The sequence below is a fragment of the Hordeum vulgare genome, chromosome 3H (assembly GCF_904849725.1).
Source record: "Hordeum vulgare subsp. vulgare chromosome 3H, MorexV3_pseudomolecules_assembly, whole genome shotgun sequence".
In the NCBI taxonomy this organism is placed as follows: Eukaryota; Viridiplantae; Streptophyta; class Magnoliopsida; order Poales; family Poaceae; genus Hordeum; species Hordeum vulgare.
The window spans coordinates 391245105-391317193 of record NC_058520.1 but is presented as its reverse complement, the minus strand read 5'-3'; the positions used below and the strand labels follow the sequence as shown (position 1 = coordinate 391317193).

At 44.4% G+C, this 72089-nt stretch overlaps 2 protein-coding genes across 3 annotated transcripts; one reads left to right on the top strand and one right to left on the bottom strand.

Moving 5' to 3' along the window:
- Nucleotides 1-37549: 37549 nt before the first annotated feature.
- Nucleotides 37550-44958, top strand: LOC123443956. 2 transcript variants are annotated; one of them, XM_045120532.1, is made up of 9 exons: nucleotides 37550-37651; nucleotides 38752-38863; nucleotides 38968-39050; nucleotides 39802-39927; nucleotides 40027-40147; nucleotides 40247-40331; nucleotides 40734-40847; nucleotides 40935-40974; nucleotides 44522-44958. In XM_045120532.1, the coding sequence occupies exons 2-9, from the start codon at nucleotides 38776-38778 to the stop codon at nucleotides 44672-44674; spliced, it is 810 nt and encodes a 269-aa protein (XP_044976467.1). In that variant the 5' UTR covers nucleotides 37550-37651; nucleotides 38752-38775; the 3' UTR covers nucleotides 44675-44958. The 2 variants fall into 2 exon arrangements, with proteins under 2 accessions (XP_044976467.1, XP_044976466.1); XM_045120531.1 differs by lacking the exon at nucleotides 37550-37651 and adding an exon at nucleotides 37729-38053.
- A 796-nt stretch (nucleotides 44959-45754) lies between these two features.
- Nucleotides 45755-50920, bottom strand: LOC123443958 (5'-deoxynucleotidase HDDC2-like). Its single transcript, XM_045120533.1, has 8 exons — nucleotides 50502-50920; nucleotides 48068-48192; nucleotides 47909-47946; nucleotides 47670-47780; nucleotides 47501-47580; nucleotides 46766-46802; nucleotides 46290-46331; nucleotides 45755-46203 (listed from the first exon to the last, which is right to left on the bottom strand). Exons 1-8 carry the CDS (start codon nucleotides 50760-50762, stop codon nucleotides 46124-46126), a joined length of 774 nt encoding a protein of 257 aa, XP_044976468.1. The 5' UTR covers nucleotides 50763-50920; the 3' UTR covers nucleotides 45755-46123.
- Nucleotides 50921-72089: the final 21169 nt, after the last annotated feature.

Genomic DNA, 72089 nt, shown 5'->3' with positions numbered 1-72089 from the left:
CTCAAACCATTTGCATCCTTGCATCATACTTCTTGGTTCTTGTTTGGTGTTTCTCTTTGTGAGTTTTAGAGCTTATGGTCATCTTTGTGACAAGCTCGAGTTCATCGAAAACGGAGTCCATATGCATCTACTATGATGTTTTCGATGTTGGAGTTTTTGCCAGTTCTTCATTCATAGAGGACTCACATCTCTATATCATTGGCATTTTCATAGTTGTTTGGATAGCTCTTGTCGTCTTGAATCCAACAAGCTTGGGTTTTCTCGATTCGGAGCTCGTATGCGAAAGTTATGGCTGTTTCAGTGGCGAGCGGTAGTACCGCTGGACCTAGCGGTAGTACCGCTAGAGTTGGCGGTAGTACCGCTGGCCCTAGCGGTAGTACCGCTAGAGCTGGCGGTAGTATCGTTGTCCCAGGGGTAGTACCGCCCCTGGCCAGCGGTAGTACCGCTCCAAGTTTTTAGTACCGTCATCTTTGCGGTTGTACTGCGTCAGACATTTTTGCGAAGACTTTCTTGGCGGTGGTTGGCCCGGTAGTATCATTGCGCTACCATGGGCCCAGCGGTAGTACCGCTAGGCTCGGGCTGTAAGTGGGGGTAACGGTCTGATTCCTTCCCCCACTATGTAAAGGGGGTCTTCTTCCCCCTTGGTCTCATCCATTCGTTGAGCTCTTGTTCTACCTCCATTGTTGACATTCTTAGAGCTTGCTAACTCTCAATCCCTCCAATGATTCTTGCTTGTTCTTGAGGGAAAAGAGAGAGGAGATCTAGATCCACATCTCCACCAATTACTTTCTCCTCTATGTGAGGGGAACCCCTTGGATCTAGATCTTGGAGTTCTTTGTGAGCTCCTTGTTCTTCCTCTCATATTTCTCCATAGCTTTCATTGTTGTGGAGGGATTTGAGTGTGAGGGACTTGACCACTTCGTGTGTTCTTGCCATTGCATTAGTTGCATCGGTTTGAGTTCTCCACGGTGATACGTGGAAGTGAGAAGTTGAGAAGCTTACTACATTTGGTACTTAGTACCCTAGATATTGTTCTTCGTGGATGCTTTGGCATCCTAGAAGCTTGGTGGTGTCTCGGAGCTCAATCATTGTGGTGTGAAGCTCCGGGAAAGCGTCGGGGTCTCCAATTAGGTTGTGGAGATTGCCCCGAGCAATTTGTACGGGTACCGGTAACCACCCCCAAGGGTTGCCACGTGTACGGGTTCGGTGACCGCCCCCAAGGTTTGCCATTTGTACGGGTTCGGTGACCGCCCTCAAGGGTCCCTTAGTGGAATCACGGCATCTTGCATTGTGCGAGGGCGTGAGGAGATTACGATGGCCTTAGTGGCATCTTGGGGAGCATTGTGCCTCCACACCGCTCCAACGGAGATTAGCATTCGCAAGGGTGTGAACTTCGGGATACATCATCGTCTTCGCGTACCTCGGTTATCTCTTACCCGAATCCTTTACTTATGCACTTTACTTTGTGATAGCCATATTGTCTCTTGCCATATATCTTGCTATAACTTAGTTGTTTATATCGCTTAGCATAAGTTGTTGGTGCACATAGGTGAGCCTAGTTGTTTGAGGTTTTGTGCTTGACATATTAAATGTTAGTTTTATTCCGCATTTGTTCAAGCCTAAACCTTAATTATTTTGAAGCGCCTATTCACCCCCCCCTCTAGGCGACATCCACGTCCTTTCAACTGTCCCTAGTGAGCCTCTGAAGGACTAGCTCGTTGATGGAAGATGGTCAAGGTTTCCTGGCCATAGACATGAGATGTCGTTTGAGAACGGGATCACATCATTAGGAGAATGATGTGATGGACAATACCCAAACTATGAACGTAGCATATGATCGTGTTTGTTTATTGCTACTATTTTCTGCATGTCAAAGTATCTATTCCTATGACCGTGAGATCATGCAACTCCCGGACACTAGAAGAATACCTTGTGTGTATCAAACATCACAACATAACTGGGTGACTATAAAGGTGCTCTACAGGTATCTCGGAAGGTGTCTGTTGGGTTGGCATGGATCAAGACTGGGATTTGTCACTCGGCGTGATGGAGAGGTATCTCGGGGCCCACTCGGTAATACAACATCGCAACAAGCCTTGCAAGCAATGTGACTGAAGAGTTAGTCATGGGATTTTGTATTACGGAACCAGTAAAGAGACTTGCCAGTAACGAGATTGAACTAGGTATAGAGATACCGACGACCGAATCTAGGGCAAGTAACATACCGATGGACAAATGGAATAGTATACAGGATTAACTGAATCCTTGACATAGAGGTTCGACCAATAAAGATCTTCGTAGAATATGTAAGAGCCAATATGGGCATCCAGGTCCCACTATTGGTTATTGACTCGGGAGTGTCTCGGCCATGTCTACATAGTTCTTGAACCCGCGGGGTTTGCACACTTAAGATTCAGTGACGTTTCGGTATAGTTGAGTTATGTATGTTAGTGACCGAAGGTTCTTAGGAGTCCCGGATGATATCCCGGACGTCACGAGGAGTTCTGTAATGGTCCAGAGACGAAGATTGATATATAGGAAGAGGGTATTTGGGCTCCGGACTGGTTCTGGGCATTTCTGGTAGTGTACCGGGAATGGCGAATGGGTTCCGGGGGTCCATCCAGAGAAGTACACCCACCCCAGGGACACATGGGCCTAAGAGGTGGCGCACCAGCCCTTAGTGGGCTAGGCAGACAGCCCCTAAAGGCCCTTGTGCCAAGGAGGTGGGAGGAGGCCTAGTTGGGAGGGAATCCTACTAGGAGTAGGACTCCACCTCCCTTAGTGGAGTAGGATTCCTCCTCTCTTGGTGCACCACCCTTGCCCCTTCCTCCTATATATAATAGAGGGGAGAGAGGGCAGCCAACACCTTATTCCAAGGCGTAGCCTCTCTCCCTCCCTCTAAATCGTTCTTCCTCTAGAATAGGTCCCGCAGTGCACGGCGAAGCCCTGCCGGATCAGCTCCACCACCATTGCCACCACGCCGTTAGGCTGTCGGAGAACTCAGCTACCTCTCCGCTCCCTCTTGCTGGATCAAGAAGACGGAGATCTTCATCAAGTTGTACGTGTGCTGAACACGGAGGTCCCGCCCGTTCGGCACTAGATCGGGATGGATCATGGTGAGATCGTGGGACGGATCGTGATGAGATCGCAGGACGGATCATGATGAGTTCATGGGACGAATCGTGATGGGATCGCAGGACGGATTGTGATTTGGATCACGAAGATGTACGACTACATCAACCATGTTATATATGCTTCCACTTAGCGATCTACAAGGGTATGTAGATGCACTCTCTCCTATCGTAGATGGTCATCACCATGGATAGATCTTATGTGCGTGTAGGAAAAAATTTGTTTCCCATGCGACGTTCCCCATCAGTGGCATCATGAGCTAGATATATGCATAGATGACATCTCGAGTAGAACACAAAGGAGTTTGTGGGTGTTGATATTCATATTGCTTCCCTCCTTAGAGTTTTCTTTATTCAGCGGTATTGTTGGATGAAGCGGACCGGACCAACATTACTCGTACGCTTACGAGAGACCGGTTTCATCGACTAACATGCAACTTGTTGCATAAAGATGACTGGCGGGTGTCTGTTTCTCCTACTTCAGCTGAATCGGATTTGACACAGGCGGTCCTTGGAGAAGGTTAAATAGCAACTTGTATATCACCATTGTGGTTTTGCGTAAGTAAGATGCGATCATGCTAGATACCCATAGCACCCACGTTAAACAAGCAACAACAAATTAGAGGAGATGTATGAGATGATCATCTTGTAATAGTTAAATATGGACTTGTATGTCGATGTTACGGCAACCGGCGGGGCCATAGGTTTGTATTTAATTATTTTTGCACCTGGTGATGATTTGCTTTATCGCTAGTTCAGTAGCTTTAGTAGTAACAACATAGTTGGTGTGACAACCTCGATGCAACACAATGAAGGAGATCATGATGATGGAGATCATGGTTGGTGCCGGTGACGATGTAGATCATGTCGGTGCTTTGGTGATGGAGATCAAAAGCACAAGATGATGGCCATATCATGTCACTTATGATTTGCATGTGATGTTAATCCTTTTATGCACCTTGTTTTTCTTAATACGACGGTAGCATTATAAGGCGATCCCTCACTAAAATTTCAAGATAAAATTGTGTTCTCCCCGAGTGTGCACTCTTGCGACAGCTCGTCGTTTTGAGACACCACGTGATGATCGGGTGTGATAGACTCTACATTCGCATACAACGAGTGCAAGACAGTTTTGCACACACGGAACACTCGGGTTAAACTTGACACGGCTAGCATGTACAGAGATGGCCTCGAAACACAAGAGACCGAAAGGTCGAACATGAGTCATATAGTAGATATGATCAACATAGAGATGTTCACCATTGAAGCCAACTCAACTCACGTGATGATCGAACTTGAGTTGGTGAATTTGGATCATGTGTCACTCGACTGACTAGAGGGATGTCAATTTGAGTGGGAGTTCTTAAGTAATATGATTAATTGAATTCATTATCATGAACATAGTCAAAATGTCTTTGCAAGTTATGTTGTAAATGATTAGCTTGCATTGTAGCTCCCCTGTTTTTGATATGTTCCTAGAGAAAACTTAGTTGAAAGATGATAGTACCAATTATGCGGATTGGGTCCATAAACTGAGGATTGTCCTCATCGCTGCACAGAAGGCTTATGTCCTTAATGCACCGCTCGGTGTGCTACCCCCCCCCCCCCCCCCCCGAGCGTTGTCTGTGGATGTTGTGAACATCTAACATACACGTTTTTTATGACTACGTGATAGTTCAGTGTGTCATGCTTTGCGGCTTAGAATTGAGGTGCCCATGACGTTTTGAATGTCACGGAGAATATGAGATGTTCCAAGAGCTTAAATTAGGATTTCAGGCTCGTGCCCGTGTTGGGGGTATGAGACCTTCGACAAGATTCTTGGCCTACAAAGTAGGGGAGAAATGCTCAAACATTGAGCATGTGCTTAGATTGTCTGGGTGCTACAATTTCTTGAATCGAGTGGGAGTTGATCTTCCACATAAGATAGTGATTGACATAGTTCTCCAAAGTCACTGCCACCAAGCTACTGAGCTTCATGATGAACTATAACATATCAGGGACAGAGTTGATGATCCATGAGCTGTTCGCAATGTTTGACACCGCAAAAGTAGAAATCAAGTAGGAGCATCAATTATTGATGGTTAGTAAAACTACTAGTTTCAAGAAGAGCAAGGGCAAGAAGGGATGCTTCATGAATGTCAAACCAGTTGCCGCTCTAGTAAAGAAACCCAAGGTTGAACCCAAACCCGAGACTAAGTGCTTCTAATATGAGGGGAATGGTCTCTAGTAAAAAAACCAAGGTTGAACCCAAACCCGAGACTAAGTGCTTCTAATATGAGGGCAACGGTCACTGAAGCAGCACTACCCTAGATACTTCATAGATAACAGGGTTGGCAAAGATGACAAAAGTATATTGGATATACGTGATATTGATGTGTACCTTACTAGTACTCCTAGTAGCATCGGGGTATTAGATACCGGTTCAGTTGCTAAGTGTTAGTAACTCAAAATTATAGCTATGGAACAAACAGATACTAGCAAGGATGAGGTGACGATGTGTGTTGGAAGTAATTCCAAGGTTGATATGATCAACATTGCACGCTCCCTCTACCTTTGGGATTAGTGTTAAACCTATATATTGATTGGTGTTTGCGTTGAGCATGAACATGATTTGATAATGTTTATTGCAATACTGTTATTCATTTAAAAAGAATAATGGTTACTCTGTTTATCGAATCTTGACCGTAGTGATACACATGTTCATAATATCAATGCCAAAAGATACAAAGTAGTAATGATAGTACCACTTACTTGTGGCACTGCCGCTTAAGTAGTATTGGTATAAAATGCATCAAGAAGCTCCATGTTGATGAATCTTTGGACTCGCTCATTTTTGAATCATTTGAGACATGCGAACCATGCCTATTGGTGTAAACGCATGAAGAAACTCCATGCAGATGGATCGTTTGGACTCACTTGATTTTGAATCACTTGAGACATGCAAATCATGCCACATGGGCAAGATGACTAAAGAACTCGTTTTCTAGTGATGGAACAAGCAAGTAACTTATTGGGAATAATACATTTTGATGTATGCAGTCCAATGAGTGTTGAGGTACGTAGTGGATATTGTTATGTTCTTACTTCACTGATGATTTGAGTAGATACAGGTGTATTTTCTTGATGAATCACAAATCTGAAATATTAAAAAGTTCAAGCAATTTCAGAGTGAAGTTGAAGACCGTTGTGACAAGAGGATAATATGTCTACGCTGCGATCATGGAGGTAAATCTGAGTTGCGAGTTTGGTAAACATTTAAGACAATGTGAATTATTTTTCATAACTCATGCCACCTAGAACACCATAGTGTGATTGTGTGTCCGAACGTCATAGCCGCGCTCTATTGAATATGGTGCATACTATGATGTCTCTTATCGAATTACCACTATCGTTATGGGGTTATGTATTAGAGACAACTACATTCACTTTAAACAGGGCAAATGTAATTCCGTTAAGATGACATCGTATGAACTATGGTTTGGAGAAACCTAAGCCGTCGTTTCTTAAAAGTTTGGGGCTACGATGCTTATGTTAAAAGGCTTCAACTTGATAAGATCGAACCCAAAGCGGATAAATGCATCTTCATAGGACACCCAAAACAGTTGGGTATACCTCCTATCTCAGATCCGAAATCAAAAGTGTTTGTTTCTAGAAACAGGTCCTTTCTCAAGAAGGAGTTTCTCTCAAAAGAATTGAGTGGGAGGATCGTGGAACTTGATGAGGTTAGTGAACCATCACTTCAACCAGAGAGTAGAAGGGCGCAGGAAGTTGTTCCTGTAGCATCTACACTAGTTGAAGTGGAAAGCTAATGATAGTTATCATGAAGCTTCAGATCAAGTTACTACCAAACATCGTAGGTCGACAAGGACAAGTACTGCTCCCAAAGTGGTACGGTAATCTTGTCTTGGAGGTCATGTTGCTAGACAACTATGAACCTATGAGCCATGGAGAAGCGATGGTGGGCCTGGATTCTGACAAATGGCTGAAGGACATGAAATCCGAGATAGCATCCATGTAAAAACAAAGTGTAGACTTTGGAGGAACTACTTGATGGCCGTAAGGCCGTTAAGTAGAAGTGGATCTTTAAAAGGAGGACAGACGATGATGGTGAATGCCATCATTTAGTAAGCTCGACTTGTCACAAAGTGGTTTCCGACAAGTTCAAAGAGTTGACTATGATGAGACTTTATCACTAGTAGTGATGCTAAAAGTCTGTTGGAATTATATTAGTAGTTGCTGCATTTTTTCAATTATGAAATCTTGCAGATGGATGTCAAAACATTGTTTCCGCGACGGTTTCCTTGAGGAAATGTTGTATGTGATAGAACCAGAAGGTTTTGTCGATCCTAAGGATGCTAACAAGTATGCAAGCTCCAACGATCCTTCTATGGCCTGGAGCAAGCATCTCAGAGTTGGGATATACACTTTGATGAGATGATCAAAGCTTTGGGCTTATACAAAGTTTATGAGAAACTTGTATTTCCAAGAAAGTGAGTGGGAGCACTATAGAATTACTCATGAGTATATGTGGTTGACATATTGTTGATCGGAAATAATGTAGGATTTCTGGAAAGCATAAAGGGTTGTTTGAAAGGAGTTTTTTCAAAGGAAAACCTGAATTAAGCCTACTTGAACATTGAGCATCAAGATCTATGGAGATAGATCAAGACGCTTGATAAAAATTTTGATGAATGCATACCTTGACAAGTTTTGAAGGAGTTAAAAATAGATCGGTCAAAGAAGGAGTTCTTGGTTGTGTTGTAAAGGTGTGAAATTTGAGTACGACTCAAAGCTCGACCACGACAGAAGAAAGAGGAAGGACGAAGGTCGTCCCCTATGGCTTAGCCATAGGCTCTGTAGTATGCTATGATGTGTACCGCACCTGATGTGTGCCTTGCCATGAATCTCTCAAGGGGTATCAAAGTGATCCAGGAATGGATTACTGGACAACGGTCAAAAGTTATCCTTAGTAACTAGTGTACTAAGGATTTTTTTTTTCTCGATTATGGAGGTGATAAAAGAGTTCGTCGTAAAGGGTTACGTCGATGCAAGCTTTAACACTAATCCGGATAACTCTGAGTAGTAAACTGGATTCATATAGTGGAGCAGTCGTTTGGAATTGTTCCAAGTGAAGCGTGATAGAAGCATCTACAGTATGACATAGAGATTTGTAAAGTACACACGAATTTAAATGTTTCAGACCCGTTGACTAAAAACCTTTATCGCAAGCAATACATGATCAAACCCCACAACTGTATGGGTATTAGATTCATTACAATCACATAGTGATGTGAACTAGATTATTGACTCTAGTGCACATGGGAGACTGTTGTAAATATGCCCTAGAGGCAATAATAAATTGGTTATTATTATATTTCCTTGTTCATGATAATCGTTTATTATCCATGCTAGAATTGTATTGATTGGAAACTCAAATACATGTGTGGATACATAGACAACACACTGTCCCTAGTGAGACTCTGAAGGACTAGCTCGTTGATCAAAGATGGTCAAGGTTTCCTGGCCATAGATATGAATGTATTTTGGTAACGGCATCACATCATTAGGAGAATATTGTGATGGACAAGACCCAAACTATGAACATAGCATATGATCATGTAAGTTTATTGCTACTGTTTTCTGCATGTCAAAGTATCTGTTCCTATGACCAAGAGATCATGCAACTCCCACACACCGGAGGAATACCTTGTGTGTATCAAATGTGACAACGTAACTGGGTGACTATAAAGGTGCTCTAGAGGTATCTCCGAAGGTCTCTGTTGGGTTGACATGGATCAAGACTGGGATTTGTCATTCCGTGTGACGGAGAGGTATCTCGGGGCCCACTCGGTAATAAAACATCACAACAAGCCTTGCAAGCAATGTGACTAAAGAGTTAGTCATGGGATTTTGTATTATGGAACGAGTAAAGAGACTTGCCAGTAACGAGATTGAACTAGGTATAGATATACCGACGATCGAATCTTGTGCAAGTAGCATACCAATGGACGAAGGGAATAGTATACAGGATTAACTGAATCCTTGACATAGAGGTTCGACCGATAAAGATCTTCATAGAATATGTAGGAGCTAATATGGGCATCCAGGTCCCATTATTGGTTATTGATCATAGAGTGTCTCGGTCATGTCTACATAGTTCTCGAACCCATAGGGTGTGCACTCTTACAGTTCGGTGACATTTCGGTATAGTTGAGTTATGTATGTTGGTGATCGAAGGTTGTTCAGAGTCCCAGATGAGATCCTAGATGTCACGAGGAGTTTGGAATGGTCTGCAGATGAAGATTGATATATAGTAAGAGGGTATTTGGGCTCCGGAATTGTTTCAGGCATTTCTGGTAGTGTATCGGGAATGGCGAATGGTTTCCGGGGATCCATCGGGAGAAGTCCATCCACCCCAGGGGCCACATGGTCCTAAGAGGTTGCGCACCAGCCCTTAGTGGGCTGGGCAGCCAGCCCCTAAAGGCCCTTGCGCCAAGGAGGAGGGAGGAGGCCAAGTTGGGAGGGAATTGTAGCGACCCGACTCAAAACGAGTCAAGCCTCTGTGTTTCTGTGCCATCCCTGGATCAGTATGCTGGCACACACAATACATCAATGTATATATCAAAGTGCAATCACATGTAAATAGCGTAAAACTGATATATACCTTAAATATTTCAGCGGAAGCAATCAAGGGAGTGGAGTCCCAATAACACCAACGGCAAGTTGAGTGTAGACCGTAACCCTGAATCGTACTCTTACTCGTCGAAGAAACATATCTGCAACATAAGACGTTGCAGCCGTGTAGGTCAGCATATTGAATATGCCGGCAAGTCACATAAGAGAGGGGTGAAAAGTAATCATCTATACTATATGCATATATGGCAGGTGGGGCTATAAGTTTTTAGCGAAAAGCAAGTTTTCTCCTACATCAAGAGAGGGCTAAAAGCAAAATGTTACTACATTGTTGGTTGTTAACGAGATGGTTCCGCCAACCAGTTCTCGTACCCATGTTGTCGATAATACCCACATCAATATTATATATATAATGGTGTTGAGAAATCCAGATAACTCCAGTTCCTTTGGCTCAAGTCGTCCATGACCGTGGACACGGCTAATCGATTAGGTTTTGAGTACTCTGCAGAGTTTTGCACACGTTCCCCACAAGATTTGATCGCCTCCAAGTATGTCCTCGCACTTCAGGGTGTTTGAAGACCGGATGATCAAAACATGGTCTTTCAACGGGTCCCTCTGAATCCCTATCGGTGCCCATCCATTCCTACCGTTCTTCTACATCTGCTAGCACCGCCTGTCCAGAGTCGCCGCATTGTCCAACCAAGCCAGAGCCCATAATGACTTGTGGCTGTGCAGGTAAGCCTTGGGTCTTGAAAATATCCGTCCGTCTCTTTGAGCCTGGGTGAAGCTTTCCGCAGGATGACATGGCCTCTCCAGCATCCCGGGCATCCACTGGGTTTTCCAGGGAGCCGATCAACCGTCCTTCACCCAGTGTTGCATTGCGTCCGAGGTCTTGAAAATCTTGTCTTAACCGGTCTTGATTATTATATCAACCTCGCATCACTCGCGGTATACACTCAACCAATGACCCGTCTACTCAAGCATAGAATTAAGAAATTGTCGTCCCGGGGCCAAGTATCGGGGTTGTTGTGTTCCTACCACATGATACTACAACTTATACTAAAGTTTCCAAGTACCTAGGCAGCATGCAATTGGGCATAGGATGGTAGAACTACAATGCATAAAACATGGGTGATAGTATGATCAAAGTGACTTGCCTGTGATGTTGACGAAGAAGAATTCCTCGAGAAAATAACTTGATAGACTACTCGTCACTCTCCGATGAAATCTATATAGCAAACATATCATTCACATAAGCACTCATACTAGCAAGCATTCTAACAATCAAAACAAAAGAGAGAGCGAATAGGAATCGGAAAGAAACTTCAAATAAGACTAGGGAGTCTTCTACTACGTCAAACACTAAATAGTTTTTGTCTAACATAAAATAATAACAAGGAACTAAGATATAAGTTTAACTAAGATAAAATAAATACTCAAAAAAATCTGAAATTTTTACCACTGATAAATAAGATCACTAGTGATCAGTACCAAAAAGAATCAAATTAAAAGCTATTTTTAAACTCCTGGAATAGGCAAAACAAGGTTTAAACTAAATCTGATCTAACTTGTATTTGAAAATTTCAAACATAGACAAACTATATGTTTTTAAAAATTACAGGAAATTTGTGAGCTACTGGAAAAAGAATCACTATCATTGGACCTCGGGATCAAAAGTTGTGGCCAAAACAAAATTGAAACTTTCTGTTTTTTGTAATTTAGACAGAAAACTGCAGCTAACTAGTACTAACAGAGGGGTACACGTGGCAGGTTGCTATTGGCTGCGGAGGGCGTTTGTTTCATGGTTTGGAGCAAACGGCCTAAGCTAAGCAAACTCGCTGGTTAAATCATAAGTGGAAATAAAACCGTTGGTTTTCTAAGATAAACCGAACAGTTATTCTAAGGATCTAATCTAACCATCTAAATAGGATCTAAGGGCTACCAAACAAAAGAAAAAAAACAGAGAAGAGGAGGGAGTTACCTTCGGCTGGGAGAGCTCCCGTGGCTGGCTGCTGGCCGAGGTGGAGGGGTGGCGGCGGTGGGGTGGGGAGGGGCCGGCGGGGGGGTGGGGTGGTGGAGGGGGGGCCGAAGGGGGTGGGGAGGCGAGGTGGAGGGGGGCTGCAGGGGGGCGAGGTGGAGGAGGAAGCTCCTGTTGCTCGTGCCTGGTAATGGGGAAGCAGGGGGCGATGGGGAGGAGTCCTGGCGAGGGGAGGAGCAGGGGGCGAGGTGGAGGGGTGGCGGCGGTGGAGGAGGGGTAGGGGTGGGGTGGTGCAGCGAGGTGGAGCCAAAGTGGGGGAGGTGCAGAGAGCTCCTGTGATGTTTCTCCGGTGAGTTTCCGGTGACGACTCCGGCGAGGTGGGGCACGAGTTAGAGGCGAGGAGAGGTGAATTTTTCGACGGGAATGGAACGAGGAGAGGTAGGGGCTTCTTATAGAGGCGACGGGAGGCGCCGGGAAGGTATGTGCGTCGCGAATCCCGGAGGAGGGGATCTCCTCTCCATGGAAGGAAACTTCGTGCTGTGACGTGAGGGAGAGAGAGGTAGGAGATGATCTGGTTGGGCCAAGTTTGGAAAGTGCTTAATGGGCCACCTAGAGTTTCCTAATAAAAACGATTCTATTCCTATTTTCAAAACTAGGAAACTAAAACGTTAAAAAGGAAATCAAATCAATTCGGAATAAAGAGTTTTTATATAATAAAATTATCATAAAAAAAATATAGATGATGGGCATTTTTCCACGGCAAAAATAAAAACTTCAGAAAAAATGTTTTCCCAAAAATCTCTAAAAGCATTATTTCTTTTTGCAAATTATTTTCAAATGATCCTCTAAGTTTGAGGGTTCAAATAACTTTCAAAATGCCCGTGGGTTCGAGGGTCATGTTCCTCCGCTCTAGAATGTATTTCCCGGCATTTTGTTGCACGAAGAAAACGAATGGAAAAACAAAAGAATTCAATGCAAATATCTCCGTTCAAATTCTTTGTGGTTGAAGAAGTCATGTCATCTTCTCTCGTTGCTTTTAAAAGATTGAATTTGAATTCACCGGAGAAGGGGAAAGTCATTTTATTCCCTCTCATTCAAAAGTTTTGAAAAGTTTCAGATTTCACACAAGTTTCAATCACTCAGCAAACAACAAACAATCAATCTAATAATTATATTAACATTCCAAAATTTATAATTTTGGGATGTTACAAGAATCCTAGGACCCAACCTCCCTAAGTGGAGGAGGATTCCTCCTCTCTTGGTGCGCCACCCTTCCCCTTCCTCCTATATATACTAGAGGGGAGAGTGGGAAGCCAACACATTATTCCAAGGCGCAGCCCCTCTCCCTCCCTCTAGTTCATTCTTCCTCTAGAATAGGTTCGGTAGTGCACGACGAAGCCCTACCGGATGAGCTCCACCACCATCACCGCGACGCCGTTAGGCTGTCAGAGAACTCAGCTACCTCTCTGTTTCCTCTTGCTAGATCAAGAAGACGGAGATCCTCATCAAGTTGTACGTGTGCTGAATGTGGAGGTGCCGTCCGTTCGGCACTAGATCGGGATGGATCGTGATGAGATCGCGGGACGGATCGTGATGAGATCGCGGGATGGATCGTGATGAGTTTGCAGGACTGATCGTGATGGGGTTGCGGAACGGATTGTGATTTCGATCACGAAGATGTTCAACTACAACAACCGCGTTATATACGCTTCCTCTTAGCGGTCTACAAGGGTATGTAGATGCACTCTCTCCTCTCGTGGATGGTCATCACCATGGATAGATATTATGTGCGCGTAGGAATTTTTTGTTTCCCATGGGACGTTCCCCATCAACCACTTGATGATAAAGTGTTTTCTCATTTGAGGAGCGAGTTGAACATCATTGATGCTTGAAACTTGAGCTAGACTCACTCGGATGCATGCAAGGGCATGAGCTTGATTGCCTATTCCATGATGCTTTTGATTTGACACTATCTTCTATCTTGGAAAATTATGCTTCTTTGTATTGCATCTAACCTTTTGTAGGTACTTGTAAGAACTACACTCCACAAGATTGCAAACAACTCTCATCAAAACCAATCTTGACATGGACAAGTATCAACAACCCTTTCTTCAGAGATGAAGTAAGAAAACAACTAAATCATATCCTTGACAACTATTTGTTCAATCCATTCACTCTTGTCATTTGGATATATTATGGTTTTCCTTACATGACTAACCTATGTAGGTGAAAAGTGAGCCAAAACGACAAGGATCGCTCCAAACTCAAGATGATCTTCATCAACATAGAGCATCCACAACAAGTTCACCTACATGTTACGTCATCAACATCATTCAAAGGTATGTACTCATATTCTTGATAAAGATTTACACCAATTCATGAGGTAAAGCAACTCAAGTGATATGAAGACATTAAAATGCTTAATAAAAAAAAAGATAACCCCATTTCACGCTTAACAATGAGTATGACCTATGATCAAGCATTTTTGCTTGACTCCTCAAGTCAAATACTCTAAAATGGGTGACCTAGTCACCGCCCAACATCTAGATCACTATTCCTCTATGGTTCATTTTTTTACGCTTGACTTCTTGGAACCATACAACATTAATCTATATGTGTTTTATATTTTCAATAATAATAATAATAATAATAATTCTTTACTTTGTTATCCTGAATTTCGTATTTGCCATTTTTCATTTTGTATTTATCCTACAATTGGTATATTTTATTGTTTTGTCTAAATTGGAATTTCTCAATTGGTATCTGTTACAATTGGTAACCCTTAAATTGGTACTTTACATTTGGTGTCTATTTAAGGAGTTGATTTTTTATGCAACTCGGATTCACCGAATTGGAAGAAACGGTTCCACTAATTTCTTCAAGAGGCCTATTTCACATACTCGGTTCTACCGAATCACAATGCATCGGTGACTTCGAAAATTATCTATGCCTATATTATTTCTGGAAATTTTCTGGATATTTGCCAAAGGGAGAGAAATATTTTCTGTGATCCCAAGTTTATAATCTTCTGAATTTTATTGAACCTATCACATTTCCAAAGGAGGATATAATATTTTCCCATACTTTTCAAAGGAGGAGAAATCTTAAAAAAAGAAGTCTTAGTGATCCCACAAAGTAAGAGGGAGAAACATCTAGGATCCATAACAAACAGGAGGAGATCTTTCTAGGTACTCTTATCCATATTAAAGGGGGAGAACATTCAAATGAACTCTTACCTATACCTAAGGGGGAGATGAATCAATGAAATCATATCCATATCTAAGGGAGAGAAATATTTCAAAGAACCCTTATCAGAAGGAGATGAATCAAGGTCCCTCACTCTCAATGAGCCCTACCACCTGACCTTTTTGGCAATTAATGACAAAGGGGCAATAATATTAAAGCTTCCAACAAGCTTACAGAAAGGGGGAGAAATATTTACATGAAGGGAGAAATATCAAGAGGGGAGATATAGGTTCCTAAAGGAAGGTCTATCTAAGGGAAGATTTTCCAAGAGGAAACATATATCAAACCTTACATACTCATGGGGAGCAACACCATTAAGGAGGAGAGAGAGTTACAAATTTGTACAATTGGTATTGCTACTTACTATTGATATTTTCTGGATAAAACTTGTCTCACCCCACCTACTCCCAATATCTATATGCTATGATTTAGGGGGAGAGGTAATCACATATTCATTCTTAAGGGAGAAAGTTCTAAATTTTCTTGGAGACATATCTATCATCAAATCATATTTTCTAGTATGTTCTTCATATCTTGGTGCTTTTGAGGCTCTTTGCAACTTTACAATAGTATACTCTTGTGTTATCTAACAACTGTTTTCTCAAGTGTACTCATACTGCTAAGATGCTCAAGATCCTCAAGGTAAGTATATGCATCATATCCTTGTTCATGACGATCACTTGTTTCTTGCACATATTGTTTGCAAGAGGGAGTCTTGAACATGCAAATTATTCATTCTTATTTGTTTGATGCGTATAGCCAAGAAATATATGACTTGTCCTGTATTTTCTACCTTGTGTGTGCCCATGCAGTCCAAAGCAACTATCCTTTAAAAAAGGATTGCACACATTTAGGGGGGGCTTGTACTAGTCATATATCTTTCAAAGTTGTCATGTTCTAATGCCTATCTTTATTTGAAGCTTTGATTATATGTTGTCATCAATTACCAAAAGGGGCGAGATTGAAAGCACATATGCTCCCTTGGTGGTTTTAATAATTCATGGCAACATACATTATCTCTTGGACTGACACGTTTACCTAGTATATTTCACGTTTAGTCCATAGAGAGCATTGGCTAAAGGTTTTTGAGGAGAAGCCCCTTGATGAAGGAAAGGGAATAGGATTGGCTCAAGCTTCAAGGAAGAAGACTCTTCATTTTATATTTGTGAGAAATCACTTTTGAGTCCATAGGAAATCTAATACTATTAAAAGGGGATGAGGTATTATGATGAATTGGTTGCTCAAGTGCTCAGACATAGCCACCAAAAATACTCAGCCATTCTCCCACATAACATTTCTGTCCCAAGCCAAATATCCAAAATCGGTGCCACCAAGTTTCCAAATTCGGTCCTACCGATTTTCAACCCACACAAAACCCTAGCCAAACCTACCATTTCGGTACAAACGATTCTGCATCGGTGATACTGTCACATCCCTGAAATCCCTAGTAGAGCTTAGCAAGTTTGAGCTCATGTTTTCTTTCTTTGCATTCTAAGAAAATGAATTGAACCCAAGAAAGAAGTGAAATCAAAGCAAAACTCCAACATAGTCTATATTCAAAATCAATCCAAAGTTGTGACAAATCAATAAAGTCCATAAAAGTCCATCATTTTTGATAAATCTTGGAAAACACAATTCAGGATTGGTTTTCTTTTTAAAAATACTTTTGGCATTTTATTTTAAACTCAAAAGACACTGAAATCAATTAATTAATTGATTTCAAATACTTCCTAGTTTTATAAAATGTTGAAAACTTCACATGGGGTTCAAAATATTCCAAATAACACCCGAGAGTTGTTTAGCTATTTTCTCTGAATTAGTTGGAGCCAAAACAAACAAAACAAATGTTAGAAATAACAAAACAGAAAAGAATAGAAAAAAAAGGAAACGCTTACCTGTCGCCCCCTGCAGGCCCAGCCCACCAGGGGCTCCCCTGTCATCTTCCTCCTCCTGCGAGTAGGTAGAGGAGAAGATGAGCACGGAGCTGGCCGCGCCACCTCCTGCTCGCCGTGGAGCCTTCTCCTGCCTCCACCGCGCCAGCACGAGGCTCCTCTCTCCCTTATCTCCTCCCCGTGAACCATTCCCCTCCTCTCTTCTCTGTCTCTTGCTCATCCCGCCGCCATTGTCGATCTGCTCAAGCTCGCCTCCAGCTCGTCTCCGGCCACCCCTCGCCTCCCCGGCCGGCTCATTAGCTCCGCGTCGACAAGAAGATCCTCACCGTCAACCACCCCGAGCACCCGAGCCACCGTAGCGTTGCCATCATCGTCTTCTTCCTCCTCTGGTCTCTAGAGCTCCCCACCTCGATTCGCCGGCCAGCGACTCTCTCCACCCCCCCCCCCCCCGTTGCCGCAAATGGGTTCACCGTGAGCTCCTCCTCCCTTCCCCGTGTTTTCCCCCTTTGTCCCTGCCCCTAGCGCCAACCCCCACCATGGCCGACTCCGGCCACCGCCCGAGGTCATCGTCGGCCTCGCTCCGGCCACCTCCTGGCCCGTGGCTTGGTCGGAACGGATGCACGCAGTTCCAGCTTCCTGTAGAACCCAACGCATGCCAAATAGTGCCTCGTAGCGCAATTCCGACCAACTCCGGCGAGCCCTCCGCCGCGGGCTTGGTCGCCGGCGACCACCCTCCGGTGGGCGTCGACGTGGCCGACCATTAGCGCGTAATTAACCTCTCCTCAGTCACTGTCAGAGGGCCCCACGCCTGGTCAAACCCCAATTAGGGACTGGTCAGCGCGGGTTTAGCCTCTCGGTCACTGACCAGTGGGCCCCACTGGTCAGGTTTGACCTGGACCGGCTGGTTGACCTACTGACGCAGGGATGACATCAGCCTGACGCAGTAATAGCTTTTCTGATTTAATTTAAATCCAGGAAATTGCTAAAACTTGTAAAAATCATAGAAATTAAAATATAACTCGGATGAAAATAATTTATATATGAAAAATGATCAGAAAAATCCAAAGAATCTGATTATGTCATTTTCATGCATGTTTGAAAAATCTAACATCACCCAATAGGCAAAATGATGAATAGGGTAAATTTAATAAATAGTTTGGAGTTGGACTTTGATTCCTATTTGAATTCCACTTCAATTACTATGACCAAACAATGATCCATGAAACTCAGCACCCCAATATGCCATCTTCGTGCATGTTAAAACAAGTTTACCTGAGCCTCAGGTCGAATTAATTCAAAGGGTATCCGGAAAATACCTTGTTGAAGTGATATTTGAATTCAAATTCAAATCCAACTTCAACTTAAGAAATGATAGCCACATTAGCCCTGCAACCTTTCATTTCATGTCTTGAGCATGCATCATAGCGTTGCATTTCCGTGAAGTAATTCTTGTTCTTTCTTGTTTGCTGGTGTTGTTTCCTCTCGGTAGACGATGGTTCCGACGATGTGATCGTTGACATTGATGAAGACTCATTGCTATCTTCAGACGTGTCAGGCAAGCAAACCCCCTTGAGCATATTGATATAAACCCACTCTCTCGCTCCTGCTCTCTTTTACTGCATCAGGACAAACACGATTCAACTGTACATGTTATCGGTAGTTGAACCCATTCCTCTGCATGACCTGATTTTGTCACGGTAAATAGTTGAAACCACTTAGCATGAGTAGCAACTGCTTGAGCCTTGTTGTGCTTACTCATCCATGCTTGTTTACAATGCCTGCTATGCTTAGAGTCGTGTCGGGTCTGATCCATCTGGATGATGAATCAAAATGGTTGTGATCATGTTCTACAGTGTGAGAGTAAAAGTTTGAATCCGATTTGGTAAAGGTAGCGATGAGAGGCCATGTAGGAGTACATGGTGGGTTGTCTCATTGGGACCATCCTTAAGAACTGAGTTCTGTGTATGTTATCCAAGACAAGATACTACCACACGTTGGGATACTTAATTGACCCTCTTGGCTTATTAATCGCCTAGATCTCTGTCCAGGAGTTGCAACTAGTTTCTCGTGTTTGTAGGAAAAGTGTTGGCGGCCGTGTTTAGCTCTGCCCGACGGGGTAGGCTTCTCTGCGGTAGATACACGGTGGCACGGTGTACCAAGTGGCACCCGGATGGTGGGCTTGGGAACCCTGCGCACATCGTTTGGGGCCGTAGAGGAAACCTCGGTCGGACTTCCTTGCGGGTTCAATCTCAAATAGGCGATAAACCTTGACTAGGGTCTTGTGTGGTTAACGGTCATGGCCGACACCCACGCCAGTGCTTCCGCTTGAAGGTTGCCGAGATGCATGAGGTGCATATGGTGCTAAGTGGTGAGAGCATGTGTGAAGAAGTATACCCCTGCAGGGTGATTTAATCTGTTCGAATAGCCGCGTCCTCGGATATGGACTACTTGGAAACATTACGTGGTACATAGACAATTTAAATGGATACTCTAAAACATGCAAGATAACTGTGAGTGCTATGGAAGGCCTTCTCGTAGGGAGACGAGAGTGGATCCATAGTGGTGTATTTAATTGGTGAATATGTGGACTCGTGTGCGCTATCCCACCTCAAAGAAAGAACTTGTAGTCGTAGTACAGGTTAGCCAAGAGTCAAAGTTGGCTTGCTGCAATCAAACCCCACAACCCTTCCATTGAAACATGATGCATATGTAGATAGTTCTGATGTAAGTCTTACTGAGTACCTTTGTACTCACGGTTGCTTTATTTATGTTTTGCAGAGAAGATTTAGTGTCTTTAAAAGGTTCTACGCGACGTGTTCGATGTTGACCGGAATAGCTTGGGAATCCCAGACAGAGGTCTGGCTCCTTTGGTAGGGTCGTAGTAGCTTTTCAGGCTCTTCCAGCCACTTTTAGTAGATGCCTGTACCCAGACATGTTTTGCTTCCGCTTGTTGTTTGAATGACTTGAGTGCCAGGTCACGAGACCCCTGTTTGTAATACCACACTATGTTGATTCTTATGAATCCTTAATAAAAGCTTGAGTCATAGAGTTATGTTGTGATGCCATGTTGTATCTACACATATCGTGCATATTTGTGTGTATGTTATGAAATGCATTATATGTGTGGGATTCGACACCTAGTTGTGTGCCTTTAGTAGTACTCTTTACAGGGAAATGCCTCTTTGTGCTTCTATCGAGCCTTGGTAGCTTGCTATTGCTCTAGACACATTGATTGACCGGCGTGTATCCTTCTTTGTGTTGTGTCTGTCCCCTCGGGGAAATGTCACGCGGTGTAATGGAGTCCTTGTAGCTTGCTACGATTCGTCTACACACGCTGCTGATCGACACCTGCTTTGTTGGGTTATGTATGCCTGTCCCTGTACGGATGTACTGCTTGGGTTTATAACTAGTCATGTCGACCCGGGTTCTTTGTCGTTTGAACGCTAGCAACATATTCATATATGTGAGCAAAAAGACGCAAACGGTCCCGGCCAAGGTAAGGTGGCAGCCGTGGAGTTTACCGTGCGTGAGGCCGCAAAGTGATGTGATGTGTTACAGGCTAGGTTCTTATGACTCAGGATCGGGGTCCTGACAGCTTTGGTATCAGAGCTTGACTGCCTGTAGGATAACCAAGCCAAACTGGTCGATGTTGAGTCTAGCAACTCTTTAGTTATATAAGGGAATTGTTTGTGGAAGGTAACGTAAGGCTCTTTTACTCCTTTCCTTGTGATATTCTTATTCTAAGTCATCCTCTTCTTTATTCTACGAGGTTTAATAATTAGGCTTTCTCATCTATTCATTAGGATGACGAGTTACTATGTTGGAGACTTATAGAAAAGTTGTTGTCTTCCTGAATCAGTGTCTCCATAAGAACTCAATTGTTATGTTGTTAGTTTTCTTTCAGGTTGCCTCATATTTCATGCCCGCACAGCCGTTATGCTGTCCGAGTTTTCCAAAGTTCCTAAATAATCTGTTGCAATTGCAACTTCCTTCCTCTTATTTCTAATGTCTTTTGGCCAGACAAAGCACACTAATCACTGTGTTGAGGTACTCTATTACCTCAACGTTTTGTTGAAGTATTAGGAAACCATGTTACTCCGAAAACTACCCAATAGTCTAGATGTGTGCTATGTCTTCCAGTGTGATAGTTCTGGCCATCATTTTCAAAAACATCTCGTGATGTTATTTAGTTTTTAGGTATTATATTTCTGGGTCATTGAATCCAAGGATCATTCTGCTCATCTCTGTTAATAGTGTTGCTAGTTCCTTTAGAATGATTAGTAACCTTGCTGTAGCTCCCAAGGTTCATGGTATATCATTTTTCCAACACCATGAATCATCTTTGGCAGAAGTTCTCCGTGAACTAAAGATTATAACAAGAGTGCTCGTGATGAGTTCTCTACTCCATATTGTGATTCTGCCTACTTCCCCCTTCTCCATGGGTTATCTGGAAGAATTATGTTGAACCCATTCGACATGCTAATCCATGCATCCACAACTCAAGAAACCATGTGCTTCTGAGTTGGCCCTATCTAGTTGTATCCTGACCTTCAACTATGAGAGGATAGTCAAGAGTAATTGTGCATTCGTGTCATCAATGTCTTTTATTCATGTGGTCTGTCAGATTGTTCTATTCTCGAATGACTGGGAGAAGCAAACTCCAGTACTTCATTCATTTCTTGGATTGGGTCAAAGTAGTTGTATTCCGTAGATCGAAATGCTAACCAGCTTTTGTTCTGTCCTATCTGGGAGTATTACCCTCTTGTTGTCAAGAATGTCGTGCGAATTGCACCATCTCTTATGAGCTCTTGATGTAGTGATACTTTTTGCTATCAGTGTTCATTCCTTGGTTTTCGTGTTGGTTGAAACCAGAATATCGACAAGTGACCATGATGTGTGAAATGAATACTCCTAGCAATGTTATTGCTTGGTAGCTAATGGACAATAATTTCACTCTTATGGTGATGGTGGTTGAATCGTCATCCTAAGATTGAGTGTGCTACCTAGTCCATGTTTCATGGTGCACTTTTCGATCGATGGGTTAGGATTGTGTCAATCCCTCGCTCTATTGATCACATCATCTTGCCCTGAAAAGCGAGATTGTTCCCGAGCTTAATAACATATCGGTGGTTCGTGATTTTCCGAATATCTTCTCGGAAGTATTACCAGGTTGTTTCCTGACTGTTATGATAGAGCTCATGATCAAGTTGGTTTCTCTATAAGCCATCTTCTCCAAGAATCCGTGTTGGATACCCCGAGCTAGTTGGTTAAGCTAAACAACAACTTGGGGAGTTGGAAGATAAAAGCTTCGCCTAAACTTAGCTCATTTAAAAAGGATATTTTTCCTGTTGTGTGAGTCTGAATAAAGATGATATCTTCATCGGTTGATTCGTGTGATCAATTGTTGCATATATTATCTTGTTCAATTTTGATTTGAGTATGGGCTATTGTCAAATCAAACTCAGAACCAAAGATTGTAGTAACGGTGTCTTACTCATGGATTTCCTTGAGCCTACACTATTGTATTCTTTGATCTGACCAATGCTATTATCTTGCTCACATAGTTGTGGAAATCCATTTATATGGGTATCTTGATGAATTGTTGTTGAGCCCATCGGCAACATTCTCATTTGTTCCATGATCTATGTTGGACATTAAACTAGTGTTGGAAACTTTGTAGACATTGTCTTCTTGTCTCGAGCACGAGGTATATCTTAGGTGTAATAAGTGACTTCCTCTAATTCATGTGCATCTGATGCAAGTTACCGCCGTGAATTCGAGAAAAGTTAATTTGTTTCTTCGGAATCATCCCAAGTCAATCATGCACGTGCGAAGTATTCTATGGTTTGATAGACTGATCATCTTCACTCCATATGTATCTCCTAGCACACCAAGCCACTGATTAATTTGTTCAAGGAAAAGAAGTTAAGTGCCATTCCTGAAGGTACCAGACGGACTTGCACATGGCTTCGTTATCCGCAATGATGGTTCCCATCCAGAACTCGGTAGTGTTTTGTTGTAAGACTTTTCATGTGGTCATCATTGTCTTGGGCAGCGTGTTCACATGTGTCTTGCAATCCACCTCATGTTTTGGAGTTGGCTTTCGTAGTTCATTTCCTGAGAATCACGCAATGTTGTCTCGTCGATTTGTGTTGCAAACTTCCTTTTCGTACTGCTGAGTCTGAAGCAACGTGTCACCAACCAGAGCTGAATCTCAGGCAGTTAAAATGGTTGGAACTTTCCCCAAGAATTATAATATTGGTCTCTATGTAACCCGGTAAAGTGATGTTGTGGCTAACACACCTAGCCGGAAGATTTGATATTATATCTTGTATCAGCAATCTTAGCCATCTTCCGTGAGGTTTTTGTATGACCTATTTTATAAGTTGTTCCTCATGGATCCCCTTTGAGCCCGAAGTCCGACCTATATTTGATGTGCTAGATATAAAGCATGACCTATAGTTGTGCTAGTACATCAAGGAGAACATTAGAAGCGGAGTGCTAAATGTCTCTCGGTCAATCAACCAGATTTCGTTCCCTTGGCACAGCTAAGGTGAAATCTGAGGAAGTGTTGTCTTCCTTTGCATCTGCATCCTCCATCACTGTTCATCATGGTAGTATGTTGTGTCACCAGGATCCTTGGCACGGATGTTGGTAAACCTTGATGAATAAGGAAATGCTCAAGTTCTTGAGAGCACGCTCAGACACTAGGTTATATCCTCGGTAGTAATTGGAATGTGCCTTCCGTTCGCTGAGTTGATCTATAACCCTAGTTTCTTTCCAACCTGAGTATGCCATTCTTTCAAATTCCTTCAAACAATCATTTGTGAATTTCCTTACTCTGGTATGAAGAGTTTCAATGATCTTTGGATCAAAAGTAACTCTTTTTGCCACTTAAGGGAATAACTCTACGAGTCACCCTCCTACGGTGCCCCGTTATGGTATGATGGTTAACTTAATCCTCGCTACTTTGAAACCTCATCATCATCTGTTTTAAGCGTGGATTTGCTGCCTACCAATTGAACCTTTGTCTTATGCCTCCCTTCCTTGTTTCCATCATGAGTGTTGTGTCTCAGCTCAAGGGACGTTCCTATGTCTCATTCTATGAGCTGATCTTGAGTTGCTCGATCTTGAGGAGATCGAATCTTGTAGAGTCTTCATGTTCTTTTGTCGTCGAGCTACATGAAGACCTCAAAGACAAAGATGTCAAGATCAACATGGTGCGTTGAATCAACAACCTCGAGAGGAGAAAATGGATCATGAAGATTGTGATAGTTTAGTGTCTCCTCTTCCTCTTCCCGACTATGCTTGAATCTCGGGACGAGATTCTTGTTTAATAGGGGTGAATTGTCACATCCCTGAAATCCCTAGTAGAGCTTAGCAAGTTTGAGCTCATGTTTTCTTTCTTTGCATTCTAAGAAAATGAATTGAACCCAATAAAGAAGTGAAATCAAAGCAAAACTCCAACATAGTCTATATTCAAAATCAATCCAAAGTTGTGACAAATCAATAAACCCAAAATGGCCTCCATAAAAGTCCATCATTTTTGATAAATCTTGGAAAACACAATTCAGGATCGGTTTTCTTTTTAAAAATACTTTTGGCATTTTATTTTAAACTCAAAAGCCAGTGAAATCAATTAATTAATTGATTTCAAATACTTCCTAGTTTTATAAAATGTTGAAAACTTCACATGGGGTTCGAAATATTCCAAATAACACCCCAGAGTTGTTTAGCTATTTTCTTTGAATTAGTTGGAGCCAAAACAAATAAAACAAATGTTCGAAATAAAAAAACAGAAAAGAATAGAAGAAAAAAAAGGAAACGCTTACCTGTCGCCCCCTGCAGGCCCAGCCCACCAGGGGCTCCCCTGTCATCTTCCTCCTCCTGCCAGTAGGCAGAGGAGAAGAAGAGAACGGGGCTGGCCGCGCCACCTCCTGCTCGCCATGGAGCCTTCTCCTGCCTCCACCGCGCCAGCACGAGGCTCCTCTCTCCCTTATCTCCTCCCCCTGGACCACTCCCCTCCTCTCTTCTCTGTCTCTTTCTCATCCCGCCGCCATTGCCGATCTACTCAAGCTCGCCTCCAGCTCGTCTCCGGCCACCCCTCGCCTCCCCGACCGGCTCATTAGCTCCGCCTCGACAAGAAGATCCTCACCGTCAACCACCCCGAGCACCCGAGCCACCGTAGCGTCGCCATCGCCATCTTCTTCCTCCTCCGATCGTTGGAGATCCCCACCTCGATTCGCCGGCCAGCGACTCTCCCCCCCCCCCGTCGCCGCAAATGGGTTCTCCGTGAGCTCCTCCTCCCTTCCCCGTGTTTCCCCCCTTTGTCCCTGCCCCTAGCGCCAACCCCCACCATGGCCGACTCCGGCCACCGCCCGAGGTCGTCGCCGGCCTCACTCCGGCCACCTCCTGGCCCGTGGCTTGGTCGGAACGGATGCGGCGCACTTCCAGCTTCCTGTAGAACCCAACCACATGCCAAATAGTGCCTCGTAGCGCAATTCCGGCCAACTCCGGCGAGCCCTCCGCCGCGGGCTTGGTCGCCGGCGACCACCCGTCGGTGGGTGTCGACGTGGCCGACCATTAGCGCGTAATTAACCTCCCCTTAGTCACTGCCAAAGGGCCCCACGCCTGGTCAAACCCCAATTAGGGGCTGGTCAGCGCAGGTTTAGCCTCTGGGTCACTGACTAGTGGGCCCACTGGTCAGGTTTGACCTGGACCGGCTGGTTGACCTGCTGACGCAGGGATGACATCAGCCTGACGCAGTAATAGCTTTTCTGATTTAATTTAAATCCAAGAAATTGCTAAAACTTGTAAAAATCATAGAAATTAAAATATAACTCGGATGAAAATAATTTATATATGAAAAATGATCACAAAAATCCAAAGAATCTGACTATGGCATTTTCATGCATGTTTGAAAAAGTTAACATCACCCAATAGGCCAAATGATGAATAGGGTAAATTTAATAAATAGTTTGGAGTTGGAGTTTGATTCCTATTTGAATTCCACTTCAATTACTATGACCAAACAATGATCCATGAAACTCAGCACCCCAATATGCCATCTTCGTGGATGTTAAAACAAGTTTACCTGAGCATCAGGTCGAATCAATTAAAAGGGTATCCGAAAAATACCTTGTTGAAGTGATATTTGAATTCAAATTCAAATCCAACTTCAACTTAAGAAATGATAGCCACATTAGCCCTGCCACCTTTCATTTCATGTCTTGAGCATGCATCATAGTGTTGCATTTCCATGAAGTAATTGTTGTTCTTTCTTGTTTGCCGGTGTTGTTTCCTCTCGGTAGACGACGGTTCCGACGATGTGATTGTTGACATTGATGAAGACTCATTGCTATCTTCAGACGTGTCAGGCAAGCAAACCCCCTTGAGCATATTGATATAAACCCACTCTCTCGCTCCTGCTCTCCTTTACTGCATCAGGACAAACACGATTCAACTGTACATGTTATCGGTAGTTGAACCCATTCCTCTGCATGACCTGATTTTGTCACAGTAAATAGTTGAAACCACTTAGCATGAGTAGCAACTGCTTGAGCCTTGTTGTGCTTACTCATCCATGCTTGTTTATAATGCCTGTTGTGCTTAGAGTCGTGTCGAGTCTGATCCATGTGGATGATGAATCAGAATGGTTGTGATCATGTTCTACAGTGTGAGAGTAAAAGTGTGAATCTGATTTGGTAAAGGTAGCGACGAGAGGCCATGTAGGAGTACATGGTGGGTTTTCTCATTGGGACCGTCCTTAAGAACTGAGTTCTGTGTATGTTATCCAAGACAAGATACTACCACACATTGGGATACTTAATTGACCCTCTTGGCTTATTAATCGCCTAGATCTCTGTCCAGGAGTTGCAACTAGTTTCTGGTGTTTGTAGGAAAAGTGTTGGCGGCCGTGTTTAGCTCTGCCCGACGGGGTAGGCTTCTCTGCGGTAGATACACAGTGGCACAGTGTACCAAGTGGCACCCGGATGGTGGGCTTGGGAACCCTGCGCACATCATTTGGGGCCGTAAAGGAAACCTCAGCCGGACTTCCTTGTGGGTTCAGTCTCAAATAGGTGATAAACCTAGACTAGGGTCTTGTGTGGTTAATGGTCGTGGCCGACACCCACGCCAGTGCTTCCGCTTGAAGGTTGCCGAGATGCATGACGTGCATATGGTGCTAAGTGGTGAGAGCATGTGTGAAGAAGTATACCCCTGCAGGGTGATTTAATCTGTTCGAATAGCCGCGTCCTCGGATATGGACTACTTGGAAACATTACGTGGTACATAGACAATTTAAATGGATACTCTAAGACATGCAAGATAAGTGTGAGTGCTATGGAAGGCCTTCTCGTAGGGAGATGAGAGTGGATCCATAGTGGTGTATTGAATTGGTGAATATGTGGTCTCGTGTGCGCTATCCCACCTCAAAGAAAGAACTTGTAGTCGTAGTACAGGTTAGCCAAGAGTCAAAGCTGGCTTGCTACAATCAAACCCCACAACCCTTCCATTGAAACATGATGCATATGTAGATAGTTCTGATGTAAGTCTTGCTGAGTACCTTTGTACTCACGGTTGCTTTATTTATGTTTTGCAGAGAAGATTTAGTCTCTTTAAAAGGTTCTACGCGACGTGTTCGATGTTGACCAGAATAGCTTGGGAATCCCAGACAGAGGTCTGGCTCCTTTGGTAGGGTCGTAGTAGCTTTTCACGCTCTTCCAGCCACTTTTAGTAGATGTATGTACCCACACATGTTTTGCTTCCGCTTGTTATTTGAATGACTTGAGTGTCGGGTCACGAGACCCCTGTTTGTAATATCAAACTATGTTGATTCTTATAGTCCTTAATAAAAACTTGAGTCATAGAGTTATGTTGTGATGCCATGTTGTATCTACACATATCGTGCATATTGTGTGTATGTTATGAAATGCATTATATGTGTGGGATTCGACACCTAGTTGTGTGCCTTTAGTAGTACTCTTTACAGGGAAATGCCTCTTTGTGCTTCTATCGAGCCTTGGTAGCTTGCTACTGCTCTAGACACATTGATTGACCGGCGTGTATCCTTCTTTGCTGCTATGTGTGTCCCCTCGGGGAAATGTCACGCTGTGTAATGGAGTCCTTGTAGCTTGCTACGACTCGTCTACACACGCTGCTGATCGACACCTGCTTTGCTGGGTTATGTATGCCTGTCCCTGTACAGATGTACCGCTTGGGTTTATAACTAGTCATGTCGACCCGGGTTCTTTGTCGTTTGAACGCTAGCAACATATTCATCTACGTGAGCCAAAAGACGCAAACGGTCCCGGCCAAGGTAAGGTGGCAGCCGTGGAGTTTACCGTGCGTGACGTCGCAAAGTGATGTGATGTGTTACAGGCTAGGTTCTTATGACTCAGGATCGGGGTCCCGACAGATACCGAGTTCACGTGACCAACCTTCTCTTGCCTTGGTACACAAAATCAGAATTTCTGAGTTTGGGTATCGGTGTCACCGAGTTGGGTCATCTGACTGTTAACAACCTTTTTAGTTCTACCGAGTTGTGTATATCGGTCTCGCTGAGATTCAAAAGTTGTTGCCTTTTGTGCAAGTTGGTACCATCGAGTTTATGACTTGGGTGTCACTGAGTTGGTCACTTTAGGTGTAACTGTTGGATTTTGGGTGCTGCCTATATATACCCCTCCACCAACCTCTCATTCATAGAGGAAGTACTCAGAACAAACGCTCAATTGCAAAATCCATTTTTTTGAGAGAGAGACACCTACTCATGTGTTGAGATCAAGATATTCCAATCCATTCATTTGAAACTTGATCTCTCAAGTTGCTTTCCACCAAATCAATCTCTCCTACCCATGCCTATTCTATGAGAGAGTGATTGAGTGTTGAGGAGACTATCTTTAGAAGCACAAGAGCAAGGAGTTCATTGTTCTACCACATCTATTACCTTTTGTAGGGTGTTGCCTCCTAGATTGGTTAGGTGTCGCTTGGGAGCCTCCTACTTCGTGTTGTGGAGTTGAAGCAAGATGTTTGTTTGGGCAAGGAGATCGCCTACTCCATGAACATCTATCGTGAGTGAGGCTAGTCCTTTGTGGACGGAAGCCGTGGTGGAATAGACAAGGCCTCTTCTTCGTGGACCCCTTGTGGGTGGAGCCCTCCGTGGACTCTCGCAGTCGTTACCCTCCATGGCTTGAAGTCTCCACTAACATGGACGTACGATAGCACCACCTATCGGAACCATGCCAAAAATCGGCGTGTCAACTTCTTCGCGTTTGATCTTCCTAACCCCTATTCCTTACTACATGTGCAAAGTCTTTATTTTCCGCTGCCATATTTGTTGACTAGCATGTGTAGGGTGCACTAGACTTGTTAGAATCGCTAAAATCTGCCAACCATTAAATTGGGAAATGGCTAGGATTTTAATTATGCAAGCAGTCTATTCATACCCCCCTCTTGACACCTCTTCTATTGATACCTCATGATCGTTATAAGGTAAGATTAGGAGCAAAGGGATTTAAGCAACACTATGATATTAGTTATGAGACTTTTAGTCCGTTGTTAGAGTTGCTTCTATTCGTCTAGTGTTATCCATTGTTATTTCGAGGGGATGGAGCCTTAGACAGCTAGATGTGCAGAATGTGTTTCTTCATGGTGTTCTGGAAGAGTAAGTGTACATAAAACAACCTCTTGGGTTTGAGGATAAAAATGCACATTTTCATGTGTGTAAGCTTGATAAGGCTTTGAATGGATTGAAACAGGCTCCCAGAGCATAGCACTCTCGCCTCGGTACAAAGATGCAACAACTTGGGTTTGTACCATCAAAATGTTACACATCTCTGTTTATTTACAACAAGTTCAAGACATCCATCTTTTTTCTCATTTATGTTGATGATATTATTGTGACTAGTTCCTCTAATGATGCAATAACTGTCTTACTTGAAGGTTTGAGTTCATAGATTGCTCTAAAAGATCTAGGAGAGCTGCATTTCTTTTTAGGAATTGAAGTTAAGAAAATCAAGGAAGGCATCCAGCTCTCACATGAGAAATATGCAAATGCTCTATTGAGAAGAGTAGGCGTGAAAGATTGCAAGTCTTCACCAACATCTTTGTCCAGCCCAGAGTCCGTAACTCTAACTCAAGGAGGACTTCTGAATCAGGAAGATAATACCATCTATAGAAGAATTGGCGGTATTGTTTACTATTTGACTTCAACTCGGACTGATATATTGTTTGTAGTAAATAAAGTTTCTCAGTTTTTGCACACACCCACCACTGTGCACTGGACAACAACAAAGTGTATTCTAAGGTATGTGAAGAATACAACAAGTCTTGGTTTAACCTTCAGAAAATCTTCATCTACCCATATTAGTGCCTTTTCCGATGCGGATTGGGTTGGTTGTCTTGATGGTAGGAGATCAACTGATGGGTTTGCAATTTTCTGTGGACCAAATTTAATCTCATTTGTGCAAAGAAGCAACCAACTGTTTCTAGGTCAAGTACTGAAGCAGAATACAAGGCACTAGCAAATGCAACAATTGCGGTAATTTGGATACAATCTATGTTGAGTTCATCAAACTTTGCCTCCATGTCTTTGGCGTGATAATCTTGGTGATACATACTTGTCTGTTAATCCAATGTTTCATGCCAGAACTAAACACATTGAAATAGACATTCAATTTGTTAGAGAACAAATTGGTGATAAGCAGTTAGAGATCAGGTTCATTCCCTCCAAGGATCAGCTTTGCTGATGGGTTCACAAAAAGCATTGATAGTCAGAAGCTTGGAAGAATTCAAGCGTCATATCATCTTGCGCAATTGTGATTAAGGGAGGTCTTGAACATAATGATTGTAACGTGACTTATGTCACACACGCCCCCCTCTCTCCCTCATAAACTTGGCTTGTACTCTACGTATAGGAATAACAGAGTTTGTTAGAGATAGAAGTTGGTTGTTTAAGTTTCTATCATTTCTTCTCTCCCAACAACTGAATCATGTAAACACCTATGTGAGGTTTTCTCGTTCAATTGATATAAACCCCACGGGCTCTCCTCTGGAGCGTTGAGACGCTTCATTTATTTCACATCATGTAATTATATGAATGGGAGCATTCATAATTGAGTTATTCAGTTATGAAATAAAAAATTAAGATGTGACCGATGGATCGCATACGCTAGAGTTTGAGGTGCCGAATGATGGGGATATGTACCTAGGGTAGGTCCACATGCCTGGCCTACATGTCCTACCTAAGGGCACCTCATTATTAACTTTAAGACTACAAGGAGGGCTCCGACTGGATAGCCATAGTGTCTCGGTCACTCGATAAGAAATCACTCGGAAGATTCCCCCCTTTACTTGACAATCAACTTCCACTCGGAAGGACGAGAAGCCAGTCGACGTAGAAGACTAGAAGCCACTCCAGGGAGGCCAACATGCGAGCGTTCGGCTGGTCGTTATAACCAACATTAATTACGTATGTTATTAGTAACGTACGCCTTTAAACTCCATTGATCGAACCCTTGGTTGCCTGGTATTGATGAGGGGCAGTGCACTCTATATAAGCCACCCCTTCCCTCTGGCACAAGGGTTTGCACCCCCTGTAACACGCGTTCCACACTGCAAGAGCTCCCGAGCACTGAGACGTAGGGCTGTTACCTCCACGAGAGGGGCCTGAACTCATACATCTTGCGTACAAGCTTCTCATAGCTAGGACTTTGTCCTCTCCTTTCGTACCCACGACAGTTGGCGCCCACCGTGGGGCAGGCGTCTAAGCGACTTCCGACAAGTTTTCGATTTTCATTCTCCGTCATGTCTTTTGGCTGCGATTCGTTCCTCGGCTGCGAGATCCGTCTCGGTGCGCTCGTCTTTGTTCCTGATGATTCGACATGGCTTCAGGAGGCACCTCTCGACGTCGAGGCACTCCCATCCACGGGGCAACGCACTTCCGTGCAAGTTTTTGTGGCGCACTCCTTCGGCAGCCATCGACCTCGGTGTCAACTGTTTGCCCCATTGTTCGTCACCACAAGCGATCCGGTCGCTCGCGACTCTAGCGATGGGTGAAACACGCGGTGGCTCGTCAGGCGTCATCTCCGCAGGTCGCGGCAATCGAGCCCACCAAAACCCTTCGCGGCGCGTTCGACTTGGCGTCAGATCTGTATGATGTTCCCTTCAAGTGCGAGAGCTGCAATCCTGGGGTGGAGATCTTCATGGCGGGTTCTATGGATAGCCCGCCTAGCCTAGGTCGCACCGAGCGCGATGTTGGAGAGCCGTCAAGTGGACACGCCCACCGACGTCCTCTAGTTTCAAGTCGGCGTCAGCAACAGCTGTTCCCGAGTGAACCACGGAACAACGTCGAGGTATTTCATACTCCGGTACTAAATGTTGCAGCTCCCGCTAAGATAGCAGATTATATTCAGCCATCAAACTTAGAGGTTGGTAGAGGCTTAGAGCAGATTCATACTTTGCTTCAAGTAGCGCAGCAGCAAAACTCAACTGTATCACGGTCACTCAATTGATTGCACAACAATTCACCCAGAGCAGATACAGCCCGTTCGGTTTATAGTCTAGGGTCACCTCAGCACCGCGGAGGCGGGGGTTACCGAGAGGATCAACACAGAGATCAGGGGCGAAACCAGATTGCTCCCCGTTACCACCGTGATGACCGTCGTCGGGTGCATTCACCTCCGTAGAGTGGTTCGTATGTGTCCCGACACTATTACGATAGGCGTCCGTTCGGTGAGGAGCGGAGTCTTGGGTTCGATGCGAGAAATGTACTCGCCCAGAGGAGGATTGACAGGGGCAGAGCTCACCGAGATGGTTTTGACATAGATCGTCCGAGTGGAAGCGGCACTGTGGTCTCCGGCCCCGAGTGCTTCAGTAGAGCAATTCGTTCTGCTGCTATTCCCCCAACTTCAGGTTGGCAGCTGGAAAAAGTAAGTTCATAGGAGAATCTAAGCCTGAAACATGGCTCGATGACTACCGAGTGGCAGTGCAGACTGGCGGAGGTAACGACAACGTCGCCATGAAGCATTTATCTTTGATGATGGATGGTTCAGCCAGGGCGTGGCTGAATCAGTTGGCTCCTTCTAGCATCTACTGCTAGGAGGATCTCACCCGAGTGTTCATCAAAACATTCAAGGGCACGTGCAAGCGCCCTGCTGGTTTGTCCGAGTTGTAGCATTGCGTGAAGAAGCCAAATGAGTCCGGGAGAGATTATATCCAGCGTTACACCACCCTTCATCACACCGTGGAAAACGTTTCTGAGCACCACGCATTCTGCGCTTTCAAGGCTGGAGTGAGGTACACAGAGCTATATCTGAAGTTCGGTTGGACATGTGACATGTCCATGCGAAAAATGATGGAGATTGCTGCCCGATACACCAATGGCAAAGAAGAAGACCGCCTCCGCAACGGTAAAGGAAAAGCAGTCGACAATGATGTTGGTGGCAATTACAATCATGGCCTCTTTGGTAGCTCCAGTATGGTCCTCCAGGGCACGGTGCAGAGGATATGCAAGCATCAAAGGAGTCGACGTTGCAGCAGAGGTAACACGAGTTACCGGAAGAGGCACAGTCGACACTGTAGTCACAACAACCGAACTGGTTGGAGGAGTTGTAGTCACAACAATCGAACCGACTGGAGGAGCACTCGACATCGGCGTTTCAGGCATGTTTTAGCTAATTCAGCAGTCGTCCGCCATAGTTCTTCATCGTCCTCCAAGTGTATGACTTCTGTAGCTGTCAATCGTCAATGTCAGTTAGTCCAATCGATGAATCATATCCAGAAAACAGAGCAGAATGAAGACTTGTCATACCTCATTGGGAGGTGGCCATATCCGCAGTTTCCAGGTCCATGGGATCTTCATCTCCAGGAGGCGATGTCACTGAGGTAGCAGCTCTGGCAAGCAAATTCCACTCGCACATCAAAGGCATGAAATTTCACAATGACAGAAGAAAGAAAGAGGTAAACACTCACGTTGAAGCGACTCGCACAACAATCCTCATTTGGGACAGAGCCTTCCGAGGCTTGGGAGCGTCAGATTTGGGTTGTTTGGCGGCCTTTTCTGCCGACTCAGTTGCGGCAGCTCGGTCACGTTTCACATTCCTAGTGCTTGACACTAAGGTCTTGCTTGGGGTAGCTACCAGATCATGGTGATGCTTGGATCGAGACTCGGTGCGTGGAGGAGGCTGGATCTCTTCCTCACTCTCTTCCGAGTCGTCTTCACTCCCCTCGCTGTCCTCGGCATAGTCGATGTTGATGCTGCCACCTTCACTTTCCCCACCGACGTCAAGCTGATCCCCGTTCGGCATGGGTGAATGCATGTTTGTCCACTCCTACAAGATGTAAAAATAGCAAAGTCAGTCGGCCAAAGATTCAATCACTCGACAAGGATATGAAAGTAATCGACAAGGAAATAACTCACCGTGTTCCGTGGCTTGTTTTTAGCAAAGAAAGGCAAGACTCGCTTGGCCCCTAATGGATTGTTGCAGGCTCCAGTGATGCCTTTGAGCCACTGAGCCACGGTTTCTTCAGAAACCTCCTCTGGGTCCGGCCGAGTGGAATCCTCGGGGTCCGAGTAATGCCACATGGCATGATCCCTCGCCTGAAGGGGCCGAATACGTCGACTGAGGAATGTTTCAAGCAAGTCCATCCCAGTTACTCTGTCAGAGACCAAGTTAACCATCTCATTTACCAGCATTCCTACCTGAACCTTCTCCTCATCTGACACATTTGTCGTTCTAGGAACAGTCGGTCGCTCCAAAGTAAATGGGGGAAGGCCAATCGACATGTTTGGAGATGCAATATCATTACAGTAAAACCAAGTCGACTGCGAGTTCCGGACTGACTCGGGAAGGGTCATCCGAGGATACGTACTCCTGCTCCTCTTCTGAATCCCAGGACCACCATAAACTGAATGACATGAGTCCTACTATCACTCGGATTAGTTTTCTTCACCGGTTGGGAGCGCATGGTGAAGATGTGTTTAAATAGTCCCCAATGAGGGGGACAACCCAGAAAGCATTCGCACAACGTTACGAATGCAGCAAGGTACGCGATGGAATTGGGAGGAAGATGATGAACTTGTGCACCAAAGAAATTCAGAAACCGCGGATAAAGGGATGAGGGGGAAAAGAAAACCTCGCTCAATGTGAGTGAGGAGGAGGACCCGTTCTCCTTCGCGTGGCTCCGGCTCAACCTCCCTCTGAGGCAGCCTCCACGACTTCTCGGCTATCATCCCGTATTCAACGAGCTCCAGCACATCCTCCTTCCAGACGGTTGACGGGAGAAAATCTCCCTGGATTCACCCTGGCGGCAGCGCGGTTTGGCCGCCTGACTTCTTCGACTTTCCGCCCTTCTTGATGTGCTCAAGCTGGCTCGTCTTGCCTTTCATAATCTTAGCGTCGGCAGAAACAGATCAAAGCAACACCCGCGGGGCGGAGGAAATAGAGGAGAATCAAGAGAAGGCACTGCTCCAACCCTGGCGTCGTCCAGGTTTATAACCGCCTGAGTGCTGGTGGACCTGCCCGATCTTTGTCTATCCCGATAACAAAGGAGGCGCAATATGTGGCGATAAGGGCGTCACGATAATCGAGGCATCGTTACCCCAGATGCCCTTGTTGTTGCGTCATCACCGCACATCGCGCGTTAACCAAAATTTTGAATCCCGTGAAATCTGGACCTGACGAAGTGATCTGTCACATCACAAGATCCTGTCAGTCACTCGGATCAACTTCAATGCTCAAATTCACTCAGACGTACTTCACAGCAGAATCGATCGGGGTGAATGACGAAGGCTTTGATCGACGCACAATTCTATTAAGCCTTGAAACATCTTCAAGATCTGTATGCCTCGATAAAATTTGCATCGACCCCTTCCTCACTCGAACTCCGATCCATTCGAGGGCTAATGATGGGGATATGTACGTAGGGTAGGGCCAGAGGCCTGACCTACATATCCTAAGGGCACCTCATTATTAACTTGAAGACTACAAGGAGGGCTCTGACTGGATAGCCATAGCGTCTGAGTCACTCGGTAAGAAATCACTCGGAAGATTCCCCCTTTACTCGACAATCAACTTCCACTTGGAAGGACAAGAAGCCAGTCGACGCAGAAGACGAGAAGCCACTCCAGGGAGGCCAACATGCGAGCGTTCGGCTGGTCGTTATAAGTAACATTAATTACATACGTTGTCAGTAACGTACACCTTTAAACTCCATTGATCGAACCCTTAGTTGCCCGGTATTGATGAGGGGCAGCACACTCTATATAACCCACCCCTTCCCTCTGGCACAAGGGTTCGCACCCCCGTAACACGCATTCCACACTACAAGAGCTCCCGAGCACTGAGACGTAGGGTTGTTACCTCCATGAGAGGGGTCTGAACTCATACATCTTGTGTACAAGTTTGCCGTAGCTAGGACTCTGCCCTCTCCTTTCGTACCTCATACCTGTATTGTCAGGTTCATTCCCACGACACTGAATTTGATGCATCCGGGAGGTAGATCTCTAATTTAAACATGTTCACGGACAACCGACCTGGAGGCCCGAAAACGAAGCCCGACATTTTGGCCGGGCTCGGGCTCCACTTTCTCGCCCGAAGCCTGGCCTCAAAGCGTGAATAAAGGCCGAAAAGTACCTATAAACATTTTTTATTCAAAAAATAGGTAATTTTTTTAATATAATATTTTAAATAAGATTAATTTAATTTAAAAACGCCACTGTTCATGTGCTTCGTGCCGGGTCAAACCGGGCTCGGGCTTGGGATCTTTTCTTCGGGTTTTGTCAACCCCAGTCCGACCCGACCCGGCCCCACCAATGATGAGGTTTAGAGCTCCTTTGGTTCAGATGAATTCAATAGGATTTTTATAGGATTGCAATTTTTTAGAATTTTTCCTACATTGATCCTTTGATTCATAGGATTAGATCATATAAAAAAATTCTTATGAATTTCTTTTATTATATTTCATAGAAAATCTAACATCCACTTCAACCTCTTTTGACAATTCTTTCGTTTTTTCTATGACATCAAACAGTCTTTACTAATTATATATGTTTTTTTTACGAATCAATCATATAGGGTTTAAATGAACATGCCAATTTAACCCTTTACTTTTTTTATTTCCGTGTTTTCAAAATCCTATAAATCAAAGATGCCGCCAATGTTATTCGAGGGTACGCAGATCGTGGCTTCGCAGTGCGGAGAGTCGTCGAGATCTGGTGCGATTTGCTTTAGCTCCTCCTCCCAACTCGAATTTGCCCTCTTTTTCCTCGTGTAGTCTTTTTATCAGTCACGGAAAAGGAAAAGAATAGGAAAGAAAAAGGGGCATCTTGGCATTTTTTTTTTTTTTGAAAGGAGCATCTTGGCAGTTGGCACCACGGAACCCTCCAACGTTGCGATCTCGCCCCTGAACTGTCCGTCCATAGTCGCGGGGTCCCCCGCACCGGTCGCTTTCGTGCCGTGTGGTATGGGCTAGTGGGCGTTCGTCATAATGATATCACATAACCAATGGCCTGCACCGCGAAAGAAAATTAAAAAACAAATCAGAGGAGAAAAAAAAAAGAAGGGGAGGAGAAGGAGACAGCAGGAGGCAGGGGGTCAGTCTTCTTCCTCTGTCCCCGTGCTGCTGCTGCTGCCGCCTTTGCGTCGGAGATTGCCCAGGTCTAGATTCGAGGAGGGCTCCCTCGCCCTCCCTCTCTCCCCCCGCTTCCCGTGGCTCCACTGTATCGGAATCCGCAACCGGCTCCGTTCCAAGCGGCCCTGGATTATTTTACGCAGGTTAGGTTTTGCCGCTGCCTCTGCTTCTACCAGCACTAGTATTACTCGTCTTCCTCGATGTTCTCTTCTGGTCTGTTCTGTAGTGGAGCTCTACTTCATTTGACTTCGCTAATCCCCAAACCCGATTTTGCTCCCCGCATTGCGCGCAGCCGCCCCGCTTGCTGCTGCCCCCGCCACATGACCCCCCAAGATTGTTCGGACACGAGCTCAAAGTTTCAGCTCACTGGCGAGAGAGACAGGAGATGATTGAGTGCTGCAGGACTAGGCCATGCCTGATTTACGGTGGAATTCGTTAGGGTCTCTCAAGATTCTCGCCTCCTTGCCCCCATGTCTTCCTTTTCCGCCGGTTTTGAGCTTGTGGCCAAGCAATGTTGCAAAGATTCGCCTCCTTCCTGCCTTCAAGTAATCCACAGCATCCTTGCCTCCTCACTCATATGTTTCAGACCTAACCTCGCCCTTCAGCTTGTCTAGAGCAAAACGGCAGCTGTCAAACGGTTTCCCACTTTTTGGGTTTCACTCCTTGAGCTTCATACAAGCTTGATTAGTTCCATTTCAAATGACCACTAATCAGTTCGTATAGTTGCTCCAGCTATTTCTGCTTCTGCTCTGGTACTGCCTATTTGAGTGATCCCGATCTGTGCCCAATTTGACTCTATGGTCTCTGCCAGTGTGCTAGTTAGAACATTGTACATACGGCCATGAAAGTCATAAATGGCAAAGAATAGATTTAAGTTATCGCGGTACGAAATAGGGAGCAGGGTAAAACAATTGAAATTCTACACTGGTGCTTCATTTGTTTTAGGACTATCTACATTGTTGAAATCGTTGTATCTATATACAACATCTTTCTTTAAGGAAGACCTTCTATGTAACGTTTTTACCATGATTTATTTTATTTTATTCCAACTAAGTCAAGTCACTGATATCCGCTGTAATTTCACAAACCATCTTCCTTTTATTGTTCTACTGCTATTGAAGTTATGATGTTAACTGCCTTTATATATTTTTCCTTCTCCTTTTGGGGTCTATTTTTATTTTGATATGCATAGCGCCGTTTTATAAGAGCTTAGGTTTGTTTCTTATCCTGTGTTTGGTTATAGGTTCCTGATATTGTTGTTGGAGGAATGTCCTCAGCCAGCTCTTCTCAGTCCCCTGCATCAACAGAGCGAGAATCTACAACTGCTAATGATAATGCGAGACCTCATGATCCAGGTGATAACAAGCATATTCTTGCGTCGTATCATCTCTCCACACTCAATACCCTAGTTATTTGTAGTCATTTTCATCTGTCAATCTGATCTTCGTTGATTTTGTAGGCGCTGATCCTGCTGGACCAGCACAAAGCAGACTTTCGCTGCAGTTGGATCAGCGGTCATTACATTTTTCTGTTAATGCTTGGGTAAATGGCTTAAATGGACAGATGTACTTTGTCAGCAATTACTGTATCACATCTACTTTTTCTATATGTCAACATCAATCCTTGTTGAACATCTTAGTCTTGTCTCAATTGATGCGTCTCTTAGAAGTGTCAGATCCATCTCAATCTTGTACTCCACCAGATAATTATTTCTAGGCTTAGTTGAATGCACTGTAAAACAACAGCTCACTTCTGTAAGTGAGATTAATCAGACTAACTGCTAGTCCGAGCATATTTTGCTTTAGCCAAGCCTGCGCACCGGTGTGCATGAAAATACCCTCATCTTGACCCTTCATTTGCCTAATGGAAGTTTAGTTTAAAAAAAAATCATAAGCGAATGGATGGTCAGGATTAGTGCAGAAAATAGGCATATGTTAGAGCAGATTAATACAGTGTTCTAAGTTATTGTTTCGCGAAAATACCAGTAGTCAAGTATAATTGATCCTTGGTTTTTGTAGGAACAAGATCTTAGTGCCCACCTTTTGCGTAATTTGAACTGTATGAATGGAACTTTATACTTTTGCCTGGAATTGCATCAAACTATCCATTTTATACTTTATAGTATCAGTTTCCCAACTTTTGATAGTACCTACGTTAGTCTGTGGAATGCGTAATCTTGTATGCTTTCTTTTAGCTTGCATGTATTAATGATGAGCAATGGGAGATTTTTTATGCGCGCAAAATACTCTTAGATAATCACATTATCTTTATCATACACCCTTTTTTTTTGTAGGTTCTTATTGTTGCGCTGATCGGCATCATTCCACTGGCAACACGACAACTGCAACTCAAGGGATATCGTTTGTCACTTCTTGGCACAACCTGTACCACAGGTTATACCATATTTGCTCTTTATGGGGTCAGTAACATGAAACTGAGTGTTGTATTTACCTTTTTTATTCTTCCTCCCACTTCAGATATCTTGCACAACTTAATTAACATTTCCTCTTCCTATCAGCTACCCAGAGTAGGGAACGTGCAGGCTGTTCAGGCCTGGTGCCACCATGTAACTTCATCAAAGGATTTTATACCTTTCATGTACTGCCTTATGTTTGTTACATCTAAACTACACTTGAAGCGTAAGCATATGATGTATTTAATCTTTGACATCAATTTTTTTATGTTACTACCCGAACGTCTAGCTTTCCTGCACATGATGAGTTAAACCTTTGTGACAGTTGTTTTGGTACCGGTAATTTGTTGGGCACTTGAACATGTGGCCAGATTTCTACGGCGCCATTTTACCAATTCCTCTCTGTACAGGTAAAATGAACCTGACAGATTTGTAGGAACATGTTTTGCCTTCTATGCATATACAGTCCATGTTATCATTCCAGCTTTGTGCATAAAGAATCAATAGCTTAGGCATGATCTCCATACTCATTAGGTTATTATCTTCGCTTCTTTTGTTATATGCTTTCATCTCTCTGAGCCTTTTTGTTGCCTTTTCGTGCAATGGCTAATAGACCACATGCGCAAGCCCCGGACCATCAGTAGTCAAACACAAAATATAAATGTTTTATGTGTACTAAATTTGCATGGTAACAAGCCGATAAATGCAGAACAATCATTTTGTATTAACTGAATCTGCCATCAGTTTACAATATTTTGCCCGTTGAACATGCTGGCAAAATGGATTATAACTGTCATGTTGCTAATTTGTAGGGCATACCTGGAGCCGCTTTGCACATGGGTTGAGGCAAACACAACTGCAGTCAACTTTCTGATTGCAAATGCAGAGATTTTGTTGGGCTTTCTTATGATCTTATCCCTGTTCTCGTCAGTAGGCTTGCCTTGTTCATTCTCATTAACCCCCTTCCAGTGGCCACTTAACCTAACATTTATATTGTTCTTTTACTTTTGTAGGAAACAACGCAATGCTATGCAAACATTCATGTACTGGCAGGTTAGTTTCTGATAAACATCGATTGGCTTCTCCAAATGATCTTTCTTGTTTACTGTTAACTGAGTCGTTGGCTTTTTCACACATGATACTATGATCTGTAAATTTTGACATCACACTAAAATTGTCCAATCAGCTTTTGACCATAGCAAGCACTCAATGAATTCTACAACACAGTAAACATTTATCATATCTACTTTTGTACTGCATTTTTATTGACCTGCATATCACCTATATTGGTATAATTGCGGTAGGATACTGGCCTAAACCACAGGAGGGAGGATGTCACCTTGTTGGCAGTCGGCCCTCAGGGGCAGGAAGGACTCGGAGGAAGGAGAATTGGGATTAGATTGGTTTATTTCTTGTTTAGTTGTTCCTCATGGCCAAGTTCTATTACGTAGGGATGTCCGCAAACTCCTCTAATATAGGGAGGGGAAGCTGTCCCCCATTTTGTCCCTATATGTCCGGTCGGACTGCCCAGACAGGAGAGAGAAGGAAAAACGCCATCCAATCGGACCCCTCAAATCATCCTCATATGTCCGGGCTGTCTGCGAACCCTCAAACTCAGCTCATGTATGGGGAGGATATGAAGGTGCCGGGCGTGTTCGAGCAGTCCGCTATGTCGGACGTGGCCCACCTTGGATGTAACGCCTTGGCTAAACCCACTTGTTCACCCATCGGTTCCTGGTCGTTGTGCCTGGCTACCGCTTAGGATCTAGACTGTCCTCACAGACCAACGCTAGTCTTTCCTACGCACTTTGTCCTCACTTATGCTCACTAGGGATCAACTTCTTGGTCGGTCACTCATCCTCAAATTGCTCCAAGTCAAGCACACTTAACTTTGAGGTTTCTTTCCGATGGGCTCCTGGAAAAGAAGATGCACCTTGTTGATATAAGTAAGTTTGTCATTCTTATTAAGCTAGGATGTCCACTGGACCACTTTTCTGTCTCTCCATCCCCACCAATCATATGCATGCAACCCAACAATTTAAGGGACACAACGCGCGAGTGGACAAATGAGAGTTCAAAGCGGACATGCCCGAACATTGTTCGGATGCGTCCGCGGACGTATGAGGGGCCAAATTAGCCCATTCGGGTTGGACATGCTCTAACAATAGGAAATTACTTTACCAACTTCTTAGTTGAGAAATGAAATAACTAGGCTCTGCCAGCTGTCTAAGCCTCTAAGGCATCTCTCTTGCCGCCCATCCTTCTGGAGCGTGGGCTTGATGAAGCCCATGTAAGAGCATCTCCAAACAAGCCTTTTAGCACGCGCGCAAGAAAAAGTGATGTGCAAAAAAAACGGTGCGCGGCGGGAAAAAGCGGGAGGGGGGGTTAGTTTTGGCGCGCGTCGACGCGCACGCGATATAAATCCAGCGCCCCTCCACGCGCCGTCTCCACCGCTCTGCCTCGCCACGCGCACTCTCCCCGCTCTGCTTCGCCATGCACCCTCTCCATCGCTCTTCCTTCTCGCCTCGCCGCCGCCGCCGCGCCACCGGGGAAGCTCGGGCTACCACGACGTCCGCGCGTGCCCCTCCAGCACCTTTTACGCCGAGATCCGCTCTGGCGAGATGCGCCTCGGCCTTGACACGTTCGATACCACCGACCAGGCCACCCGCGCGTACGATGCGGCGGCGTGGTGCCTCCGGCGGCCTCGTAGGGAGATGAACTTCCCCGAGGTGATGATGCAGGAGTGGGCGCAGCGGCTCGCGCCTCCCCTGCGGCTTGTCATCGAAGAGGACCGTCGCGAGAACCGGAGGCGGGAGCGCAGAGGCGCCACAGGACGTCCTCAATGATCACAAATTCTTCGCGCAAAGGAGGGCAGAGAGGAGGGCGGAGCGAGCCGCCTATCGCGAGGACAAGCGTATGCGGAAGCAGGCCGTGCTCTTCAACATCGAGCTCAAAGAAGCGTCAACCTGGGATCCCAACGATGAACGGTGGAATGACGCCTTCATCACGACGGAGGAGTCGGAGGAGGACACCACCGAGTCGGAGGAAAACGACTAGGAGTAGTTTTTATCTTTTTTATCTATGAACAATGTTTTTATCTATGAACTATCGATGAGGAGTAGTTTTTATCTATGAACTATGGTTGAAATATGAGCGGCGCGCTGTAGTTTTAGCGCGCCTGCTGAAGCGCGATAGCGGCGCGCTAAAATTTGCAGCACCTGGTGAAGCAACTGCCTACTCGGGCGCAAAAAAAAGTCCTTGCCCGTTCTGTAAGAAAAATTGTGAGCAGGCGACACGCGTCTGTTGGAGATGCTCTAAGGGTACACACAGGGCAAATAAAGGGGAAAGAGACCAGCCAAGAAATTTCTACAATGGCTGCGCCAAGCCATCTGTTACAGTATATGTGGATTGCACTAACCCTTTCCATCAGTTCAGACTTTTGGTTGTGTTGGTTAGTGCATGAAGCTTATCATGGTATCAGAGCTAAGGTCTTGAGTTCAAGTCTTTTCGCAATTTATTAAAAAATTGCTGGTAGCCCCCCTTTGTGTCCACGTAGAGGCCTCTTGATTCATACGTGAGTTTCGCGCGCCGTCGCTCTCTTCCAGTTGAGAGGGGTTGTTACAGCATACGTGGATTGCACTAGCCCTTCCATCAGTTCGGATTTTTGATTGTGTTGGCTAGTGTATGAAGCTTAACACCACCAACTTGACTAAACGTTGCTGCTTACTTTTAGAAAAGGACCTAGGCAATGGGTGTGGCTTCTATTAATCTGTTAAAAAACTCAATTAGACTGGTTGTATAGTCAGGACTGTTGTATGCCCGACAATAGCAGTATAGCACGTAACTGCTTTTGGTTAGTGAATTTTAAACCTGGGAAGTGGTAACCCCATCATCTTAGGCTGCGAGACTCTTGCATGTTAATAGAGCCGAACAATGTCTTTTGGTCTCAATAACCTGGTACCATGAGCTACATTTTAAACATTTCATAAGGGCACTGTTAGCATTCATATGCTTAAGCCCAAGTAACATTTTGTTTTGTTCAAAGACAAAAGAGGATTTTACATGATATTTCACCTGTAACTCAGATTATAGGCGAACTTATGGAAATCCATTTCTGATCCCAGGCTCATCTGCACCCGTTCTGAGTAAAAATAAATAAAACAAATACTAAAAATATTCAAAAAAGAAAAAAAAAATCATTTTTTTTTGCATGGTAGATAATTTGATGCGTGAGGTTCACTCCAATTTTTGAATCATCTGAACATCTGAGCAGCTCTCGGCAAAAAAGACAAATTCGAGGCCTTTAAAATAATTTACTGTTCATCTACTGTTTTGACCCGATTTGTCTTTTTTGCTGAGAGCTGCTCAGATGTCCAAATGATATGAAAATTGAAGCGGACTTCACGCAAGAACTTATCTACCATGGGAAAAATCTGGATTTTTTTGAATTTTGTTAGTATTTGTTTTGATTTTTTTTCTGACAGGGTGCAGATGACCTGGGCACCGAAACGTTGCACTCGGGAACTTATTACTTTACTATAACAGAATATACAATGTCTTGGTGAATTCGTTTCTCACTCTGGTTATCCGGAAATTGCAGTTGTTGAAGCTAATGTATCATTCTCCTTTAACTGCTGGCTACCACAGAGCTATCTGGCTAAAGATTGGCCGGACAGCTAACCCCTACATCAACAGTTACACCCCTTTTCTTCATGACCCGATAAACGCCGGCATGAGATGGTGGTTCAGGTAGGATGGATATGGTGCCGGTAGTCATGTAAAGGAATATAAATGTTTTTGGTGACGTTTCACAGTTAACCCAAGGGATATCTTTTTCTTTGCAAGGTGCAGCTTGTGAGTGACTTGTTATTAGTCTCTCTTTCTCCTTTTTTTTTTCTTGCGATATTGAGCTGATGATAGCTAGTGATGAGTAGTAACTCTTGTAACTTACCCCGTGATTGTAGAACTTAGTCAAGATCTTGAGACCATAATCTGTTTGCCATGAAGTGAATGCGGAAGTGATGTACTGTTGTGTAACCGAATCTAGCGTTCATCAACTACACTATGCACGCCCTTCTTGTTTTTTGAAGGGTTATAAACCAGCCAAAACCTTACGTGGAATGTGAATTTTCTGCAATCTAGTCAAATATTTAAGTCCAGAAAGAAGCCAAACTCATTTACCATTTTCTGGACCTGAAAACAAATTTGAAGGGCTATTAATAAACAAGAGCAGATCAACATCCAGAGCACTAGCTCCGAGATCAAAAGCACGACTAATTACTGACCATCCATATAGCACATGTGAAACTTGATCACGTTTTTCTAGAAAGCTTGCTAACAAAGTGAGCTTTTATGCGAAATCATTCATTCTTGAGTGGGAATTTCTCTTATTTGCTGTAAATTAGACAACCAAAATGACTGCTGATGATTCAGTTTCATGAGTTCACTGATAATTGCCCGTTTCTCCTACTCCCTCCGTCACGGTTTAGAAAACGTGCTTGAAAATTCTCTGAAAACTGGATGATTATTGATTAGTTGTGAAATATCCTGAAAAATAACATTCACACTATACATGCATATAAAAATAGTATAACGAAATATTAATTAGCTATTAAAAGTAAATACAATACGTCATAAACCTTATCTGTTGTGAAAATGCACGTAAATTTAACCATGTCTTCTAAACTGTGACGGAGGAAGTACAAATCATGACGATTTCTTTAATGAGCTTGTATGACCAAAACTCAGTCTCTGTAGTTCACCACATCCATCCGTCATACAAAAAGTATAGAGTGAAATGATTAATTTGCACAAAGCAATAATAGAGATCAACTTCAACCGAAGGAAGGTAGCAGTGGAGAACAGCCCCCAGCCTGCCTTTTTATTTCCCCGACTCAAGAAAAAACAACGTTTCCCTGGATCCTAAGTTCCTACTATTAACCAACAGTATACATAAAAACTGCTCAATACGTACTGCTAGTCTCAGTGCACACATTCAACCCACTTAGCTCTAACCAAACTTAGATCCCTGAGTTTTTGTCAATGCCATTCCCGTTATTCCTTACCAGCACCTGATAGCTGAGGCAAATTTGTTATGTTTGTTTGCCTCTAAGCGGGCTTGAATCTGGAGCCTGAGATTCGCCGCACAACCCATCATGAAAATTTCGTAGAGGCTGTATCAAGCACCAAACATCGAGTACCCCTAGTTCTGTCCACATCCATTGGTTCTCCTTGAATTCACTTCAGCAGCCCAGCTCTTGCCAATCTCTGTCTGGAACTTGCCTGCAATAACATGTTTGAAAAGCATATATTTAGCAAAAGGAAACAATCTCACCTTTTTACGCTCTATATGGTTGATCAATCATTACCAGCAGTAGAGAGAAAAAACTCATCTAGCACTTTCCCATGCTCTGCAATGTTCAAGACGTGCAGAGTCAGCATAAATGGATTAGCACATTACATACGTGCAAGAGAGTAGGATGTTAACATATGCATGCGGGGTTGATACATTGCACAATGCTGGAAGCAAAAAACAAGTTTGGCCGTATGAATCAAGTAGTTTCCTGTTATTGCCAACAAGGTAGCAGCAGATTCCAACTATGTCCTTCCCGAAGCAAGGTATACATGAGTTTTGCTAGATATTACTATTATCAATATCAAAGGATCACAAAGATGCAACAAAAACATGATGATTTAGACGCATATTATTTGTAAGGGCAGGTTGTTTAAGAATAAGAAACCAATGCACACCGTGCCAGAGTTCGTATATAGGGAAACTATTTGAAATTAGCAAGCAACTCATTCTTTGAATGTAGACAAATCAACTATTGCAGAAAATTAATACCCTTCTCATACTCTAACGCTTGAAGAATCATTTCCACCTGAAAAAAAAAATTAGCAACAGGTGAAATCAGCTGGACCAAACAGAACAATTAAAACAAAGAAAGAAACAAAATATACATCAGAGTACACCATAACAATATACATGAACATATTTGCATGAGACAAAACTTTTGGAGTAGTATTATTAATATCCATTAACAAACTTAAATGCTTTAAAGTGCCAGAAATTCACATGTCTGGAAGGAAACCCAAAGTGACCTTCCGCCTCCTTGTGACCTACTCCCTCCGATCCATATTACTTGTCTTAGATTTGTCTAGATACGGATGTATCCAACACTAAAACCTATATATGGATCAGAGGGAGTACTGAATTATTTGAGCTGTGATGCAGTAAATAGGACATCTGTGAAGAACACAATTCTGGTATATATTTTTCAATGTTAACACAAGTTCCGGAAAGAAAATGTACTAAATAACTAAGTGAGTATGAGTAGTTTCAACCAAGTGAAGTATGACTAGTTTGTGTCGGGAGCCGTGGAAGGTTTACCAAGAGTACATCCTCTATAAAACTTGAAAGTATAGAACTGTGTGCTATGTCCAAACTAAAGAAACTTTGCATGGCAACAACAAATCATAACCCTGATATATATGATACAAATTAGACGACACGTGTAAGGAAAGCCGAACCAATATTTATTAACAAAGTATGAAGTTAAGAAAATAATGGCAGGCTTACTTTATCAAAATCCTTTACAAGATTGGCTTCAACAGAGGAGTTATTTTCGTATTCTTCCCACAGCCCCTTAATTTCCTCAGCTAGAAAACAGTAAATTCAATTAAGTTAACACAATGTTATCGAACATTCATTTAAGAACTGAAAATTCTTGTCACAAATGGAGACATACCTGTTGATCCACCACCAAGAACTTCACACATTTCATTTAGAGCTTCTTGTTCACGCCTGCTTTTTTCTGCTTTAGGTATGCCGTCAGATGGAGTGATGTCGCCAACAATAGCTGTTAATATAATAAGGTATGAATAGTTGAAAAGCACTTGGTTGAAAACTGAGAGATGCTAACAAAAGAGCAGCTGAAGAACAGCACACAGAATCAACAAGTAAATATAAATATGTTTATTGGACTACCTTCAGCAATGTCATGAACGATAGCTATTTTGATACACCTGTTACAGCAAAGTAAATGTTTCTTCAGCAGCAAGTAGAGTAGTAATGATTAATGGAAAATGGGACCTAAAAGTGTCACTTTAATATCAATATTACAAAGGGGGGATTAGAAAACTTAACCTTTCTCGATTTACAGCAGGTAGGTCATCAGCGATCAAAGCCATCAGTGCCATACGATACATGTGATCAGCAATAGACTCGGGACCCTTGATGCTGTGATTTATCCAGCCTTTCCTTTTAGTGGTCTGTGGTAAGAGCGGAACAAGGGAACAACCAAATAAACCTCAGAATAGTGCAATATGATGGATACCATCTCCAGCAGATCCCTAAACACCCCCTAAAAAAACACTTCGGAGCTCCCTCTTTTGAGGTAAAGCCTTTTTTGTGCACCTCCTCCAACCGACTACTAATAAACCGACTCCAACAGCGCTGCCCTGCCCCACCTTCCGGTTGTCCATCACCTTGCTCTGCCCTACCTTCGGGATGCTCTAGAACTCATGCCATGGTGCTGCAGCTCGAACCAGCCATGTTGCCACCGGCAACAGCCGAGCTCGGCCCATGCGGAGGGGAGGCAACGTGGGAATGGTGAGCCATGGCAGCACAGGAAGGAGCTCCAGCAGCGGGCGCGGGACGGCGGCGCACGCAGCACAGATAGGCGGTGGCTGTGCAGAGGGGACAGAAGGCGGCGCGCGCTGGATAAATAGGTGGCAGGGGTGAGGAGGGGGTGATGCAGCAGTGGACGGAGCTCCGGTGGTGGCAGACAGCTGGGAAAGGCAGCGCACAGCGAGGGCTGAAAATTCAGCTCGCCAAGAAAAAACACAGAAGGATAGAGGGTAGGAGGTTGGGCTTGGTTTTTAGGTGGCCGCCCAAAAAATTTAGGTATTGGTACCCACACAGAGGATCTGCTGGAGGAAGAAAACCTCGACTATTGCCAGCTTTTATGTAGTGGATAGGTGGTCCACTGGAGATGCTCGCCTCATAGGCATGGGAGCATGAAGGCACGAACTGAAAACAGAGTCCATGTTCATGCACTACACATGATATACTTAGAGCAACTCCAACCGTGCAACCCAAATGGTCGCGCGCTTTGTCCGTCTTTTGTCTGTTTGGGTCGGCATGTCCGCCCCCTTTTGCAAATAGGTCGGCCGTGCGCCCAACGGAGCGACCCATTTTTCATCCGCGCACAACACTTTTTCATGTAAAAAAGGCCCGCGGCCACAGATCATGCCAGCTACCATGCCAGCGCCAAGAGTTCACGCCGGCGATATGCCAGCAGCCGGCATACATATGTCAGCCTCCAAAAAAATACATAGTTTTCATGTTGGGTGCACTTGCCAGCAGCCGAAACAGATGCCAGCACACAAAATGAGACTGTAGTTCGACCACGCCATCTTGGCCGTGGTCATGCCCACACACCACTCCATGGATCACTCATCATCGAGGTTGAGCATGTCAGCCTGCATCTTCTCGAACCAAGACCGCTTCCTCGAAGAGACCGTGCTCAAGTCCACCTTTATGATCTCGACCCCCTTCGTCATGCAAACGAGCCGGACTTCTCTTGCTCTGGTGGCCTCGATCTCTAGCATCTTCGCTTGCTTCTCCGCCTCCAAGGCGAGCTCCTTATTTTGTATGTCCTAGAATCAGCAGGGTCTGCCCCTCCAATGCGAGCTCCTTATTTTGTATGTCCTAGAATCGGCAGGGTCTGCCTCGTGGCCTCGCGGACGAGCCGGCTGGTCTTCACGGCTTCAGCCTCTTGATCTGCGGCAGTGACGAGGATGGCCGCGGCGGCGACGACGTTCCTGGCTTCTTGCTGATGCCGGCGGTTCTTCCTCCTCAACGATTGAACGGCGTGCTCCTCAGGCATCAGAACCTTCTTCTTCTTGGTTGGCACCGGCCCTTTGCATGCGCCGCGGGGATCGACTACTTTGACGGAGACGGGACCGGCAGAGGCGTGGGAGGCGAGGCCGTCGAGGCGTCGAGGGTCGGCGCGTCGTTGTCCATGACGCGCAAGCGAGTGGGCGGGAGGTTTTTGGGAAAATTGGGGGGAAATGTTGGGGCTGTGCCACCGACGGATGGGCCAAGGGGAGGAGAAGGGTGAGCGTCGCACGCGTCTGTTCCGTGGCAGCGCAGACGCAAATCCGGCTCAAATCTAAGCCTGGAATGGATCGCGGGCGGATAAAAAATGGACGCGCGTCCGTTTGGGTCGGCCCGTTGGGCTGAATTTTGTGTTCGCGGCAACCCAAACGGACACGTGAGGACGAAATGGGTCTCCCGGTTGGAGTAGCTCTTAAGACATTGTTAGCTGAGCAGCCATAGTAAGACGTCATGAACGACCAATTTCACCATACGAATTGATCGTTTCAAAACTTGCATATATGAAATCCTGCTCGGATCGAGTATTGTATAGTTTTGTGCCCTCCCCGGTATTTAGCTCAAGTTAGAAAAGCTATATCAAAATTATAGTACTCTTTTGCTAGGACCTAGGAGTATCACCAGTCTGATGGTACACAACGTATAAACCAGCAAAGGAAGTAGCAAGCATCACGTGATTTACCTTGAGGCTATGGCAGAGAGTGAGGAAATCGATGGCCGAGGCGGCGGACGACGCCGCGGATGATACCGGCGAGGGCGGCGCGACTGCCGCGGCGTCCAGAGGCTGCGGCGGCCGCCTGGGCACGGGCGATCCGCCTTGCCCAGGGCTCCCGGAGACAGCGCGGGCACCACAAGCGAGGCGCCTCGGAGGGAGGATACGCGGCGGCGAGCGGCGCAGGAGGCCGCGCGCAGGAGGGGCGGGTAGCCGCGAGCTTACGGCCATCGGGAGAGAAGCGGCCGCGGTCGCTGTGTTGGAGCTTGCGATGGGGATCAGTGGAAAAGGCGGAGGAATCGGCGTGCGGCGGCGGCTTTGCTTTCCCTCTCGTCTTGTGCGTTGTGCCGTCCTTTGCTCGGCCCCCTCCTGCTTCTGTGGAACAGGGCAGACGGCAGACGTCGAGTCGAATCGGACGCCCACGCTCTCGAACCAACCTCGCCCCTGGTCATCATCCAGCCGTCCGTGTCGCCTCGAGGCATTTGGCTCGGTTGCATCGCAAAAGGTGCAGAATTGGGAAAGGCAAGCTGCGTTTTTCTTTTTCTTTTTTCATTCTTTTGATTTCAGAAACAAAATGGACGAATTTTGATAGCCTGCGTTAGGTTCAATCAGGCGCACCGCGCACGTGACTCGTTCTTTTGGTCGTCTACCTTGCCCTTGAAGCAACTCCAACACATCGATGAAACGGACACCGCTTTTGTCTTTTTTATTTACTAACACAAATGTCCATGCGTTGTAACGAAATATATTGTTATGTCTACACCTATTTCCTTCCTTGCTCGTCTCAGTTTGTCACACGCACATGTGATACAACTGAATAAAAATTCTTTACACTCCTATGATTTTCCTATATGCTCTTTGGAGAGGAAAAATGGCCAACTTTGTTAAAACGGAGAATAGGGATTGATAGAATAGTTGATGTATTGTTTGAGCCTCGTGGGCATATATATATATATATATAGAAGTACATGATCATTTTGGAGTACAAGTCAAGGCAGGAACAAATCCTAATCTGTCTATGCTTTCCTAAATAATCACGTTACTCAACAAGCTTGATTGATGAAGCACATTGAATTTATGCTCCATATATTTTCATTTTAATTACTCCCTCAGTTTTTAAATGTGTGCTCCATATATTTAAATTTGTGTGTGGGACAACAACACTTAAAAACATCCCTACAATTCTACGCCGAGAAAGCAATTGATTATTTGCAAGCACAACTCCCTATAGGAAATTTGATAAAAAAATGCCATTTGTTCGGTCCACCAAAGCAACCAACAATGCACTATTCATCAAAACTATACCATGAGATATGTGTAGTCATGTTTGAAAAGAAACAAAGACATTTGCACTCCACATTTGTTAAGAAAACTTCGAATTAGGTCGAGAAAACCTGATACAACATTTGCTCCCCGCACTTGTTATGAACACATAAAATTTGGCCGAGATACCCTGAAACGACATCGAATTAAGCACACAAGCTTTTCGGGACAGACGAAGTAGTATTTACATAAATGATAAATTTAGCATGACGTAAACTACAGATTAAGCTTGCACCAAAAATAATATTTAAGAAGTATTCAACAGCTAAAAATAACATCATATTTAAATTCTACACATTTTTAATCAAATTTCATATATAACATGTTAAAATCGAAGTTACGGTTTAAAAGATAAGGATAATTTTGTTTTAGATAAAATATGGATTGATTAACTGAAAAGTCAGTATTTTTTCTTAAAACAAAAAAAACGTTTCGGCTAACTTAAATACGGAGGGCGGGTTGATTACCTGAAACATCAGGAAGTTTTCTGAAAAATGCAAAAAAAGGTTCGGCTGTGACTAAAAGATGGACTGCAGGTTAATTATTGAAAAAGACAGGGACTTTTCTGCAAAATAGCCACGACGGACGACAGAAGCCATTGGTGCTTTATTATCAGGGAGAGATTTAAGTCGTCCGTTCGGATATCTGTGTTCGTTTATGAAAACAAATCAACCGGTGCATCCAACGAAAAGCAAGTGGACAACAGCACCGTGCCAATAAAATAATAGGAGAGAAGTGGATGAGGGTGGGCCAGCGAATTAAATAAGTAGGAAGAGGTAGGTGGGTGGGTGGGTGACAAATGGGTCACGCCGAAACAGGCAGACTACGTAGACACAGAAAACGTTCGTTTTGTGTCCGCTTGTGATCCAAATGTGACCCAAAATAAAAATGGGTATGTGGTTGGACCATCACTTTTGTCCGCGCCGATCCATACGGACGCAGGCGGACGATTTGGGTCCTTACGTTGGAGTTGATCTTAAATCTAGGTGTGCAAGTTGTTTAAAGCACCTCTGGGTCCGGTTAAGTAGTAACATTTGAATCAATCCTTTATTCATAGTCATGTGTGAGCATCGTGGGCGTCAAAGGCTGCATGCGAGAAGCCTTGCTCGAGATGTTGTGTTGCTTTCCGAAGCGTCGCCATAACTCCCCTCACCCTTCTCTCACCGCTCACTCTCCTCTGCCATCGTCCACTTCCATACAGAAGGAGGCTACCACAAGATCTGGACGACAAGCATGGACGTTGATAAACGGCCTCATCACCTCAACGACAAGGCGTTCGTTAATGGCGGTAAGGCCTCTGTACCCAATGAAACCGATTTACAATGCCCGCATCCAATTTACGCATCACACACTAGGCATCCAATCTACCTCTCGGGTTTAATTTTGGCATACCAGATTAGAGATTTGAGTGGTGTGAGCGGGACTTGGTAAAGTTTTTACAGGGGGCGGGGGGTAAATGGAGCTTACATCCATTGTCATACATCCCAACAAGCACTACATCCTAGCTGCAACCAGAGTGGAGGAGCTGGGAGCGGCATTAGCCTTGAGGCTTGTAATCATCTACCTCCAAGGGTAGTGTACGGTCACTTGGCTCGCGCTTCATGTGTAACACCTAAGATGTGATGTTGTCCTTATTTTGGCTCGAGGACGTCAACAAGGATAAAAACGCATCTCATCGTTTTGCAAGAATGGATATCGTTACAAGTACATGTACAGAAAGATTGAGTATATGGAATTGGCTTACACTCGCCACAAACTACATCATGAGCATCTCAATACAACAATACATCCAATCATCATGTAGAAGAGCAGGGTCCGACTACGGACGAAAACAACGATAAAAGAACGACGTCCATCCTTGCTATCCCAGGCTGTCGGCCTGGAATCCATCCTAGATCAAAGAAGAATAAGAAGAAGAAACTCCAAATAGAACAATCATTGTGTTCATGTCAAAGTATCACTTTACCTGTATGTGCAACTGTTGTTGTAGTAATTTGTGAGCCACATGGGACTAAACAATCTCATTTCCAAAGGTATCAAGACTAGTAAAGCTTAATGGGTGAGGTATGGTTAAGTGGGGAGGCTGCAGCAAGCACTAAGCATTTATTTGAGGTAGCTAACTTACGAGTACAAGAACAAAAGGGGGGATGATCTACGCATAATTGGACGTGAACTGATAATGATCTTGAAGTGATCCTGAACACCTACTTACATCAAACATAACCTCATCGTGTCCTCTTTCGAATGCAGACCTCACAAGAAGAGATAGTCACGGTTACACACGCAGTTGGCAAGTTTTAATTAAGTTTACTTCAAGTTTGCTATGATCGGGTGTTAAACAAAGTTTCCAAGTTGCCACATAACCGCGGGCACGGCTCTTAGAAATATTTGAACCTATAGGGGTGCTCCAACTACTCCATCACAAACTAAGACAAGCTGCGTCGGAAGCCTCGACTACCGAAAACCCATGATCTCCTCGAATTCCTGGTGGAAAACCTCAACCTCGAGATAACCCAAAGTATCCTCTGAATCCCTCGCACAAGACATTCTAGAAAAGTAAAACAAATCCAGCAAGGCCGCCCGGCGTGTCGACGATCCCGATAGGAGCCGCGTATCTTGTTCTTTGGACACAACGGATGAGCAGTACGTACGGTGGCCGGATAGAAATCCCCCGAGTTGCCCTGGGTGGCCCCGCAAGTAGATCTGTTTGGGACCAACTGTTGGGGAACATCGCATGGGAAAAAAAATCCTACGGGCACGAAGACCTATCATGGTGATGTCCATCTACGAGAGGGGATTTCCGATCTACGTACCCTTGTAGATCACACAGCAGAAGCGTTAAGAAACGCGGTTGATGTAGTGGAACGTCCTCACGTCCCTCGATCCGCCCCGCGAACCGTCCCACGAACCGTCCCGCGATCCGTCCCACGATCCGCTCCGATCTAGTGCCGAACGGACGGCACCTCCGCATTCAGCACACGTACGGCTCGACGATGATCTCGGCCTTCTTGATCCAGCAAGAGAGACAGAGACATAGATGACTTCTCTGGCAGCGTGACGGCGCTCCGGAGGTTGGTGGTGATCTAATCTCAGCAAGGCTCCGCCCGAGCTCCGCAGAAACGCGATCTAGAGGTAAAACCGTGGAGGTATGTGGTCGGGCTGCCGTGGCAAAAGTTGTCTCAAATCAGCCCTAAAACCCCACTATATATAGGAGGGAGGGAGGGGAGGAGGCTGCCTCAAAACCTAAAGGTTTGGCCGAAATTGGAGGTGGAGGAGTCCTACTCCAATCCTACTTGGAGTAGGATTCCACCTTCCCACTTGGAAACTCTTTCCACCTTGTGTTTTTCCTTCTCAAACCTTATGGGCCTTAGTGGGAACTTATTCCAGCCCACTAGGGGCTGGTTTATCTCTTCCCATAGCCCATGAGAACCCTTGGGGCGTGACACCCCTCCTGATGGTCCCCAGCACCCCTCCCGGCACTCCCAGTACACTACCGATGAGCCCGAAACTTTTCCGGTAACGCACGAAAACCTTCCGGTAACCAAATGAGGTCATCCTATATATCAATCTTCGTTTCCGGACCATTCGGAAACCCTCGCGACATCTGTGATCTCATCCGGGACTCCGAACAACATTCGGTAACCAACCATATAGCTCAAATACGCATAAAACAACGTCGAACCTTAAGTGTGCAGACCCTGCGGGTTCGAGAACTATGTAGACATGACCCGAGAGACTCCTCGGTCAATATCCAATAGCGGGACCTGGATGCCCATATTGGATCCTACATATTCTACGAAGATCTTATCGTTTGAACCTCAGTGCCAAGGATTCATATAATCCCGTATGTCATTCCCTTTGTCCTTCGGTATGTTACTTGCCGGAGATTCGATCGTCAGTATCCGCATACATATTTCAATCTCGTTTACCGACAAGTCTCTTTACTCGTTTCGTAATACAAGATCCCGCAACTTACACTAAGTCACATTGCTTGCAAGGCTTGTGTGTGATGTTGTATTACCGAGTGGGCCCCGAGATACCTCTCCGTCATACGGAGTGACAAATCCCAGTCTTGATCCATACTAACTCAACGAACACCTTCAGAGATACCTGTAGAGCATCTTTATAGTCACCAAGTTACGTTGCGATGTTTGATACACACAAAGCATTCCTCCGGTGTTAGTGAGTTATATGATCTCATGGTCATAGGAACAAATACTTGACACGCAGAAAACAGTAGCAACAAAATGACACGATCAACATGCTATGTCTATTAGTTTGGGTCTAGTCCATCACATGATTCTCCTAATGATGTGATCCCGTTATCAAGTAACAACACTTGCCTATGGCCAGGAAACCTTGACCATCTTTGATCAATGAGCTAGTCAACTAGAGGCTTACTAGGGACAGTGTTTTGTCTATGTATCCACACAAGTATTGTGTTTCCAATCAATACAATTATAGCATGGATAATAAACGATTATCATGAACAAAGAAATATAATAATAACTAATTATTATTGCCTCTAGGGCATATTTCCAACACCAACACCATCAGCATTGCCCCCCTTGTATTATGTTAAATTACTCCTTGGGTTCATGACACCCTAAGTTTTAATAACAATGTTCAATATTATTATGTTGGGCAAATATAGTACCAATGTTGGGCCTTGCCAGACGAGTTTTATCCCAAAACAAAAGTCAAGGGGGTCCCCATAACACCCCAAGCATGTTAGGAGCGCTCGATTATGAAACATAACACCGATACACAAGTAACTACGGGGGAAAATATGGAACAAAACACCAGGCTAGAGGGCCAAGCCTTCCACCTTTTACCAAGTATATAGGTGCATTAAATTAAATAGAAATTATATGGTGACATACCAAAGAATCCATGTTGTCACATGGAAGGAACTACACCTGCAACTAGCAACGCTATAAGAAGGCTGAGCAAGCGGTAACATAGCCAAATAGTGGTTTGTTGGGTTGTGGAAAGGTTAGAGGCTTTTCTTGGTGATGTTGGGAGGCTGACATTTAAGTGGTAGGTAGCGAGACATAGCGAAAGAAATGTGACAGCTAGCATAGCAATGATAGTAATGGTATCTAGGGAAATGATCATCTTGCATGTGATCCCGCTTGGAAGAAAAACGAATCCGTGAAGCAGACGAACCAACGTAGTCGAACGGATCCTCACACTCCGAAGCAGTTCAGAACTCTATCGAGAAGAAACAATCCGGAACAACAATCAACACACGATAACACCACACATATTCATGACAAGATGCATAATCAAATATGATGCATGTCTATTTAATTGTGCACGCTGATACGTCCATTTTGCATCATGTTTTCATGTTGATATTTATCGCTTCTTTGGCTGTTATTTCACTTCACGGTACTATTCTTGTGCCTTTTCTCTCTTATTTTGCAAGGTTTACATGAAGAGGGAGAATACCGGCAACTGGAATTCTGGCCTGAAAGTGGAGCAAAGTTGAGATACCTATTCTGCGCAACTCCAAACGCCGTGAAAATCAACAGGGATTTTTTCCCCAATTTATCAAAAATACTGGGCCGAAGAAGTGCCAGAGGGGCACCAGGGGGTGCCCACAAGCCTGCACGGTGCGGCCACCCCCAAGGCCGCGCCATGGGGGCTTGTGGGCAGCCCACTGGCCCACTGGCCCCCCTCTTTTGCTATATGGAGGGTTTCGTCCAGGAAAAAAATCACAGAGGAGCTTTTTCGTGGTTTCGCCGCCGCCACGAGGCGGAACTTGAGCAGAACCAATCTAGGCAGGACGATCCTGCCGGGGAAATTTCCCTCCCAGAGGGGGAAATCGTCGCCATCGTCATCACCAACACTCCTCTCATCGGAGGGGACTCGTCACCATCAACATCTTTGTTAGAGCATATATCTCCATATGTGGTTTTGGTAATTGATGACAATTCCTATGGACTAATGGTTGCCTTAAGTTACATTTATAGGATTTGTCCATAGGCACTTCTTGAAGTCCATCTGTTGGGTTCAAGGAGTTTATATGATGACCAAGATGGTATTCAAGGTATTATCCAAAGAATGGTCATAGAGACACATGGTTGATCAAGATCTCAGACAAAGAGTAAATCAAGATGATCAACACACAAAGCGTACAAGATGTACCGAGAGGGATCAAGTGATCCCATGGTATGGTAAGCATTGTCCATTACGTGTTTGTGTACTAACCCATGGTCTTCGTGAGAGTTCTATGTGGGGGTTAGGTGTGTTTCCATGGGCTTGCGTCAAAGGAAAGATCTCATACAACCCATGAAGTATGACGTCAAGTGTGATCGTCATCAAGATTGCGATGCGCAAGTTCAAGTGGATCAGCACGAAGATATCATGCTTGAAGCTTGCCGTCCATTGTGGTGGCAATGGACTTGTGAAGATATGCTGAAGAGTGGCTCACCCATAGTGAGTATGGGGGAGCAATCAACTAGTCTTCATCAAGCCAACGCAATCAAGAAAGTTGGTCCATCTTGAGGAAGCCAAGATCATTATCATCTAGCTCAAGAGGACGAGGTGCAAGGTATAGGTTTGCCCTTGATAGGTTTTCTGTTTAGGATAGATTGTTGTACTATCAAGGGGGGCTCTCAAGTGAGTAGCTTGATCGTATCGTTCGTTGAGAGCTCAAACCATTTGCATCCTTGCATCATACTTCTTGGTTCTTGTTTGGTGTTTCTCTTTGTGAGTTTTAGAGCTTATGGTCATCTTCGTGACAAGCTCGAATTCATCAAAAACGGAGTCCATATGCATCTACTATGATGTTTTCGATGTTGGAGTTTTTGCCGGTTCTTCATTCATAGAGGACTCACATATCTATATCATTGGCATTTTCATATATGCATGGTCTTAAGATTTAGGAGCTTGGGTTTTGATTGCTCTTGTCGTCCTGAATCCAACAAGCTTGGGTTTGCTCGATTCGGAGCTCGTATGCGAAAGTTATGGCTGTTTCAGTGGCGAGCGGTAGTACCGCTGGACCTAGCGGTAGTACCGCTAGAGTTGGCGGTAGTACCGCTGGCCCTAGCGGTAGTACCACTATAGCTGGCGGTAGTACCGCTGTCCCAGCGGTAGTACCGCCCCTGGCCAGCGGTAGTACCGCTCCAAGTTTTTAGTACCGTCATCTTTGCGGTTGTACTGCGTCGGACATTTTTGCGAAGACTTTCTTGGCGGTGGTTGGCCCGGTAGTATCTTTGCGCTACCATGGGCTCAGCGGTAGTACCGCTACAGCCAGCGGTAGTACCGCTGGAGGGTCAGTGGTAGTACCGCTGCAGACAACGGTAGTACCGACGGAGGGTCAGCGGTAGTACCGCTGGAGCCAGCGGTAGTACCGCTAGGCTCGGGCTGTAAGTGGGGGTAACGGTCTGATTCCTTCCCCCACTATATAAAGGGGGTCTTCTTCCCCCTTGGCCTTACCTATCCGTTGAGCTCTTGTTCTACCTCCATTGTTGACATTCTTAGAGCTTGCTAACTCTCAATCCCTCCAATGATTCTTGCTTGTTCTTGAGGGAAAAGAGAGAGGAGATCTAGATCCACATCTCCACCAATCACTTTCCCCTCTATGTGAGGGGAACCCCTTGGATCTAGATCTTGGAGTTCTTTGTGAGCTCCTTGTTCTTCCTCTCATATTTCTCCATAGCTTTTTTTGTTGTGGAGGGATTTGAGTGTGAGGGACTTGACCACTTCGTGTGTTCTTGCCATTGCATTAGTTGCATCGGTTTGAGTTCTCCACGGTGATACGTGGAAGTGAGAAGTTGAGAAGCTTACTACCTTTGGTACTTAGTACCCTAGATATTGTTCTTCGTGGATGCTTTGGCATCCTAGAAGCTTGGTGGTGTCTCGGAGCTCAATCATTGTGGTGTGAAGCTCCGGGCAAGCGTCGGGGTCTCCAATTAGGTTGTGGAGATAGCCCCGAGCAATTTGTACGGGTACCGGTAACCGCCCCCAAGGGTTGCCACATGTACGGGTTCGGTGACCTCCCCCAAGGTTTGCCATTTGTACGGGTTCGGTGACCGCCCTCAAGGGTCCCTTAGTGGAATCACGGCATCTTGCATTGTGCGAGGGCGTGAGGAGATTACGGTGGCCTTAGTGGCATCTTGGGGAGCATTGTGCCTCCACACCGCTCTAACGGAGATTAGCATCCGCAAGGGTGTGAACTTCGGGATACATCATCGTCTCCCCGTGCCTCGGTTATCTCTTACCCGAACCCTTTACTTATGCACTTTACTTTGTGATAGACATATTGTTTATTGTAATATATCTTGCTATCACTTAGTTGTTTATCTTGCTTAGCATACGTTGTTGGTGCACATAGGTGAGCCTAGTTGTTTGTAGGTTTTGTGCTTGACATATTAAACGTTAGTTTTATTCCGCATTTGTTAAAGCCTAAACCTTAATTATTTTAAAGCGCCTATTCACCCCCCTCTAGGCGATATCCACGTACTTTGAATCTTCATCAACACCATCTCATCTCCAAACCCTAGTTCATCACTTGTAACCAATCTCCGTCTCGCGACTCCGATTGGTACTTGTAAGGTTGCTAGTAGTGTTGATTACTCTTTGTAGTTGATGATAGTTGGATTATTTGGTGGAAGAGTTTATGTTTAGATCCTTGATGGTACTCATTACCTCTCTGATCATGATTATGATTATGCTTTGTGAGTAGTTACTTTTGTTCCTGAGGACATGGGATAAGTCATGCTAGTAGTAGTCATGTGAATTTGGTATTCGTTCGGTAATTTGATGTGTTCTATGTTGTTTTTCCTCTAGTGGTGTTATGTGAACGTCGACTACATAACACTTCACCATTATTTGGGCCTAGAGGAAGGCATTGGGAAGTAGTAAGTAGATGATGGGTTGCTAGAGTGACAGAAGCTTAAACCCTAGTTTATGCGTTGCTTCGTAAGGGGCTGATTTGGATCCACTAGTTTAATGCTATGGTTAGACTTTGTCTTAATTTTCTTTCGTAGTTGCGGATGCTTGCGAGAGGGGTTAATCATAAGTGGGATGCTTTTACAAGTAAGGCCAGTACCCAAGCGCCGGTCCACCCACATATCAAACTATCAAAGTAACGAACGCGAATGATATGAACATGATGAAACTAGCATGACAGAAATTCCCGTGTGTCCTCGGGAGCGTTTTTCCTCCTATAAGACTTTGTCCAGGATTTTCCCTTGCTACAAAAGGGATTGGGCCACCTTGCTGCACCGTTGCTACTTTTTTTACTTGTTTCTTGCTACGAATCATCTCACCACACAATCACTTGTTACCGATAATTTCAGTGCTTGCAGATATTTCCTTGCTGAAAACCACTTGTCAGATCCTTCTGCTCCTCGTTGGGTTCGACACTCTTACTTATCAAAAGTACTACGATTGATCCCCTATACTTGTGGGTCATCAAGACTCTTTTCTGGCGCCGTTGCCGGGGAGTGAAGCACCTTTGGTAAGTGGAACTTGGTAAGGAAACATTCATATAGTGTGCTGAAATTTCTTGCCACTTGTCACTATGGATACTAATCCTTTGAGGGGTTTGTTCAGGGTATCATCACCTCGAACGGAAGCAAAAATAGTTGCTCCTCAACCTGCTGCACCTACTGAAAATATTTGCTTTGAATTTCCTTCGGGTATGCTTGAGAAACGGCTGGCTAATCCTTTTACAGGAGATGGAACATCACATCTAGACTTGCATCCAATCTATGTAGATGAGGTTTGTGGTTTATTTAAGCTTGCAGGTGTGCCCGAGGATGAGGTCAAGAAGAAGGTATTTCCTTTATCTTTGAAGGATAAGGCGTTGACATGGTATAGGCTATGTGATGATACTGGATCATGGGACTACAATTAGTTGAAATTGGAATTTCATCAAAAGTTTTAACATATGCATTTAGTACATCGTGATCGGAATTATATTTATAATTTTTGGCCTCGTGATAGAGAAAGCATCGCTCAAGCTTGGGGGAGGCTTAAACCAATGCTATATTCATGCCCCAATCATGAGCTCTTGAGAGAAATTATCATTCAGAACTTCTATGCTCGGCTTTCTCATGATGATCGCACCATGCTTGACACTTCTTGTACCGGTTCTTTTATGAAGAGAGATATTGACTTCAACTGGAATTTATTGGAGAGAATTAAACGCAACTCTGAAGATTGGGAGCTTGAAGAAGGTAAGAAGTCAGGTATGAATTTCACGTTTGATTGCGTTAAATCCTTTGTTGAGACAAATACTTTTTGTGACTTTAGCACTAAGTATGGACTGGACTCTGAGATAGTAGCTTCATTGTGTGAATCTTTTGCTGCTCATATTGATCTCCCCAAAGAGAAGTGGTTTAAATATCATCCTCCGTTAGAAGTCAATGTAGTTAAACCCACTCCAGTTGAAGAGAAATTCATTGCCTATAATGATCCTGTGGTTCCCAGTGCTTACATTGAGAAACCACCTTTCCTTGTTAGGATAAAGGATCATTCTAAAGCTTCAACTATGATACGTAGAGGCTATATTAGAACACCTACACCCCCCGAGCAAATTAGAATTGAACCTATCATTGCTATTATCAAAGATCTTACGTCTGAAGAAGTTGAGGGGCATAATATTCACTTATGTGAAGATGCTACTAGAATTGCTAAACCTCACGTTAGAGACAAACATAGGCCTGTTGTTGGCATGCATGTGGTTTCTGTAAAGATAGGAGATCATTGTTATCATGGTTTATGTGACGTGGGTGCTAGTGTTAGTGCAATACCTCAATCTTTATATGATGAAATCAAAGATGAGATTGCACCCGTTGAGATAGAGCCTATTGATGTCACTATTCAGCTTGCCAATAGAGATACTATCTGCCCCATGGGAATTGTTAGGGATGTTGAAGTCTTGTGTGGTAAAACAAAGTATCCTGCTGATTTCCTCGTTCTTGCTACCGCACAAGATAGCTTTTGTCCCATCATATTTGGTAGACCTTTTCTCAATACCGTCAATGCTCATATTGATTGTGAGAAGCAAACTGTCACTATTGGCTTTGAAGGTGTGTCACATGAGTTCAATTTCTCTAAGTTTGGTAGACAACCTCATGAAAAGGAGTTGCCTAGTAGGGATGAAACTATTGCCTTAGCTTCTATTGTCGTGCCTCCTACTGATCCCTTAGAGCAATACTTGCTTGAGCATGAAAATGATATGCATATGGATGAAAGGGATGAGGTGGATAGAGTTGTATTAGAACAATATCCTATCCTTAAGAATAACTTGCCTGTTGAACTGCTTGGGGATCCACCCCCACCAAAGGGTGATCCTATGTTCGAGCTTAAACAGTTGTCTGATACTCTTAAGTATGCCTATCTTGATGAAAAAGAGATATATCTTGTCATTATTAGTGCTAGCCTCTCGGAGCATGAAGAAAAGAAGTTGCTAAAAACTTCGAGGAAGCACCGTGCTGCTATAGGATATACACTTGATGATCTTAAGGGCATTAGTCCCACTCTATGCCAGCACAAGATCAAAATTGATCCTGAATTCAAACCAGTTGCTGATCATCAAAGGAGACTGAATCCTAAGATGAAAGAAGTAGTAAGAAAAGAAATACTAAAGCTCCTGGAAGCGGGTATCATTTATCCTGTTGCTCACAACGATTGGGTGAGTCGGGTGCATTGCGTCCCTAAAAAGGGAGGTATTACCGTTGTCCCTAATGATAAGGATGAATTGATCCCACAAAGGATTATTACTCGCTATAGGATGGTGATTGATTTTAGGAAGTTGAATAAGGCCACTAGGAAAGATCATTACCCTTTGCCTTTTATCGACCAAATGCTAGAAAGGTTGTCCAAACACACACACTTCTGCTTTCTAGATGGTTATTCTGGTTTCTCCCAAATACCAGTTGCACAATGTGATCAGGAGAAAACCACTTTCACCTGCCCTTTCGGTACCTTTGCTTATAGACGTATGCCTTTTGGCTTATGTAATGCACCTGCCACCTTTCAAAGATGTATGATGGCTATATTCTCTGACTTTTGTGAAAAGATTGTTGAGGTTTTCATGGATGACTTCTCCGTTTACGGGTCTTCCTTTGATGATTGCCTCAGCAACCTTGATCGAGTCTTACAGAGATGTAAAAACACCAATCTTGTCTTGAATTGGGAGAAGTGCCACTTTATGGTTAATGAAGGCATCGTCTTAGGACATAAAATTTCTGAAAGAGGTATTGAAGTCGATAAGGCTAAGGTTGATGCAATCGAGAAAATGCCATACCCCACAGATATCAAAGGTATAAGAAGTTTCCTTGGTCATGCTGGTTTCTATAGAAGGTTTATTAAGGACTTCTCTAAGATTTCTAGGCCTCTTACCAATCTCTTGCAAAAGGATATTCCTTTTGTTTTTGACGATGATTGTGAGGAAGCCTTCGAAATACTTAAGAGGGCTTTGATAACTGCACCTATTGTTCAACCACCTGATTGGAACCTACCTTTTGAGATCATGTGTGGCGCTAGTGATTATGCTGTTGGTGTTGTCCTAGGGCAAAGTGTCTATAAGAAGTTGAATGTTATTCACTCTGCTAGTAATGTTGGGTAACGTAGCATAAATTCAAAATTCTCCTACGCATATTCAGATCTTCCTATGGAGAGACCAGCAACGAGAGAGGGGTAAGAGCATCTTCATACCTTTGAAGATCGCTAAGCGGAAGCGTTGCTAGAACGCGGTTGATGGAGTCGTACTCGCAGCGATTCCGATCTAGTGCCGAACTACGGCACCTCCGCGTTCAACACACGTGCAGCCCGGTGACGTCTCCCGCACCTTGATCCAGCAAGGAGGAGGGAGAGGTTGGGGAAGAACTCCAGCAGCACGATGGCGTGGTGTCGATGGAGAGACAAGGTCTCCCGGCAGGGCTTTGCCAAGCACCGGCAGAGAGGAGGAGGAAGAAGGGCAGGGCTGCGCTGAGAGAGAGGCAAAAGTCTGATCTCCAATGGCCAAAAGTGCCCACTATATATAGGGGGAGGGAGGGGCTGCGCCCCCTTGAGGGTTTCCCTCTCCTGGGGGGGGGGGCAGCCCTAGATGGGGGCTGGTGCGGCGGCCAAGGGGGGAGGAGGGGTGTGGCGCACCCCTGGTGGGCCTTAGGCCCACCTGGCTTAGGGTTTGCCCCCCTTTTCTCTCCCCCACGCATTGGGCTGACTGGGGAGGCACACCAGCCCACCTAGGGGCTGGTTCCCTTCCCCACTTGGCCCACCTTACCTCCCGGGGTCGTTGCCCCCCTTCGGTGGACCCCCGGGGCCACCTCTGGTGGTCCCGGTGGTCCCGGTACGTTACCGGTGATGCCCGAAACACTTCCGGTATCCGAAACCATCCGTCCTATATATCAATCTTTACCTCCGGACCATTCCGGAGCTCCTCGTGACGTCCGGGATCTCATCTGGGACTCCGAACAACTTTCGGTAACCTCGTATAACAATTCCCTACAATCCTAGCGTCATCGAACCTTAAGTGTGTAGACCCTACGGGTTCGGGAGACAGGCAGACATGACCGAGACACCTCTCTGGCCAATAACCATCTGCGGGGTTTGGATACCCATGGTGGCTCCCACTTGCTCCACGATGATCTCATCGAATGAACCATGATGTCAAGGATTCAATCAATCTCGTATACAATTCCCTTTGTCTGTCGGTATAGAACTTGCCCGAGATTCGATCGTCGGTATGCCTATACCTTGTTCAATCTCGTTATCGGTAAGTCTCTTTACTCGTTCCGTAGCATGTCATCGTGTGACTAAATCCTTAGTCACATTGAGCTCATGATGATGTTCTACTGAGTGGGCCCAGAGATACCTCTCCGTCACACGGAGTGACAAATCCCGATCTTGATTCGTACCAACCCAACAGACACTTTTGGACGTACCCGTAGTGCACCTTTATAGTCACCCAGTTATGTTGTGACGTTTGATACACCCAAAGCACTCCTACGGTATCCGGGAGTTGCACAATCTCACGGTCGAAGGAAAAGACACTTGACATTAGAAAAGCTTTGACATACGAACAATAGGATCTAGTGCTATGCTTAGGATTGGGTCTTGTCCATCACATCATTCTCCCAATGATGTGATCCCGTTATCAATGACATCTAATGCCCATGATCAGGAAATCATGATCATCTATTGACTAACGAGCTAGCCAACCGTTATCAATGACATCTAATGCCCATGATCAGGAAATCATGATCATCTATTGACTAACGAGCTAGCCAACTAGACGCTTGCTAGGGACACATTGTGATCTATTTATTCACACATGTATTACTGTTTCCTGTTAATACAATTATAGCATGAACAATAGACAATTATCATGAACAAGGAAATATGGTAATAACCATTTTATTATTGCCTCTAGGGCAAATTTCCAACAAGTAAAACTCTAGACAGTGCCCAAAGAAACTATGCCACTACGGAGAAGGAATTTTTAGCAGTCGTATTTGCGTGTGAAAAGTTCAGGTCTTACATAGTTGATTCCAAAGTCACTATTCACACTGACCATGCTGCTATTAAGTACCTCATGGAGAAGAAGGACACTAAACCTAGACTTATTAGAGAGGTTCTCTTGCTACAAGAATTTGATTTGCATGTTGTCGACAGAAAGGGTGCTGATAACCCAGTAGCAGATTCCTTGTCTAGGTTGAAGAACGTTCTTGATGACCCACAACCTATTGATGATAGCTTTCCCGATGAGCAATTGAATGTCATGAATGCTTCACGTAGTGCACCGTGGTATGCTCATTATGCAAACTATATCGTTGCCAAATACATACCACCTAGTTTCACGTACCAGCAAAAGAAGAAATTCTTCTTTGACTTGAGACATTACTTTTGGGATGATCCTCACCTTTATAAGGAAGGAGTAGATGGTGTTATTGGACGTTGTGTACCTGAACATGAACAAGGACAGATCCTACAGAAGTGTCACTCCGAGGCCTACGGAGGACACCATGCGGGAGATAGAACTACACACAAGGTATTGCAATCAGGTTTCTATTGGCCCACTCTCTTCAAGGATGCCCATAAGTTTGTCCTGTCTTGTGACGAATGTCAGAGAATAGGTAATATTAGCAAACGTCAGGAAATGCCTATGAACTATTCACTTGTCATTGAACCATTTGATGTTTGGGGCTTTGATTATATGGGACCTTTTCCAAAATCCAATGGGTATACTCACATCTTAGTTGGTGTTGATTACGTCACTAAGTGGGTAGAAGCTATCCCCACTAGTAGTGCTGATCACAACACCTCTATCAAGATACTGAAAGAAGTTATTTTCCCTAGATTTGGAGTCCCTAGATATCTAATGACCGACGGTGGTTCACATTTCATTCATGGTGCTTTCCGTAAAATGCTTGCTAAGTACGATGTCAACCATAGAATTACGTCTCCCTATCACCCTCAGTCCAGTGGTCAAGTAGAGATAAGTAATAGAGAGATTAAACTGATTCTTCAAAAGACTGTCAACAGGTCTAGAAAGAATTGGTCTAAGAAGCTCGATGATGCACTGTGGGCTTATAGAACTGCCTATAAGAATCCCATGGGCATGTCTCCGTACAAAATGGTGTACGGTAAAGCATGTCATTTACCTCTTGAGCTAGAGCATAAAGCTTATTGGGCAATCAAAGAGCTCAACTTTGATTTCAAACTTGCCGGTGAGAAGAGGTTATTTGACATTAGCTTGCTTGATGAGTGGAGAACTCAAGCATATGAGAATGCCAAGCTTTTCAAAGAGAAGGTTAAGAGGTGGCATGATAAGAGGATACAAAAGCATGAGTTCAATGTAGGTGATTATGTCTTGCTATATAACTCTCGGTTAAGATTCTTTGCAGGCAAGCTTCTCTCTAAATGGGAAGGTCCCTATGTTGAGGAAGTATATCGTTCCGGTGCTATCAAGATCAACAACACGGAAGGTAATTGTCCGAGAGCGGTAAATGGGCAGAGAATCAAGCATTATATCTCAGGTACTCCCATAAATGTTGAAAGCAATATCATCAATACCATAACCCCGGAAGAATACCTAAGGGATATTTATCAGCCTGTTTCAGACTCCGAAAACGAAGAGGTATGTGTTTCGGTAAGAAAACAGAGTCCAAAACTTTTCCAGTAGGAATTTTTCTCCGTTTTGGAATATTTGAAAAAATACAAAAAATGGAACTAGTCCGGAAAGTGCGCGAGGAGGCGACAAGCCTGCACGGCACGGGCCCACCCCCTGGCCGCGCCGTGAGGGCTTGTGGCCACCTCGTGTGCCTCCCGGACTCCGTTTTCGTGCAGGGGACTCCTTCTGGTCTAGAAAAAATCATTATATATACTCTCGTTTGGTCTGACCCCTGCATCACGTAGATTTCCTCTGTTTTTCGTTTCGAGCCTGTTTTCTGCCACAAATCTAGGTCAAGATGTCGTCCCAAGAATCTGTGGGGGAGAACAACCTACGTCAAATATATGGAGAAGTTCATGCTGATCTGAAAAGGATGGAGGTCATGGAGGCTAAGGAAAGGCTACCTAAAGAAACCAAGGGCAAAGCTAAGGAGAAGGATCATGCATGGGATGAAGTGCAATCTGTGCTCAACAAGGAAGAAGTTGAAGAAGTGGATTTTCTCCAACCCTACCTTCACCTACTGTCTCCATCTTTGATTGAACTGTTGAGGTTTTGTGAAACAACTCGTGCTCGCAATACTTGTCTCACTCCAAGGTATAAATCAAAGATTAATGGCCCTCTTGGAGTCAAATATTGCAACAACTACTCCTCCATCACCACCGAAGGAAGACAACTGAGCATTGGTATGGGCAATCCCCTTGGCTTGTGCCAAGGTTGGGCGAGTTGCCCTGGTATCGCATCACCATCACATCTTTTGCCTTTACCTTTGTTTTAGTTTTCCTTTTCAGTTTTCTCTTTCTCTAGTAGTTTAAAAGTCTTAGTGTTTAGTCTTGAGTTTTGCTTTGTGTCACCCTGATACGTCCATTTTGCATCATGCTTTCATGTTGATATTTATTGCCTTTTGGGCTGTTATATTACTTGTGGTACCATATTTATGCCTTTTCTCTCTTATTTTGCAAGGTTTATTTGAAGAGGGAGAATTCAGGCAGCTGGAATTCTGGACTGGAAAAGGAGCAAATCCTAGTCCACTAGTGTGCACATCTCCAAATGCCCTGAAAATTTACGTGGATTTTTTCTGGGATATATTAAAAATACTGGGCGAAAGAACTACCGGAGGGGGGCCACCAGGGCCCCACAAGCCCCCACTCCGCCACCACCCCCCTGGTGGCGGTGGGCAGGCTTGTGGGCTGCCTGAAGGCCCACCAGCCCCCCTCTTTTGCTATATGAAGCGTCCTGGTCTGGAAAAAATTAGGAGGGAGCTTTTTCGTGGTTTCGCCGCCGCCACGAGGCGGAACTTGAGCAGATCCAATCTAGAGCTCCCGCAGGACGATCCTGCCTAGGAAACTTCCCTCCCGGAGGGGGGAATCGTCACCATCGTCATCACCAACACTCCTCTCGTCGGAGGGGAGGCATCTTCATCAACATCTTCATCAGCACCATCTCCTCTCCAATCCCTAGTTCATCTCTTGTAACCAGTCTTCATCTCGCAACTCCGATTGGTACTTGTAAGGCTGCTAGTAGTGTTGATTACTCTTTGTAGTTGATGCTAGTTGGATTACTTGGTGGAAGAGTTTATGTTCAGATCCTTGATGCTATTCATTACACCTCTGGTCATGATTATGATTATGTCTTGTGAGTAGTTACTTTTGTTCCAGAGTACATGGGATAAGTCATGTTAATAATAGTCATGTGAATTTGATATTCGTTCGGTATTTTGGTATGTTGTATGTTGTTTTTCCTCCAGTGGTGTTATGTGAACGTCGACTACATAACACTTCACCGTATTTGGGCCTAGAGGAAGGCATTGGGAATTAGTAAGTAGATGATGGGTTGCTGGAGTGACAGAAGCTTAAACCCCAGTCTATGCGTTGCTTCGTGAGGGGCTGATTTGGATCCACTAGTTTAATGCTATGGTTAGACTTTGTCTTAATTCTTCTTTTGTAGTTGCGGATGCTTGCGAGAGAGGTTAATCATAAGTGGGATGCTTGTCCAAGTAAGTGCAGTACCCAAGCGCCGGTCCACCCACATATCAAACTATCAAAGTAACGAACGCGAATCATATGAACATTATGAAACTAGCATGACAGAAATTCCCGAGTGTCCTCGGGAGCGTTTTTCCTCATATATGACTTTGTTCAGGCTTGTCCCTTGCTACAAAAGGGATTGGGCCACTTGATGCACCGTTGCTACTACTTGTTACTTGTTACTCTTTGCTTGCTACGTTTCACCTCGCTACACAATCACTTGTTACCGCTACTTTCAGTGCTTGCAGTTATTACCTTGTTGAAATCCGCTTATCAGATCCTTCTGCTCCTCGTTGGGTTCGACACTCTTGCTTATCGAAAGGACTACGATTGATCACCTATACTTGTGGGTCATCACACCCCCGATGTATTCTTGCTCGTGAGCCATATAATAAAGAGTGTCTTAGTTGAAGGGCTTTGCCTCTTGCCATGATCAAAAGAGTGAGAATAGAACAAAAGCATGAAATATCATGTAATGATCTTATGGGAAGTGATGGCTTCACATATAAAAAGAATGAGGATTGAAACTTGTTGAGGGTAGGCAAACATAGATCTTGGTCATTGTTGCAATTAATAGGAAGTGATAAAGAAGGAGAGGTTGACATATAAATATATCATCTCTGACACCATCTATGATTGTGAACACTCACCAAACTATTGCATGCCTAGAAGTATATGTTGGACAAGGAAGACAACGTAATGAATTGTGTTTGGTTGGCTCTGAACAATGTTATATGATTAGAGATCCCTTAGCATGTGACGATTGCTTCCACCTTACATTAGCCAAACCTCCCGCACCAAGTAGAGATACTACTTGTGCATCCATAAACCTTCAAACCAGTTTTGCCATGAGTGTCCACCATACCTACCTATGGATTGAATAAGATCCCTCAAGTAAGTTGTCATCGGGGCAAGCAATAAAAATTGCTCTCTAATATGTATGATCTATTAGTGTGTGGAAAATAAGCTTTATACAAACCTGTGATGAGGAAGACATAAAAGCGACAGACTGCATAATAAAGTTCTTTATCACAGGAGGCAATATAAAGTGACGTTCCTCCGCACTAAGAGGACACGCATCCAAACCTCAAAAGCGCATGACAACCTCTGCTTCCCTCTACGAAGGGCCTATCTTGTACCTTTATTTTTTGTCCCTGAAAGAGTCATGGTGATCTCCACCAATTCCTTATTTTGCCTTTGTCTTGGCTACTGTCACATGCTTGGGAAAGATCTATATTCATATGTCAACTTGGAGGTAAGTATTCATTAATTATTACTGTTGACATTACCCTTGAGGTAAGCAGTTGGGAGGCAAAACTATAAGCCCCTATCTTTCTCTGTGTCCAGCTGAAACTTTGATCTCATGAGTACCACATGAGTTGTAGCAATTGTAGAGAATGAAAGAATGATTGAGTGTGTGGATTTGATTTACAAGCTCTTATTGACTCTTTCTGATGTTGTGATAAATTGCAATTGCTTCAATGACTTAAGGCTATCGGTTGTTACTTCTCGGTAAGGTTCTTGATCCATGCTTTACTTTGTGAAGGAATTATTACTTTAGCATGACATATTATATGTTGGTATTGTTGTTCTGATCCTGATCATGATGCATGCATGTTCGTATCTTGTTTTGTCGACACCTCTCTCCCTAAACATGTGGACATATTTTTTGAAGCTCGTCTTTCGCTTGAGGACAAGCGAGGTCTAAGCTTGGGGGAGTTGATACGTCCATTTTGCATCATGTTTTCATGTTGATATTTATCGCTTCTTTGGCTGTTATTTCACTTCACGGTACTATTCTTATGCCTTTTCTCTCTTATTTTGCAAGGTTTACATGAAGAGGGAGAATACCGGCAACTGGAATTCTGGCCTGAAAGTGGAGCAAAGTTGAGATACCTATTCTGCGCAACTCCAAATGCCGTGAAAATCAACGGGCATTTTTTTCCCAATTTATCAAAAATACTGGGCCGAAGAAGTGCCAGAGGTGCACCAGGGGTGCCCACAAGCCTGCACGGCGCGGCCACCCCCCAGGCCGCGCCATGGGGGCTTGTGGGCAGCCCACTAGCCCACTGGGCC

Coding starts and splice junctions, on each gene's coding strand:
- LOC123443956 (XM_045120531.1), top strand. CDS start 37,979: ATGTCTTCCTTTTCCGCCGGTTTTGAGCTTGTGGCCAAGCAATGTTGC. Junction 38,054..38,751: donor CGCCTCCTTCCTGCCTTCAA/GTAATCCACAGC, acceptor GTTTGGTTATAG/GTTCCTGATATTGTTGTTGG. Junction 40,975..44,521: donor AAACATTCATGTACTGGCAG/GTTAGTTTCTGA, acceptor CGGAAATTGCAG/TTGTTGAAGCTAATGTATCA.
- LOC123443958 (XM_045120533.1), bottom strand. CDS start 50,762: ATGGCCGTAAGCTCGCGGCTACCCGCCCCTCCTGCGCGCGGCCTCCTG. Junction 48,193..50,501: donor CTCTCTGCCATAGCCTCAAG/GTAAATCACGTG, acceptor CTCTTACCACAG/ACCACTAAAAGGAAAGGCTG. Junction 46,204..46,289: donor GTTTTTTCTCTCTACTGCTG/GTAATGATTGAT, acceptor ATGTTATTGCAG/GCAAGTTCCAGACAGAGATT.